This window comes from Gossypium hirsutum, chromosome A10 (assembly GCF_007990345.1).
Source record: "Gossypium hirsutum isolate 1008001.06 chromosome A10, Gossypium_hirsutum_v2.1, whole genome shotgun sequence".
NCBI classification, from domain to species: Eukaryota; Viridiplantae; Streptophyta; class Magnoliopsida; order Malvales; family Malvaceae; genus Gossypium; species Gossypium hirsutum.
Window position 1 is genome coordinate 3,117,269 of NC_053433.1, and position 60,948 is coordinate 3,178,216.

At 32.5% G+C, this 60,948-nt stretch overlaps 8 protein-coding genes and 1 non-coding gene across 16 annotated transcripts; 5 read left to right on the forward strand and 4 right to left on the reverse strand.

Moving 5' to 3' along the window:
• The first annotated feature begins 3,361 nt into the window (after positions 1–3,361).
• Positions 3,362–4,845, forward strand: LOC107925113 (CTD small phosphatase-like protein). The gene has a single exon (XM_016855682.2). The coding sequence runs from the start codon at positions 3,583–3,585 to the stop codon at positions 4,504–4,506; it is 924 nt and encodes a 307-aa protein (XP_016711171.1). The 5' UTR covers positions 3,362–3,582; the 3' UTR covers positions 4,507–4,845.
• Positions 4,846–7,457: 2,612 nt separating this feature from the next.
• On the forward strand, positions 7,458–13,809 carry LOC121208516 (carboxy-terminal domain RNA polymerase II polypeptide A small phosphatase 1). The gene is made up of 2 exons (XM_041079377.1): positions 7,458–7,878; positions 13,232–13,809. The coding sequence occupies exons 1-2, from the start codon at positions 7,458–7,460 to the stop codon at positions 13,807–13,809; spliced, it is 999 nt and encodes a 332-aa protein (XP_040935311.1).
• A 2,973-nt stretch (positions 13,810–16,782) lies between these two features.
• On the forward strand, positions 16,783–18,116 carry LOC107941814 (CTD small phosphatase-like protein). The gene has a single exon (XM_016875433.2). The coding sequence runs from the start codon at positions 16,926–16,928 to the stop codon at positions 17,865–17,867; it is 942 nt and encodes a 313-aa protein (XP_016730922.2). The 5' UTR covers positions 16,783–16,925; the 3' UTR covers positions 17,868–18,116.
• A 147-nt stretch (positions 18,117–18,263) lies between these two features.
• LOC121203541 (uncharacterized) lies at positions 18,264–21,388 on the forward strand. Its single transcript, XM_041079575.1, has 5 exons — positions 18,264–18,908; positions 19,137–20,003; positions 20,157–20,357; positions 20,656–20,851; positions 20,995–21,388. The coding sequence occupies exons 1-5, from the start codon at positions 18,777–18,779 to the stop codon at positions 21,174–21,176; spliced, it is 1,578 nt and encodes a 525-aa protein (XP_040935509.1). The 5' UTR covers positions 18,264–18,776; the 3' UTR covers positions 21,177–21,388.
• Positions 21,389–23,061: 1,673 nt separating this feature from the next.
• LOC121208573 (BES1/BZR1 homolog protein 4) lies at positions 23,062–26,082 on the reverse strand. 2 transcript variants are annotated; one of them, XM_041079576.1, is made up of 3 exons: positions 25,679–26,082; positions 23,548–24,287; positions 23,062–23,465 (listed from the first exon to the last, which is right to left on the reverse strand). In XM_041079576.1, exons 1-3 carry the CDS (start codon positions 25,892–25,894, stop codon positions 23,462–23,464), a joined length of 960 nt encoding a protein of 319 aa, XP_040935510.1. In that variant the 5' UTR covers positions 25,895–26,082; the 3' UTR covers positions 23,062–23,461. The 2 variants fall into 2 exon arrangements, with proteins under 2 accessions (XP_040935510.1, XP_040935511.1); XM_041079577.1 differs by lacking the exon at positions 23,062–23,465 and having other exon boundaries at positions 23,544–24,287.
• Positions 26,083–40,038: 13,956 nt separating this feature from the next.
• On the forward strand, positions 40,039–42,960 carry LOC107925314 (heat stress transcription factor A-4a-like). Of its 4 annotated transcripts, none has more exons than NR_183763.1 (4): positions 40,039–40,248; positions 40,705–41,271; positions 41,374–42,432; positions 42,712–42,960. NR_183763.1 is itself a non-coding variant. In NM_001327250.2 (3 exons), exons 2-3 carry the CDS (start codon positions 41,056–41,058, stop codon positions 42,367–42,369), a joined length of 1,212 nt encoding a protein of 403 aa, NP_001314179.1. In that variant the 5' UTR covers positions 40,039–40,248; positions 40,705–41,055; the 3' UTR covers positions 42,370–42,628. The 4 variants fall into 4 exon arrangements, 2 of the variants coding, with proteins under 2 accessions (NP_001314179.1, NP_001403262.1); NR_183764.1 differs by having other exon boundaries at positions 40,882–41,271; NM_001327250.2 differs by lacking the exon at positions 42,712–42,960 and having other exon boundaries at positions 41,374–42,628.
• A 455-nt stretch (positions 42,961–43,415) lies between these two features.
• Positions 43,416–43,487, reverse strand: TRNAE-UUC (transfer RNA glutamic acid (anticodon UUC)). Its single transcript has one exon. It is a non-coding gene; the product is annotated as a tRNA-Glu (tRNA).
• A 1,336-nt stretch (positions 43,488–44,823) lies between these two features.
• Positions 44,824–47,590, reverse strand: LOC107925284 (U-box domain-containing protein 17). The gene is made up of 2 exons (XM_016855933.2): positions 47,361–47,590; positions 44,824–47,154 (listed from the first exon to the last, which is right to left on the reverse strand). The coding sequence occupies exon 2, from the start codon at positions 47,133–47,135 to the stop codon at positions 45,000–45,002; it is 2,136 nt and encodes a 711-aa protein (XP_016711422.2). The 5' UTR covers positions 47,136–47,154; positions 47,361–47,590; the 3' UTR covers positions 44,824–44,999.
• A 7,012-nt stretch (positions 47,591–54,602) lies between these two features.
• On the reverse strand, positions 54,603–60,001 carry LOC121202853 (protein STICHEL-like 3). 4 transcript variants are annotated; one of them, XM_041079580.1, is made up of 7 exons: positions 59,652–60,001; positions 56,765–59,174; positions 56,137–56,652; positions 55,419–55,950; positions 55,255–55,318; positions 55,086–55,174; positions 54,603–54,931 (listed from the first exon to the last, which is right to left on the reverse strand). In XM_041079580.1, exons 2-7 carry the CDS (start codon positions 59,025–59,027, stop codon positions 54,841–54,843), a joined length of 3,555 nt encoding a protein of 1,184 aa, XP_040935514.1. In that variant the 5' UTR covers positions 59,028–59,174; positions 59,652–60,001; the 3' UTR covers positions 54,603–54,840. The 4 variants fall into 4 exon arrangements, with proteins under 4 accessions (XP_040935514.1, XP_040935512.1, XP_040935513.1 ...); XM_041079578.1 differs by having other exon boundaries at positions 56,765–59,287; XM_041079579.1 differs by lacking the exon at positions 59,652–60,001 and adding an exon at positions 59,327–59,620.
• Between the last annotated feature and the right edge of the window lie 947 nt (positions 60,002–60,948).

Here is a 60,948-nt window from a genome sequence, read left to right on the forward strand (position 1 = left end):
CTCAGAATCTCACAAGAACACGTGAAAAAAGAGAGCCAAAAGCATTAGGAGACTATATGCATTTTTATTAGTAATCGCTAGGATTATATAAAGAGAAATGGTTGTAACAGAATGGGTATCCAAGTTGGTTATTCATTATTCTCTTTTCTTTTATCTCTTCTCTTCTTTTTCTATTCTCTGTTCTTTAATATTCTACAAATCTGAGCTAAATTGTAGGAAAGTTCCTGACAGTTTATCTGGGTAAACTACACCTAGTGTTACTAAACTATTAGTAAGTTTATGTTTTGGTCACTCAACTTTAAAAAGTTACAAAATTGTCACTAAACTATTCAAAAGTTTTGTTTAAGTCTCTGAACTGTTAAGTTTTTTTAAAGTCTAGCTAACAGACTCAAAACGACAATTAAATGATCAGTACAGTGGATCAATATGCATACCTTATATCCAAGTCGATCTGACGTTAGTGTCAGAGATAGAAGAAGAAAGTTGTTTGAATTTTGGTTTACAGACTCATGATTTTTAAATTTGTTTCATGAAAAAATTGAATTGTAGAAGAGAAGGGAAAAGATAGCTTTAATTTTGATTGGTAAAAGCGGTGCAAATAGAGAAGGACATACAACAACGATTTAATAACCTAATGACTCAAATGAAAATTTCCAAATAGTTTAGTGACCATTTTGTAACTTTTTAAAGTTGAGTGACCAAAATATAAATTTATTAATAATTTAGTGACCTTAAATGTAATTTACCGTATTTGTTTTTATATTAACCAAGTAAGCATAAAAAAAACAAAATAGATATGTGGAATTCTTAAACACTATAAAATATTAATAAAAGTGTGCCTATAAATCATGTTAATAATTTTTAAACATATAATATTATATTTCATCTCTTATTTCGTATAACTAATAATCCATGGTCGTTAGTATCAAATCAATGTTGGTCATATTGGCTAATATGTACCATTTTGACCTATAGAGGTTGGTAAGTACAGAGGATTCGTTATTGGGCTCGCTTCAGTAGATATCTTAAGAAATAAAAAAAATAAAAACTTGATCTCTCAAAAATTTATAATTCAATTTTGCCCCCAAAATAATTTTCTAACTTGGGCATTTACCACATCCATTAGCTTATGTTCCCTTGAATCATCCTGGTTTCGCATTCACTTAGAAAGTTCTTAGAAATTATTATATAAAATAAAATTGTTATGATAAATTTAAAAAAATTATAAATGGAACATATGAAAATTTTAAATTTTCACTAGTGAAATAATAAATAAAGAAGCATTCATGTTCCTTATGATCACCCCATTATTTGGCTGTCGATTAGAATGGTTTAAGATGTGGGAGGATAACGACAACATTATTTGGTTTGACTTTAAATTTGACTAACTATATCCATTATCCAAAATTAATTATACTTAATTCCATCTACCGTGAGTATGATGTGGGAGCAGAATGCGGTAGTTGATAGGGGACCCGAAGAGAGAAAGTATGAAGGAGAGACATAAAGTTTTTCTCAATACTAGGGGTACGTATTTACAACTAAGGATGACCTATCTTTAACCTTAGGTCTTAACACGTGTATGATGCAAGTTCTATCTTGGTCGGCTATTTAGGGAGCAATCTAATTTTTTAGGTAGGCAGTGACGGATAAAGATGATTAAGTGAGATTTTATATGTAAACTATGTAAGAAAGGTTCTAATATTTGTTTTTGGCAAGGTGGACTATAGGAATTTCACATATAACGCATGCATGTTTGTAAAGGTGCCGACTTGCAAAATTGTGTTGTAACAGGATAAGGCCGATAAAGCCTACTTAAGAGATATACTCATAACTAGAGTTGTTGCTCGAAAAATAGGAGGGTTTGGGAAAAAAATATAAGCCCGAAAAATAGGTTTGGGTAAAAAAAAGGGTCAGGCCTCGGGTAAGTTTTTTTGGTTCGACCCAATCCAAATTTTCAATTAAAAAAACCTTTGCTATTTTTGTTGTTGTTTTCCCAATTTTTGCCACTGTGTTGCTACCATTTCACAATTATGTTGTACCATTTTGTTGTTAATGTTTTGATATTGTATAACAATTTTTTTATTGTTAATTTTGCTACTATTTTGGAGGCATTTTCTTGTTAAATTACACTTATTTAATGTTATTTAAGTATAAAGATTTTTTTAAATTTATTTTCAATTTGTTGGAAAGCATTTATTTTAATATTTTTAGTGTATTTGATGTATTATATTTATTCAATTTTTATATAAAAATAAAATTAAAAAAATTTAATATGGGTTGGGTCGGGCCGAGTTTTTGTATTTTTATCTGGATTGGGCTTGTGCAAAAATTTAGACCCATTTTTCGGAACCAAGGCTAACAATTGGACCTAAAATTTTGTTAGAACCCGACCCGAGCCATGAACAACTCTACTTATAACAAATTATGTGTTATTTTATTTTCTCCTATTAAAAGAAAATGTTTTGGTCTAATCACAAAAAAAAATATTAGATTAGTATTTATCAGGCACTATTAAGCGTTGCAACTTTGTAAACCTTTGGGCCTTCTTTTATTTGTATGCCTTTGTAAAAGGCCCAACGCATACTATTTAATCAATAAAACTCAAATAATATATTACCATAAAACAATAAAACTCAAATAATAATTTTTTTAATAATTCGAATATGCTTTTTTTGACACAATAACTAGAAGTATCCATAGCTCATTCTCAACCTATAAATACGAGAATAATGCGCTTCAACACGCTCGAACCCACAATCTTATTGTATTGACAACAATACTCATATCAATCAAATTAAAGACTCATTAAAAAAACTCAAATAATATTAACCATTATTAATATACCTATCAGGCGTGCAAATGGAAATTATTTTAATATAAGCCTGTGTGCTAATAAAAAATACAATAAATTAAAGGTATTTAACTTTTAAATAAAAAATTAAGATAAATAAATATATTTGATAAATAATATTAAATGTATCCTAATTATTTTTTCTCATGTTTTTCCATATTTTTATCAAAATTAAAACACCATTATCAAACTTATAATAATATCTTGCATTAAAATATTTTATTAATTTTGAGGGATATGTTTATAATTTTTTAAAAGATTAATTTTAGGGGTTTTTTAGTTATTTTATTTCACTGTCTAAATAAAATGTCGGATTAATAACTTTAATAATAATTTACGGATATAAAAAATATAAAATAATAATAATAAATAATTTAATTTTTTCATAAAAATACGCAATTATCTTTAAATTTATTGACAAATTAAGTTCCGATAATATTGTAATACCAACCCAAATTTACTCAATTAAATGGATATGAATAAAAAGAGAATCGGAAAAAAAAAATCAGAGTAATTTATCTGTAAAAAACCGATTTGATTTCTAAATATGGATTCAGCTTCGACTTTCTAACCAAAATCCAGTTATAGTCTGTTAACATCGAAGCAAAATTTAAAAAGATCTTTACCATATTGTTTTTCCTTCCTTTTAATGTCGCTTCAATTTTCTGTAAAACAAATGAGTTTACTTTTCTCGGCATCCAAACACGACTCAGAAGTCAGAACCGATCATGATGTTATCCGAGAAGCCAAAAGAGCCCATCAGCAAGCGCCAACAACTGCACCACATTTTCCATATACGAAGGTGCTTTTCAGGTAAAAAGAACAACAACGCCAATTCCATCACCATCTTCGCATCGATAAACAAGTCCTTTGTTAAATGTACCCATCAGCTCTCCAACATTTTATCGGTGCTTGCCCGTAAAGTAACCCCATGGTGTCGCATTAAGGGATTCGAGGTTATCGAAAAGAAAGACAAACGCCAGTTCGATTACGTCGATGTTAAAGTCGTCCGTCCCACACTTCAACTCCAATTCGAGCCATGTAGTTTTAACGTCTTGCCTCTACCGACACCGTTTCTTGTTTTACAGCGGAACTTGCTTCCACCGTTGGGACCGGATAAAAAAGGGACCATCGTGCTTGACTTGGATGAGACGTTGGTGCATTCGAGACTCGGCCCGCCTCCACCGAGGTACTATTTCGCGGTTTCGAGGGTGATGGACGGAGTGACGATTTATTTCTACGTGTTTAAACGGCCTGGGGTCGACGAGTTCTTGGAGATCATCAGCACGAAATCTGAGGTCGTCGTTTTCACGGCGGGGCACAAAGCGTACGCGTCCAAGGTGATTGACACGCTCGACCCTACAGGATTGATATCGCATAGGTTTTATAGGGATTCATGCAAGCAAGTGCGGGGGAAATTCATCAAGGACTTGTCGGACATAGGGAGGGACTTGAGGAAGACTGTCATCGTCGACGATAACCCAAAGTCGTATTCGTTGCAACCGGAAAACGGGATACCGATCAAGCCGTTCTACGGCGATGAGCTTTGGGACAGGGAATTGATGAAGTTGGCCGGTTTTTTCGAGAGATGCGATGTTTTTCAAGACATGAGAGACGCTGTGAACCATTTTCTTGGAGGTGCTAAAGATTAACACGAGCTCCACACTTGTTTGGTGAAGCAGTGTTTTAGAGCTTTCGACATGGGTGCCATCCTCTTCTTCGACGGTCTATGAATTAAAAAATGATGTTTTTCATCTATGATTATACAGTTTCTGAATGGTTCAAGAACAAAAGATTTTTAGGGTGATAGGAAGTCTCTCCTAGTAAGTTTCCAACCTTTAGTTGTTTATATTCATCTCTCCTTGTTATATTTTTTAATGAATTCGATCATTCTTTTATTTGATTATTTTGAGTTGTTGTGATTTTTTATATGCCTGATGATCTTAAACTTTCAAAATGTAGAAGAATGCTTTCATAAAGAGAATTGAAGAGCACGGAGATAAATTTCTTTGTTATTTATTTGGTTAATTAATTTCCCAAAAATTTGTGAAGGTTAAATCTTAATTTATAAGACTAGGGAGATATGGAAATGTCAATGCTTTTTTTTTAATATATTAAAAAAGAGTTTTAATCCCATTCATTTAGGTATTTAAAATATTTAGATTAAATCTGTAACTTAGAAAACTAAAAGATAAAAGGTAAGTCGATCGAGTGTTAGCTCAATTGGTAAGAAGTCGTGGGTTCAAGTGCGTTAAAACGCATTTTGCTCCTATTTATGAGTTGGGATGGATAATTTTAAACAAGGGCTATTGGTAGTTCTATGCAAATATCTTATCATATATTTACACTAAATTCAAAAAAAAAATCTATTTGTAGAAAATTTGAAAATTTTCATTTAAAGAAGATTGCAATTTTTCTTTTATTTTAACTAACTAAAGTTTGTTCTATGAAAAAATAGAATACATAATCTAATTATATAAACTAGACCACATCCCCTCCAATGGGGAGATCTCAAACAAAAGTAAATTGTTTGTTTTATATATGTTGGACTAATTTGACCAAACGATCAGCTTTTGGATTATCCTCTCTGGAAATGTATCAAATGCTCCACTGTTTAAATCGGGATAACACTTGATGGATCCTCCTAATCAAGGTAGAATTGGACCCTTCTGAAGAATTCTCCTGAATAGCTATAATCGCCTTAAGGCAATCAGACTAAATAAGCACATTGTCATATCCCCGTTCAATAAGAAGACTCGGTCCGTCCAAAATGCCCTATGATTCCTCATAAAGAAAATAGAACAATTTTCCAAATATCTATTAAAACCAATAATCCAAACTCCATCTCGATCACAGACTATTCCCCCTGCCATCACGTCACCAATTTCTTTTTGGACAAATGCATCTATACTCAAACATACCCAATTGTTAACTAATTCAAAAAACGGAAACTTACGTCGTGGTTCAGTCGACTTGCCCTTAGTAGTAGAGACATACTGCTTTGCCCAACTATTAATAGTTTCACTAACACTCCATGAAGCACCCTGGAAGATGAAAAGATTACGATTCTTCCAAATATATCAAGCGATGACCCCAAGAAGACATTGCCAGTCCACGTCTCCCAAGCACTAGCCATGTTGATTTTCCAAGTTTAAAACTAGCCACTCATGTAAATTTCCTGCTTAGAATCTAGATTACCATTCGACTGGGATTAACTAGTCCCGAATATTCCTCACTGCAGGACAATCCATAATAGCATGTAGCACATCTTTAGGACTATGACCACAAACCCCACAGTTTAAATCATGTCGAAGTCCTCAGTGTGTTATTTCCACCTTGGTAAGCAGGCCTTGATTGAAAGCAAGCCAAATAAAGAATCTAACCCATTGAGGTCCTTGGAGTTTTCATGGGATGCGTCACATCAGTTTTTTCAGATTCCATGATTCTTCTCGAAGCTTCTTATAGGCATTTTAAAAGGAGAAACAATCGGTCGAAGTACCTCCCCAAATAATCTTGTCAACCCTGGCTGCCGGATGATGTAGAGGTATCCCAACAATCTTTCGAATTATCTCCTCTAAGAGCCAAAGACGGAAGAGATCTAGATTCCATTTGCCATCCTCAGTAACCATAACACACAAAAGGCGATCCATATCTAGAGTGGAACATCCGGGAACCATGTTAGCCAGTGGTCCCACTTTCAGGATCCATGGATCCTGCAAACATCTAATAATAGTACCATCACCTATTGACCAAAGCAATTTTTTTCGAATAAGCGACCAAGCTTTAAAAAGGGTTGTCCACGGGCCGGGAAAGAACATCTTTCCCTCAACAATGTTTATGATAATCCACTTGAAATCCCATATTTAATAACTAAAACTTCTAATTGACAATAATTCAGTTTAGTTAATTAACATTGTTTAGTTCTAGAAAGGAAATTACATTCGTTTTACCTAATTTAACTCTTAATAATTAGTTATTATATGTTATATCTATATTGAATCTTATTTCATTTATTTACTCATTACTATATATTGAAAAAACAAGCAGACATGACATTAGCATATGTTTGGCGCATCATATTTTGGAAATAACAAAATTAACTTAATGAATTTAACAGTTATCATTTGGTGAGAGTTTTGAATTTTAAAAAGTATAAGGACTAAAAATACCAAATTAAAGTATAAAAACTAAACCCACAACTTTCACAAAGTACAGGGATTAATAGCAAAATTTAACCTATTTTAAATGAACTAAAACTTAGTAATTAACAATATATGAAGTACTATTGCAAGTTGAAACCCCTTAATAGTTGTAGTTAACAACTTAGTTTAGGTTTGGAAAGAAAATTACATTTGTTTTTGCCTAATTTAGCTGTTAATAACTAGCACTAAGCATTAAAACAAAAACAAAAATAATCCATTGTTTATCAAAACAGAAAAGTAAAGACATCCTTTTAATCACCGAATTTGCATAGATTTCTGTAAATGTTCTTCTTCTTCGTATTTCTCTGCATAACAATTCTAACTGGGTATTGTTTAATCAATACCTAGAGCCAAAAATTATGTCATTCAAGGTAAACAAAAGGGTTCAGCTCAAGTCCACCATGCGCTACCACCGCCTCTTCCGTTGCCAACACCTCCATCGTGTCCACCACCCTCAGAGACGATCATCGTCGCTGACAACCAAATCCTTCTCCTTCATTTCTTCCATAAGCAAGTCCATTCACAAATGCCAGTGCCGCATCCTCCAATTCTTTTCTAAGTTGGCTGCCGGCCCGAGGCGACACCAATGCTTCGTGATCCTCAGACGGGAAGAAGAACCGATCAGCTCGGAACCCAACGTCGAGCCGAGGATTAAACTCAAATTCAGCACCAGTTTCTCACCGGTTGTCCCTCGCGCTACAGCGTTGAAGGAGGAACAGCGCCAAGCTGAAGTCCAAGTTGAAAAACATCAACATTCGCTTCCTCCATTAGTTTCAAGTAAAAAAAAGACCGTCGTCCTCGACTTGGACGAGACCTTGGTCCATTCTGTTAACATTAATGGAAGACAATTAATAATGGTTGCCATTAACATTAATGGGAGACAATCAATAATGACAACCACCAACTTTGGAAAAGTGGCAAGGGATAATTTTTTTTGGTCCTTGAGATAATGGGCTAATTATTGTTTGGTCCTTGAACCTCAACTATAAATAGGCCTTCTCATTTCTCATTTCAATTCATCCCAACCAATCTTTCTCTCTTAGTTTTCTCTCTTCTCCCATTTGAGAATTCTTAAGGAATTCTATTTGTTTGTAATACTTTGGAGATAGTAAAGTTATCATCTGGTGTTAGTACCCGAGGACGTAGGTATAATTTACCGAACCTCGTTAAATCTCTTGTGTTCTTTCTTGTCCTATTTTTCTTTCAATATTTGAGGGTATAATAGTAGTATTTAATTGTGCTATTAAATTACTATAGAAGGGATATTCTGTCTAAGGAAAGACTTGGTATTTAAGAGATCCATGTGATCCACCTCTCTTCCCTGGGAATTGAACTTTGTGTGATTTTTTAGTACAATAATTTACACGCTTCCGACCCTATTAGAACAACAAGTGGTATCAAGAGCCGAAGGTTAATCGTAGTATGCTCTGTGGTTGCAGTTTAAACTGATCTTCCACATCAGAAAAGATTTCCTTAGGTATATTGAAAGATTATGGAGAAAACGGTCGGTGTAGGAGCTTCAACATCGTCCATATGGACAAGACCGACAATTGCAAATGCAAGACTGGCCGTGGAGATCTTTGATAGCACGGGCCATTTTGGTATGTGGCAAAGTGAGGTTCTAGATGCCCTTTTTCAGCAGGGTCTAGACATTGCCATTGATGAAGAGAAACCAGATGATGTACAGGAGAAAGATTGGAAGGCGATCAATCGGTTGGCATGTGGCACAATTCGATCATGCCTTTCTCGAGATCAGAGGTATGCTTTTTCAAAGGAGACTTCTGCAAATAAGTTGTGGGTGGCACTTGAAGAAAATTTTTTGAAGAAAAACAGTCAAAATAAGCTCCACTTGAAGAAAAGACTGTTTCGCTTCACATACGTCCCAAGTACCACAATGAATGATCACATCACCAAATTTAATTAGTTAGTCACTGATTTGATGAATATGGATGAGACATTCAAAGATGAAGATTTGGCTTTGATGCTGTTGGGGTCACTTCCTGAGGAGTTTGAGTTCCTAGAAACTACTCTACTTCATGGCAGGAGTGATATATCTCTGAGCGAAGTCTGTGCGGCCTTATACAGTTATGAACAGAGAAAGAAGGACAAACAGAAAAACTCAATCAGAGATACAGAAGCTTTAGTAGTCCGAGGTCGTTCATACACTCGGAAGAAAACTCAAAAGGGGAGATCAAAGTCAAAGTCCAAACTCGGGAAAGATGAATGTGCTTTTTGTCATGAGAAAGGCCACTGGAAGAAAAATTGTCCAAAGCTGAAGAATAAGGGAAAAGCTACTGTAGATGCTTGTGTTGCAAAGCATGATACCAGTGACTCTGAACTATCACTGGTTGCATCATCATCGTCGTTCCATTCAGATGAGTGGATATTGGATTCGGGTTGTACCTATCATATGTCCCCTAACAGGGAGTGGTTCTCTGATTTAGTAGAACTAAATGGAGGAGTTGTTTATATGGGCAATGACAATTCCTGTAAAACTGTTGTGATAGGTTCAATCCAATTAAAGAATAAAGATGGATCAACCAGAGTTCTGACTGATGTTCGGTACGTGCCCAGTTTGAAGAAAAATCTCATCTCATTGGGAGCCTTGGAATCCAATGGTTCAGTTGTTACTATGAGAGATGGGGTTTTGAAAGTGACATCTGGCGCACTTGTGATATTGAAGGGCATCAGGAAAAATAACTTGTATTACTACCAAGGTAGTACAGTTATTGGAGCAGTCGCTGCAGCTTCCGGCAACAAAGAATTGGACTCAATGCAGTTGTGGCATATGAAGTTGGGACATGCCAGCGAAAAATCCTTGCAAATTCTGGCAAAGCAAGGATTGTTGAAAGGAGCAAAGGCTTGCAAATTAAAATTTTGCGAGCATTGTGTTCTGGGAAAGCAAAAGAGAGTGAAATTCGGTACTGCTATCCATAATACAAAAGGTATTTTGGAATATGTTCACTCAGATGTGTGGAGGCCTTCCAAGACACCTTCATTGGGAGGAAAACACTACTTTGTTACTTTTGTTGATGACTTTTCCAGAAGAGTTTGGGTGTATACCATGAGAACTAAGGATGAAGTGCTTAGAGGTTTTCTTAAATGGAAAACTATGATCGAAAACCAGACTGGCAAGAAAATCAAGCGGCTTAGGACGGACAATGGAGGGGAATATAAAAGTGATCCGTTCTTCGATGTGTGCCAAGAGTATGGTATTGTTCGACACTTCACAGTTAGGGATACACCACAGCAGAATGGATTGGCAGAGCGTATGAATCGAACATTGCTGGAGAAAGTTCGATGTATGTTGTCCAATGCTGGGTTGGGCAAGCAATTTTGGGCTGAGGTTGTAACATACGCTGGCCATCTTGTTAATCGTTTGCCATCATCTGCATTAGAAAGAAAAACTCCTATGGAGGTATGGTCTGGAAAACCGGCTACAGATTATGATTCCTTACATGTGTTTGGAACCACTGCATATTACCATGTGAAGGAGCCAAAGTTAGATCCGAGGGCAAAGAAAGCTCTCTTTATGGGAATCACTTCTGGAGTGAAGGGATTTCGTCTTTGATGCTTAAGCACAAAGAAAATGATCTGTAGCAGAGATGTTACCTTTGATGAATCTGCCACATTGAAAAAGGTAGCAGATAAAGATATTCAGACGAGCAATACTCCACAGCAGGTGGAGTGTACTCCAAATTAGGTGGAGTTTGAACAGATGGGGATTTGCCCAGTTAATAAGTCTAATTCTCCAGCCATAATGGAGGAATTAGAGGTTGAAGAGGTTCTGACCCAAGAACCACTAAGTACACCAGAACCAGTTGCAGTTGCAAGGCCACGGAGAGAAATTCGTAAACCTGCTCGATTTACTGATATGGTGGCCTACGCCCTTCCCGTTGTTGATGATATTCCTATCACTTATCAAGAAGCAATGCAAAGCTTAGAAAGTGATAAATGGAAAAGCGCCATGGATGAAGAAATGCAGTCTCTCCGGAAGAACAATACTTGGGAATTGGCGCAATTATCGAAAGGTAAAAGGGCAATCGGATGCAAGTGGGTATTCGCAAAGAAAGATGGATCTCCTAGCAAGAAGGATATTCGCTACAAGGCAAGATTGGTAGCTAAAGGCTACGCTCAGAATGAGGGAATTGACTACAATGATGTATTTTCCCCTATTGTGAAGCATTCCTCCATTAGAATTTTGTTGGCCTTAGTAGCACAGTTGAATTTGGAGCTAGCTCAACTTGATGTTAAGACGGCTTTCTTGCATGGTGAGTTAGAAGAGGAGATCTATATGACTCAGCCCGAAGGATACACAGATGCTGGTGGTAGAAATTGGGTTTGTAAGCTGAACAAATCGCTATATGGATTGAAACAATCCCCGAGGCAGTGGTACAAGCGATTTGATAACTTTATGAGAAGGCAGAAGTACACAAGAAGCAAATATGACAATTGTGTGTATTTGCAGAAGCTGCATGACGGATCTTTCATTTATCTACTCTTGTATGTTGATAATATGTTAATCGCTTCGAAGAGCCAAAAAGAGATAGATAAGCTGAAGGCTCAGTTGAATCAAGAGTTCGAGATGAAAGATCTAGGTGAGGCCAAGAAGATTCTCGGCATGGAGATAAGTAGAGATAGACAGAGAGGCAAACTTTGTTTGAATCAGAAGCAATATCTGAAAAAGGTGTTACAATGTTTTGGTGTAAATGAAAACACAAAACATGTAAGTACCCCACTTGTTTCTCATTTGAAACTTAGTGCTCAATTATCTCCGAAAACTGAAGAAGAAATAAAATATATGGCAAAAGTCCCATATGCTAATGCAGTTGGGAGTTTGATGTATGCGATGGTGTGTACGAGGCCTGACATTTCACAAGCTGTTAGAGTTGTGAGCAGGTATATGCATGATCCTGGAAAAGGACATTGACAAGCTGTGAAATGGATTCTACGGTATCTTCGAAAAACCATAGATGTTGGTTTAATTTTTGAACAGGATGAAGCACTTGGTCAGTTTGTAGTTAGATATGTTGATTCCAACTTTGCTGGTGATTTAGATAAACGTCGTTCAACTACGGGGTATTTGTTTACTCTTGCGAAAGCCTCAGTGAGTTGAAAGTGTACCTTACAGTCTACAGTAGCTGTGTCTACCACAGAGGCAGAATATATGGCAGTTACAGAAGCTGTTAAGGAGGCTATTTGGCTTAATGGATTGTTGAAAGACTTAGGAGTTGTTCAAAGTCACATAAGTTTATATTGTGACAGTCAGAGCGCTATTCATTTAGCGAAAAATCAAGTCTATCATTCAAGAACCAAGCATATCGACTAAGATATCACTTTGTGCGGGAAGTCTTTGAAAAAGGAAAAATTCTACTTCAGAAGATTCCGACAGCAGATAATCCCGCAGATATGATGACCAAGGTGGTAACAACAATCAAGTTTAATCATTGTTTGAACTTGATTAACATCCTGAGAATTTGAGCACCTTCAGGTGTATGGCGCTCGAGAGCGCATTTGTAGGCACTACAAAAGATAGCTTTATCGAATTTGGGGAGTTGAAGGAAGTGTGTGAAGATGTGATTATCCTAATCAAATCTTCAAGGTGGAGATTGTTAACATTAATGGAAGACAATTAATAATGGTTGCCATTAACATTAATGGGAGACAATCAATAATGACAACCACCAACTTTGGAAAAGTGGCAAGGGATAATTTTTTTTGGTCCTTGAGATAATGGGCTATTTATTGTTTGGTCCTTGAACCTCAACTATAAATAGGCCTTTTCATTTCTCATTTCAATTCATCCCAACCAATCTTTCTCTCTTAGTTTTCTCTCTTCTCCCATTTGAGAATTCTTAAGGAATTCTATTTGTTTGTAATACTTTGGAGATAGTAAAGTTATCATCTGGTGTTAGTGCCCGAGGACGTAGGTATAATTTACCGAACCTCGTTAAATCTCTTGTGTTCTTTCTTGTCCTATTTTTCTTTCAATATTTGAGGGTATAATAGTAGTATTTAATTGTGCTATTAAATTACTATAGAAGGGATATTCTGTCTAAGGAAAGACTTGGTATTTAAGATATCCATGTGATCCACCTCTCTTCCCTGGGAATTAAACTTTGTGTGATTTTTTAGTACAATAATTTACACGCTTCCGACCCTATTAGAACAACACATTCCACAACCGGCACACCACCACCAAACTATGACTTCATGATCACACCGACCATCGAGGGTGTAACCATGAACTTCTACGTTTTGAAACGTCCTGGTGTCGATAAATTCTTGGAAGCCATAAGCAAAAAGTATGAAGTGGTGGTGTTCACAGCCGGGTTGGAGCAATACGCTTCATTGTTGCTCGACGTTTTAGACCCCAAAGGGCTGATATCGCATCGTTTATACAGAGACTCGTGCAAGCCATTGGTGAAACGAAGGTTTGCCAAAGACTTGTCAACGATAAGGAGGGACCTTGAGAACGTCGTGATCGTCGATGATAACCCGAGGTCGTATGCTTTGCAACCTGCAAATGCAATCCCCATAAAGCAATTTGTCGATGATGTCGAAGACAAGGAATTGGAGAAGCTGTTAGGGTTTTTCGAGAGGTATTGTGATGGGTTTGAGGATATGCGAGAGGCGGTGAAACAGTATTTAGGTGGTGCCAACAACACCACCAAACCGGCTCGGACATCATCGTCGTCTCGTCATCATAGTACTAGGGATCTTTCATCAGTTATAAAATATCACCACATATGAAAAATTATATATATAGTTGTAGATAAAATGTATTTTTGTGTAAACACAGGAGATTAATTTTCGTCGAGAGTTAATAAGTGGATTCAAAGGCCGCTATTAATTCAAACCAATTGCTGGTTCATTTGTAGATTAAATGCGTTTACTTTTTAATTGTGAATCAAGAAAAAGAAGTTTCTTTTTGAATGATAAGACCAAAAAAGAAAAGGTTTAAATTAAAGTGAAAGAGTTGAATCACTATTTGTGCTTAAATATGTTTTTATTTAGTTCGATTTTTTTTGTTAAATTAACTCTAAATTTGCTCATTATCCTTATATTTGAGTTTGAGTTAGACAATGGTTCTCATATCGAGGCTTTAACTTTTTTTTATCTAAGTTAGTACTTTGAACTTGACAATCATTTTCACATCGAGACTTGAACTTTAGAGTTTTTGAGAATTAACTTGGACAAAAGAAAGTTCATGCCCAAATGTGAGAACAATTATCAAGTTTAGAGTCTAATCTGGACAAAAAAAAGTTTCAAGCCCCAATTTAGAAAAAATTACTAAGTTCACGCTTCAAAAAGTGATTACCCTATTTCAAGTAGGTAACATTTATTAAATTATCTCAAACACACAATATAGATGAAAGAAAATTTAATTGATAATGATCATTTGGTGTTGTGATAAAAACTTGTATTTAAATCTTTTTGAACGTGTTTAATCTTTAGATATATTATTTTTAATTTTTTTATTTAAAAATTATTATATAAAAGCATGAAAAGATAAAAGTATAATTAAAACAATTTAGCTATTATTTAAAAGAAAAAGATAAATAGGTTTTTTTCAATTAAATTTGCTCGATTAATTTCTGACATCATGACACCAACTCACTTAAAAACTTTAAAATAAGTATAAATTAACATTTAAAAAAATAAAAAAGCAATCATGAATTCTTTGGCTTTTAATATTGGTCATATCTTCTTGTTTCATCTTTCCATTATTTTTAATATTATTAATTAATTTAAATAGTTAATACAATTAATTATTAATATTAATGTTGATTTTCTTTTGAAAATATCTATTTACTCATTATGGTAATTTGAATTTTTTTTTGTTAAAAAGGGATATTTTTAAGAAAAAATTATGTTAATAGTATAATTTTTGCTACATAATAAATGCAAATGGAACTATCAATGGCTATTACGGTTTGGCACTGTGAAACTATGCAAACAAAATAACAAATAACATTAAGGGTTTGTTTACGCAATTCGATTTCTCTATATCTGTGGAGCTTAGCTTAGTGAGAAATTTCAGTATCCTTAGTCAACAATACAACAAGTGACTCACATTTTATCACTCTCTAAGTATAAAAACCTCACCCTTGTGCCTAAAGACTAGAACTTTCACTTCCAAGTCCTCCTCTTGAGAACTTGAGTAGTAAACACTTTCAATAATGTTTATAATACAACCTTTGCCTCAATGGCAAGATGTAGTTGGCATTGTGAAGTGCCACTCATCAACTATCAGCTCATTTTGCCTCGAATTAACCAAAATAGTTAATGTATTTATTATTTACATTAACTGACGTCTTATAAAAGTAGAGAAATTTAGCCAATAAGTGTTTAAGTTAATAATAAGTTACATTGTACTCTCAATAAAAGAACTCTGGTTCAAGTCTTGTAGATTGACTTTGTTGGAAAGAGCAACCATGAATCTCAAAATAATCTTTTATAGATCATAAAACGAATATAAAAAATATCTTAATTATACAGAAAAATTGAGAAATTTAATTATGTCAAATCAAAGTATAAGAATTAAGCCTCAAAATTGAGTTTAGTAAAAGGATCAAAACTAACATTTTACCAATATTTTTTTCTTTAAATAAGGGATAATATATTTTTTGTCCCTAAACTTCGTAATTAGGTCCACTTTCGTACTAATACTATATTTTTTTCACTTCTGTACTTAAATTTGGCAACTAGATCCATTTTGGTCATTGAACTTGGATTCCATCAAGATTTGATGAAATGACCCGTGTTCTTAAAATAGAATTACATTGGTCTCTAGCTTCAACATGTGCATATATCATAAATGCGCTTTGTTCGATTATTCATTAGTTGTATTTATATTATTTTGATTTCTATGTTGCAATTGCATGGACTTGTATTTATTTTAATATTATAATATATTTATAATGATAAAAGTAAAAAAAAAAATTATATATGTAAAATTAATTAAAATGATTTTGTTACCAAATATTGTAAGATACTTATTAAGATTTGTATTAATGCATTAATTTAATAATTTTATTCATCATTCTAATACATCATAGGATAAATATGAAGATAGTTACCCACACTAATGTGACAATTTTTTTTTTCATTTATTTGTTTCTCATAATTTTAAATTTTTACACTTTTCTTTCACCAAAACTACTTCAATTCCGTTTTAAACTATCGACACTCGATAATAAATTCCAAAAATAATCAATAATGAGTAACGGGCTTTAGGGTCTACAGAATTTTAATCCAAAAAAGGTCAAATTCTATTAAAGTACCTATACTATGCGATTTTGTTAAATTTAGTCTTTCTACTATACTTTGATAATATTCTTAGTCTTCCACTTTTCAAAATATGTATTTTCAAGAACCCAACCCTTTTCTTTAATTCCACCAAATAACTCAATGTGGCTTATTTTTGAAAAAAAAATGATAAACTAATATATACATCTTGACATTTTATTTTACAATGAAACCATTTTTTAGACAATTAAAAAAATGTAAAATAAAAAAAATCAAGTTGTACAATGTCATATCAAACCATGTTTAAAAAATACATATTTTTAAAAATAAATTAAAAATATCAAATTTCAGTAGAAGGATTAAATCAGGTAAAATGTCATAATACGGGGACCTTTATAAAAATTGACCAAACAATTCCACCCTGTCGCTTTGCTAATCAATTATACCCAACGACTCAAGCTTGCACTCCGAAGCTCTCTCTTCATGACCGTTACACCGAACCAAAATTTGAAACATAACGGAGCCTCAGAGCTTCCCGTTATTACCCGAACCAAAGGGAAACCTCCGCTTTGGCTTTATGTTTTTTTAAATCTACGAACTTCTCCTATAAGCGGCTAATGATTAATCTCCATCGCCCTTTCATAATCCACAGCCCTGAAATGGTTTCCAAGATTATCAAGAAACGAACTCCGCCACGATCCATCAAGCGCCATCGCCACCACCACCGGAGAAAGACTTCTCCGGTGAAGAAGAATGGTTCGTTCTCCGTCATTGCCTCCCTCAACAAGTCCATCAAGACTTGCCGTCGTCGCATCGTGAGGCTTTTCTCGAGGTTAGCCCATATAGCAACCCCTTCCACCGCCGCCAAACGCTACCGCAATGGCTTCCAACTCCTCAAGCAAGAAGAAAACGAAGAGCAAGAAGAGTTCTGTGGGTTCGAAAGCAATTTCATCGTTCCTCGTGCTTTAGTGTTCGAGCGGTGCTTGCTTCCACCGTTGATTTCCAAGACGAAAAAGACGATCTTTCTTGACTTGGACGAGACCCTGGTGCATTCTAGCCCCGACCCTCCTCCTGAAACGTACGATTTCGTCGTACGGCCGAGCATTGAAGGCCAGGTCATGAACTTCTACGTGTCGAAACGGCCCGGCGTCGATTTTTTCCTGGAAGAAATAAGCAAGAAACACGAAGTGGTGGTTTTCACGGCGGGGCTCAGGCAATATGCTTCCCAGGTCTTGGATAAGCTCGACCCGAAGGGCTTAATATCCCACCGGCTTTATCGGGATTCTTGCAAGGAACTGAACGGGAAGTTCGTTAAAGACTTGTCTGAAATGGGGAGGGATTTAGGGAGAATTGTCATCGTCGACGATAACCCAAACGCTTACTCTCTGCAACCAGAGAACGCCGTCCCTATACGGCCATTTGTGGAGGATAGTCACGATAGGGAGCTGGAGAAATTGGTGCAATTCTTTCAGTGGTGTGAACGGTTCGAGGATATGAGAGTAGCGGTCAAGCAGTATTTCAACGGTGGCGGCGCTGCTGATGATTATGGCTTTGTGTAGTTGAAGCTATGACTCTTGCAGTCTTGCTCTGCTCATAACGGTGGTTCAATTCTTTTTTTTTTCTTTCTTGTTTTCGTTTTTGAACAATAGATTTTGTTCATGTTAGAAAAAAAAAACCAAAAAGCCTGCATTATGATTAGATCGAATTCCACGTCTTCATTGTTATATTCTCTTCTCTTTCTTTTTTCTTTTCCCAGATTTTTCATGTAAGAATTAAAGATCTATAACTAGTTTCAAACTTTCAAAGCACAGATTTTTAATGGCATCAAGTTCTAATGAAGTTTGAAAAGTAGGACCCTTTCCAGTGGTAAAAGGCTATTGCTCAAATCTTTAATTTTTAATTCAAGTTTATGTTTTAGCCTCTTAAAAAGAAACCCATTGTCATCATCATCATCAAAAACAGCTTACCCTCTGGTTCATAGAAAAAAAATCTCTTAGAACTATTCAATAATAATAAAATAATAAAGCACGTGGCAATTATTGAGTGATAGGTTTTGCTATCAGTTGATTATGATGAAACTTACATTTGATAACGAAAAGAAGAGAATTGGGAAGAGAGGGTGAAATTTGAAAAGCTTAGAGTTTGCTGTTCCATGATCTCTTTTTTTGTTAAAAAAAATGAAAGACCTGTTTTTTTTCCCCTTAATATGATTATTAGTATACAAGAAAACCTAATTAATTAAGCTTTAGAAAGATTAGGAGAGAAAACCGTAAACAAAACGTAAACAACAAAAAGGACTTCCAAGTTTCCAAGGCAACTCAAATAGTCCATCTATAAAAAAATTTCTTTAAAATTAATTGCACAAGGTAAAAAAAGCAATCTTTTTTCCTCTTTCCGGCCTCTGTTTTTGAAAAAATTCCATTATGCCCTTATTTAGCTAAAGAATTTAATTGAATTTCGATCACTTCATGGATGGCTCCAATCAAAATTCTGGGTTTTATTCCGATTCCAGAGACTCAGAAAGCCAGGTTTTGGATTCTAGGGTTTTCTATTCGACCCCAAACGAGGATACCAACTATAAGAACCCTAATTCTCTCACGGTACGTCTTTCGAATTGTTTTTATTCATTGAATTAGTCTTAGAATCTTTGAATTGATGAGGTTTGGGATTTTGACTTTGATTTTGATTTTGTTTTCCTTCTTCCTTTTGAATGTTTTTAATTACTGATCTATTCTTTTCCATTAGAATTCGAACTTGTGGGGGATATTTCTGATTTGGGTGTTTTGCCTTTTTATTTGATGGTTGTATATTTTCTATGTTAATAATAGGATGATAAGATGGGACTTGAAAACTATGATAATGGGTTATCAGTGCCAACTAAAAGTATGGAAGAGTTGAATGATGAGGAAAAAGAATCGATGACCGGCCCTCGGAAGCCGGGAAAATACTTCTTTTACGACTCCCCACTTGTTGAGGACACCGGCGTATGGATACCGGTCTCGGTTCCGCCTATGCTAGAAAGTGATCACAAAGAGTGGAGTAGAGGTTTTCATTCCAATGGTGGTTATTTCCCAGAAGGTGACATGGGATGGGACCAGTTTCTTGGGGAAGAAGACAAGGAGTTGACAATGTGGGATGTGATAGCGGAAATGATTCTGGCTGCCCGTGGGAAAGTACGCACTTTAACTTCCGGTGATCTTCAAAGACGTGGTATCTCATGGCTTTTATCGAGTCATTTACTTGAGCAGGCTTGGCAAGAGATGGCTCAGACACTAACCGAATCAAATTTGGGGAACATGAAGGAAATTCTTGAAGTAGAACCGCCAAAGTGGTTGGCTGACAGTGCTGCTTCTGCTTGTATGCTGTGTGGTGTGAGGTTTCACCCGATCATGTGTTCTAGACACCATTGCAGGTTTTGTGGAGGAATTTTTTGTGGCGAGTGTTCTAGAGGAAGGAGTTTAATGCCAGGAAAGTTTTGTGTTGCTGATCCACAACGTGTCTGCGATGTATGCTGCGTGCGGCTCGAGTCTGTCCAACCATACTTGATGGACCGAGTTAGTAATGCTGCTCGGCTGCCAACTCATGACCTAACCGACTTGAGTACTTTGAGATCTTGGGTTAATTTCCCCTGGGGGCAGTCCATGGAACACGAAATCTATAAGGCAACAAATACAATTCGAGGTTATATCACTAAGGTAAGAAGTGAGCTTAATGTGAAGAGCCTGTTATTCTTCTTGTTGGTAGTTTCTCCGGACTATCATGTCATGACTTCCTATTTTCAATGTCGGAGTGTTGAGTATAACGGAAAGAAACTATAAATTCTTACCTTTTTCCTTTTCATTGGCTAGGTTGCTTCTTTGAAACCCGAGAAATCAATTCCAGATGCCATTCTCCGAGAAGCAAAAGGCCTCGCAATAATATCTGTTGTGAAAGTTGGTGTCATGGTTATATATAATATTGGTACGGGAGTCGTGATCGCTCGTAGAGAGGATGGCTTCTGGTCACCACCCTCTGCCATTTCTTCACTCGGTGTAGGGTGGGGAGCTCAGGTGAATACTTAAATTTTTGTTCTTTAACAACACATACAATAGGCGTTTCCTATTCGAAATTTGCATCCAACAAAGTCGAAAATGACTGTATGTTGTGGTTGTTTGTTGCATGTTGGAGCATCTCTGTTACGTACTGTTGAACAATTCAAATGCAAACATTGCTTGAACTTTATTATTAAACAGCAGAGCACGGGGAATTCAATTGGGATTTGCCGACAATCAGATGCAATGGACCAATCTTGTAAAATTAGGTTATTTCCCATTTTGTTTCCTAACTATTAAGGGTTACATTTTGCAGGCTGGGGGTGAACTGACCGATTTTATTATAATCTTGAGAACAAATGATGCAGTCAAGACTTTTAGTAGCAATGCACATCTTTCTTTCGGAGCTGGTTTGAGTGCTGCTGTTGGTAGTGTAGGAAGGGCTGCAGAAGCTAATTTACGAGTCGGTGATGGTGGTTGTGCCGCTTGTTATACATATAGCTGCAGTAAAGGTAAATGGATCCATTTTAGTTTCGTATTTGTCTTAGTGGGACTGCCATCGTATCATGTTGACCATTAACATAGTGTCTGTCGTCTACACACGGAAGGTCCCTGCTACTCGCCATTATAACTGATATTATGTTTGAATATGTAGGTGCTTTTTTTGGATGTTCTCTCGAAGGAAGTATCGTCACAACTCGCAGACGAGAGAATTCCCGATTCTATGGCAGCCAAACAATAACGGCATCAGATATACTTCTAGGGTCAATGCCTCAAGCACCTGCTGCTGCCATTCTCTACCATGCTCTTTCTGATCTATACAGCACACTAAGTTGAAAGCCGGAAGTCAGGTTCCGAACTGATTAGCTTCAAGACTCAGTATGAAGAAGGATCCAATTCAACATGAATCTTTATGTACATTGTGTAAATCATATATATTTATGTCATCTTCCATACCATCATTCTTTACCTGTATAAGATGCAGGTACATATTGTTGAACAACGTTCAAATCATAAAAGAAAAGAAAGAACAAATATATTTGTTTAAATTATGTTGTTGGCTAATATATCCTTTTCCGATACGATGTCGGTGCATCACCAAGACTTCACCGTGGATGCTTTCCGTCCACCCACGGCCCTATTGATTTTTTTGGAATTAAAAATTTAAAATTCGAAAATTAAATTAAAATACAAGAATCTACGACATGCATACCGTAAAATCTACAAACGACTTAAAAAGAAAACACCGGACCATTTTGGCGTTTGCAAAAAAGGTAAAAGGAGAGCGTGATTATATTGTGCGGCTGCAGAGCAATAATTCACAAGGCAGCACTATAATTGCATTACCACTATCAAACCCTTTTTCTTTTCTATTTTACTTTTTCCTAATTACCATTCAACTCCAAGTCTGACTCCTGATTTCTCAGCAGCCAAATAAGTTGGAATGCAACATGAGGGTAATAGGGAAGGTAATGGAGTGGAAGGAGCCGGGATCCTTTTATCCATCTCTGTCTCGGGTTTGTAGTGAAGTCAAAAAGGGATAATATAATTTTTGGTCCCTTAACTTAGCAACTAGAGCTGATTTAGTACTTTTTTTATCCATTTTGATCCTTGAACTTGGATCATGTCAAGATTTGATGATGTGATGATCAATGTTACTAGAACAGGACTGAATCGGTTGTCTGAGAATTAATCAATGTAACGGTTCGAACAAAGAGGTTGAACCGGTTGACTCGAAAATTACTTGAAATTGGTAAAAAAAAACTGATTAAATCAATGATTAATAGTTTAACTTGTTCAATCACTAGTTCGATTATTAAAACACGGAATGCGACATATAAGATTGTACCACATAATCACTTAGATATTTATATAAATTTTTAAATTTTCAAGTGATAATATGGTACAATCTCAAAGTGTCACATCATCAAACTTTTATATTTTTTAAGTTCAAAGATCAAAATGGATTTAGTTATCAAGTTTAAGTGCCAAAGTGGACAAAAAAAAATACATATACCAAAATGAACCTAGTTATCGGGCCAAAATTTATATCAATCAAAGTTAAAAATATTCACGTATATGAATATTAGCTATATCAATTCAATAATTGTTCAACACAATTCCATACTAATGTATGATTTTCATATATTTATAAAATATATAACATATTCAAATATCTATGATTTTAATATTTATTTAGTATCTAAAAATATTATAAAAAGAAAATAATCTTAAATTTTGATTATTTTTTTTAAAAAGAAAAAATCTTCTTTGGTCAAACTATAGATAAAGTGACCAAAATATAGATAAAGTTTTATTTTAGTCTTGACATTACTGATTTGATCAACGCAAATGCAGTGTGTAAAAAGAGGCAGAAACATAAAGGAAATGATGGAGTGCTGCTCTTCATGGACCATGACACCATTTTTTGTTTTTCTCAAAACATCATCATATGATCAATTGATCTTGGCTTTGATTGCCCCCATACTGTTAAATTATATCGTCCTTAGTGTTGTAAACATGCAAGTATTTGAACTGGTAATCATTCATTTCCACGTTTGCCACTGTTTTCCAATTTTCTTTTACCCTATCAAACGGATATGGGAAATGATTGCATTGCTTGCTATCATCATTGTTCATTATATATATTCTATATTCAAACTCCATGGGAATAAAAAGGAAAAAAGGTCATTTCATAAGCAAATATGTAAGAATTCAGACATTCAAAAAACCACTTTTTTCAATCAGAAAGCCACAATCATACAAATCAGCCAGTACCATTGTTGATGCTGTTTGCTAACTTGGAGAAGACGGAATATGAAATATAGAGGAATGAAGTGCATGCACTTAATAGAGGCAAAGTCATAGGAATTAGAGCTATTCTCTTTTGCTTGAAAAGTGATTAATGGGGTTGGAGATTGGAATAGGTGCCTCTTCTAGTCATCGTACTAACTCGAAAAATTGTTGCCCGACCGAAACATAGAAATCTTAGATTTTGATTTGAAAATTTTCAACTTCCGATCTAAATGACGAAGCTTTAAAGAAGTCCCATGGGAAATTATATTCTCGCCCTCTTTCTGACAGTGTTTGCTTGATGTGATGCTCATTCTCTTTCTGGAGCTCTATCTGTTCGTCAAAACGAGTTTATTAGACAACTGAAGAAGCCTATGAAGGATTATGAAAAATGCATGGATTGATCCCGAATTACCTGGTTTTTGAATTTCCAAGTGTAAGTTCGAGATCATCAGCTACACATTCCTCGTGGATCTTTTCTCCTTCCCAAGGCTTCACTAACCCTGTCATGTTACTGCCAAAGGCAAACTCGGCAGCAATAGCATCAGACATGGGAACATCTGATGTTTGATCAACGCCTGCAGGAAAGGCGGGTGAGCATGTGCCACTCTGCCCTGGAGTCCACATTCGTGAACCTCCTCGTGATAAGGCCTCGTCTTTAAATCCAAACGGGTTTCGGGAGACAAGGCTAAACGTAGGAGATGTTGGCCCACTTTGGGGTATTTCAAGTCTGGAAAGCCAACCTGGATCAGGAAAAACCTGACGGCTTGGACTTGGTGGAGTGGATGCAGGCAGGTAAGAAAAGCGCTTCCCCGTGCAAGTTGGGCCAGCATTCATTTCATCCCAATCACTTCTGGTTCGAGGAGTTCTGGAAGTTGGAGAGCTAAGTGGTGGAGTGACAGGAGCACTTATGGAACCACCTGCGATGAAGAGATGGTGAGCGAGCTTGGATGAAGCTGAAGATGAACCAGAAGAAAGGTTTTTGAGCCAAGGGATTAGGGAATTGGCATCAGCATTGCCATTGGCATTGGCCGTGTAATGGGATGAGGCTGGACTTGGGAAGGAAGATGAACCAGGGCTTGGGTGATATGATGAGCATGGACTAGCTGATGCAGAACCTCCCATTATGTCCATACGATCCACTGGTTTACATCCCTGCAGAAATGGAAAAACCAACACAAAATCACTGAAACAGCTCTACACGTCGGAGCAAAAATAACAAAATACACATTTCTCTAAAGACCCTTTCCCTACTTTCTCATCCCCAATGATCATAGGTGAAAATTTTCATGGATCCATGAACACAGTTCTTGCAAGAAGCTGATTGCATAGAATATGGACCTCACCATTGGTATCCCCTATCTTTAAGTATGAGCAAATTCATTTCATACACATAGTAGCTAACACACAAGCCACCATGACAACGTGAAGTCATATTACCGAAAAAAAAACCAAATTGTTTTTTGGATAAGAAAAACACCCCAAATCGTTGCTCATGCTAATCTTCAAGTCCCTAAGTTCACACCATCTACAATGACTAACTTTGTCTCAACCACCTGGCTCTAATAACAACGACTAGAAAAGAACAAGCAATGATTGATTATGAACATAAATCATTTTTCTAAAGAGAATCTAACTACCAGTCTTCATTTTGCCAAACATCACATGCGACATCTTTGTCTATAGACCATTTCTGATGAAAAAAAAAAAGCATGATGGGACAACATGGTCATTACAACCCGACAAAAACTTTGATTTAAAGAGAAAACTATTGTCAAAGACAATGGCGTTAGACTTACTTGGATAGGATATGTTAACACAACACAAGCACACCATGCTAACACGCTAACTATTCTAACATGTTTTATTACAAGCTTAATTAATTAAAACCCTATCCCTACACGCTTTTGAAATCTCGTCACAAAAAGAGGAATCCAAGGATCACCTTTTTTTTCTCCTTCATTTTCTCATAAAACTCATTAAAAAGCATTGCAGCACGCAAAGCCAATAATCCCGGGAATGCATATAATAAACGTGAAAGAGAATGACCAAAGTGACCTTACCTTTGAGAAGAAAAAGAGAAATAGAAAAGCATTTTTTTTATCATTATTAGCTGCATTAAAGCAAGCTGCAAAACTTCAATCTAGGAGATGCATAGTGTCCTCTAAATGTCAAAATTACCCTTGCCTGAAATGCTACAGTAGAAAGCAAAAGAATAAAACACCGGCAATTCTTTTGATGATCGACGAAGGGCATTATCGTCTTACTAACAAACAAGTTCTGGTTAAAGCTGCCTGGACAAATCTTCTTCGTCCTTTTGTCTTACCGAAGCCGAAACAGTAACATCAACAGAGAAAAAACGAATCTTTGATAAACCTTCGTGCTTTGTGCTTTCACTTTTTCTTAACCGACACCATCACAGTTTTAACAGACAACTTGCTACACCACGGCGTATTCTATCACAATTCGCTACCTTTATACTAACATACGCATAATCGCATGTAAAAAAAAAAAAGTTGAATGGTTCTGGAATTTGATTTGTTTACCTTTCTGTAAGTGGTGCCGTCTTCTTCGACGGTCCAACCGGCTTCGTTGCAGAGTGCTTTCAAGACCTCGTTGTTGTCGCAGTGCTTCGGTAGCTTGTAGTTTCCGTACATTCGCAACCCCGCGAAGATCTTCGCCGCGATCGCCCTCCTCCTCCTTTCTCTCCGCTTGTTGTTCTCCCTCTCCTTCCACGTCGGCATTCTCGTCCCTGACGTCATGCTTCAATACCTTCCTCAAAGCAGCGCCGGCAACTCGATTAACTTCACGGAACCCGGAAGTGTATATTTTCTCGAGAAACAAACGAAGAGATGAAAAAAGAAAAAAAAAACACAAAAGGATTTGGCGGTCTTTTTAATATTATTATTTCCAGTGTTCTTTTTTCGTTTTGGTTTTTTTTGGAGATGGAAGTGCTATTAAATGGAGGAAAAGTGTGAGCTATAAGGGAGGAGTGTAATTGGGCATGAATGTTAGTTAAAATTACAAGAGAGCCACTTATTATATGCAATAGAAATGATTTACCCAGGATCACGTGGGCAACACGTGTATTTTTGTATTTTCAACTTGAGATATTTTTCGGTCAATTGGCTGTTTATGTTATGTTTTATTTTCATTTTAATTCTAGTAGGAAATATGTAGTTGTACTTTCCATAAAAACAGAAGTATAAGTTGTACTAAAAATTAATTATAGTCAAATATTAAATAAATAATTATAATATATTTTCCTTCTTTTATTCTAATATCAATAAATTTAAAGTTGTCGAGAGTTTGGATAATTATCCCAATAATTAAAAAAAACTCAATATACCTTTTAAAAAAATAAATATCAAAATTATATATAAATTTTAATTAATTTTATAATATTACTCATTAATTTTAATTTAGTACATTTGCATATATCAAATTTTAATTTAGTTCAATTTTCATATTATTTCATTGTCTATGCGACACAATTTTTCATTAAATCATGTGTGAATTACTGACATGGTATTTTTTTAGGTTAAAAATAAAAACACTTCAAAAATGGTTTTTTATTTCCAAATCCATTTTTTTAATCTCAATTAAAATAATTTTTTTAACCTAACAAAATGTCATATCAAAATTTACACGTGATTTAACGGAAATTTGTGCTACATAAATAATGAAGTTAGTGAAACGTAAAAATTTTTAAAAAAAATAAAGCTTGATGTATGTAAATGGGCCAAATTAAAGTTGATATACAACATTACGATTTGTATCAAACTTTATGTATAATTTTAGTATTTATCCCTTTAAAAAAACTAAAGCATGTTTGGAATATAATGTGTTAAATTTCGATTTTAATCTCTATTAGTTTAATACACTTTATTTTGACATAATTTAACATCGTTAACCATTTTTATTATTTAAATTAAATTCAAGCCAGGTCGGGTCGACTCAGAATATAAAAGTATTGTCCAAACTTGATGCAAGTTGGGTCAGAACTAACGGGCTACCCAACCCATAGACAAATCTATGTGGCAAGCAATACCCTAGCTCCCCCAAGAATGGAACAATTATGTTTTAACTCCTTCAAAATCTATAAATTTTTAAAATAATACGTAGCAAAATTATAGTTTGATCCTTTGAAAAATGATATAATTTTAATTTAATCCTTTTAAAAGCTATAAATATATATACAAGTTAACCCTCAACTTCCAAAAAAATCATAACTTTACCCCTAAAATTATATATACTCAACAGCAAGGATTGAGTTTTAAATTAATCTCTTAACCACTCATTCATTTTAATATCTATTTAAAAGTTGTATTTTAAGTTATTTAATATAAATAATAAAATTACTGAAATATAAATATTATCATAATATTTTTTGCCGTCTTTAATTAAATCGATGTCTAATTAATTCATTAAATTAATTAAATTAATAAGTTCAGCACAAATTAAAAATATATAAGTACTATGCTAACCAACCAGCTAGTGATAAGATGTCAATTAACATTTAATCTCATGTTGAAGCCTTAAAAACTTACCCATCTCATAAAAAATATTATAAAATAATAAGTTGTATCTACTCATAAATAACAGTAATAGCAATGTGTTTTTTTATTTGGTAAATTATATTGTTAGGGGAGGTATTCACTTACATCGGTATAACTTGACATGCATGATCTCCATGAACGTTAAACTTAAGTTTTACACAGATATAAGTGGATCCCTCTAACTTTGCAAAAAAAAAAAGAATAATAGCTAACCATTTAATTTTTTGCCTCTTTTAATACTTAAACTTGCATTTTTATCAAATCACCTTAATATGGATGAAAATGTTAACATCGGTCTAACTTTGCAGATGTGGCATTTATGTGTATGCCATGTAACCAATTAACTAATTTATTTTAAACTTAAGATTTTTTTTTCATCCATTTTGAAGTTATTAAACAAACCATGCAAGTTTAAAAACTAAATAGATAAAAATAAATAAATAAATAACTAAAATATATATATTTTTTAAAATTAGAAAATTAAATCAATCATTATACCTTATTAATATACATTTAAGTTACAAGTAAATATATAAAATTTATTTTTACAGTGTCAATTTAATTTTATTTATTATATAAGTACATATAATATAAATCTATACTAAGGAAAACTTTTTAAAATTAACGAAAGTTAATTATCATCCACCATTTACTAACTAACTAAAATTTCTAATTATGTTAGTATTTTATATTTAAAATTAATGTAACACCCCTAACTCACGTCCGTCGCCGACGGGGTTACGAGGTATTATCGAAGAAAAACATAGTATTCGTACATTCACATAATTCTATAGATCTTATTCGTAAAATAAGATATAATAAATTATTAATCACACTGTATGCACGAATTATAATCCCCAAGTTCAAACTAATTCAAATCAAATATTAAACTTTGACTTCATAATTATTTACAAGTATTACTTAACCAAATAAAACATTCCACATAGCTTACTATTCAAATCATGTACAGCATTAAAATTTGATATTATAAAGAAAAATAAAATAAAACATACTTGGCAGTTCATTTAAAAACCAAACATGTCTATTTGCTAATTACAAAGCCATAAGCATTTGACCATTTTAATATAACTAATTTTAGGAACACATACCAACCACTAGTGTATTAATTTCCATATCATCTATCATTTGTAGAGTATAACCGCATAATTAAAACACCAATTATATCTTAAGAATAATTCACATCCTATAATAGCATATTAATACATCCAAATATCATAATAACTTGATATAACTCAATCGATTCATATATCAACAATGACATATGCGCAAATTTAAAAGTATATATGTTCTATTAATTAACACCCTATAGCCGAACATATATATATATATATATATATATCAATTATGCAAATTATAATCTATATTTATCAAATGGATTAAAATCGCAACTAAACCATCAAACCAAACATATCAAAACATCTAACTAAGAAGATTTTAAACTAAGCATAACATATAATAACTAAGTCATTTTCGCGTGACTTAAATAGCTTCTCATTCATATTGGATTCAAAAGATAGAATAGCTTATACATGCCATAAGTTTAAACTTAAGCTTTCAAGAGTACCAAAATATAGACGATAGTGTGATGAGCTTCACTGATGATCCCGAGCACGTAACAATGTCCAAAATCTATAAAATTAAGACAAGTAAACACATTCTCAAAGTAAGCTATTTTAGCTTAGTAAGTTATAAGCGATTTAAACAATTTAAAAGACATTAAAAACTCAATTTGAGTAACCAAGTCCTGCTACTAAAATCACATATTCAACCAAACTTGACTACCAATATATATCAATCAGTCAAGTTTAATACCTAACATGTTCGAATATAATAAACTCTAAAAATAATAATAATAATTACTTAACACTTCCCATCTTACCATTCAATACCTAGTCGAATGTTCACTCATATATAAAATAAATAATCAAACATTATTATATATATATCATATCATATCATTTTATTATTATTATTATTATTTATTTTATTTTATACTTTTCAACTCATCCATCTCTCATTTTTCCAAATCTATCATACATATTATATTTATAACTACCCACCATATAATTTCAAGTTCAATAATATCAACCACAAAGGTTTGATTACGTACCTGCATTATTACAAACATAAATATTACACTACTACTCTTGCATTTGATAATTAGATCGTCTGATCATTTTCCTTCACCCGTTGTATTCGCACACTTAGTGACTATTGTTTAACTAGAAAAGCCATGAAATCGCACACTTAGTGCTTAATATTTTCCTTCGCACACTTAGTGCTCGATAATCAAACTCGCACACTTAGTGCTCATTAACCAAACTCGCATGCTTAGTGAAATTTTCATATTTATTATTTCTATTTGCATTCGACAACACCAAGATTTTATATATTTCAACTCGGCTCACACAAATATATAAATTATATTTATTTAAACCAACAATAAATATTTGCTTAACGACTTACCTCGGATTTCGACGGACAGTTGAATTCGACTACTCAACGATTTTTTTATTTTCCCCGATCCACGTCCGATCTTTTTGGTTCTTGATCTAAAAATTTCGAAATTAATCTCATTCAAATAGAATTTCCTTCATTTAGGTATAAATACACATAATTGAGCAATTTACCAATTTACCCCTAATATTATGCACTTTTACAATTTAATCCAATTTTCTCAAAACACAAAATATGAAGAATTTGTATATACAATGCTAGGGCCGAATGTTCACTAAGCTTATATAAATCCTCCCATTTCACTAATTTCACAATCTAGTCCTTCAATTTAGTATTTTTTTTTCAATTTAACCCTAAATGCTCAAAATTACCAAAAATCCCAATACCAAAATGTTAATCTAACACATTTATTTTATTTTCTCACATCAAACGTAAATTTTATCAAACTATTAACAATGACACTTCATGAATATATCATCAATTTCAAAATTTCAAGCATGGGCTTTATAGTATTCAAAGCAACTATCTCAAAAGTGTAAAAATTAACAAAAACCAAACTCAAATCACTTACCTAATTGAACATGCAAGGACCGAAAATATCAAAGCTGAAACTTTCTTTTCTTTCTCTTAGTTTCGGCCAAATAAAAATAAAAGAAAGATGAACACTTTCATCTTTTATTAAATATAATATATTAACATATATTAAAGTATACCATAATGCCATAAAATATAACAAACAATTCAAGTCATTAATCCATGCATATTGGTCGGCCACCAATTCCTATTTATGGCCAAATTGCAACCTTAATATTCCATAATATAAAAACAATCATAATTTGGCCCTTATACATTAACCCTTAAATTTTCCATTTTACGCGATTAAATCATTTTTTCATCAATCGACCTCCAAACACTAAAATTTTTAAACGAAACTTTCACAAAAGCAACTTCACACATTTTAAACATAGAAAATGATATTTAAATATTATTTTAACTCGGATTCATGGTCCCGAAACCACCGTTCCAATTAAGGTCCAAATTGGGTTGTTACTTTATTTATTTTTATTGAATACATTTTAATATTCCATTTACCTTTTTGTCCTTTATAATAATACATAATTTCATATATGCCAAACCACCAATCTCCACTATCATAAAGTAATGGTTTAATTGATAAATAGGGACTTCTACTTTAGTAAAACATGGAAAATAAACACTTAAACAATTAGAATGTAACTTTTTGTATTTTAAGCGATTTAGTCCTTTTTGCTTAATTAACTATCGAAACGATAAAATTTTTCAACGAAACTTTAATACCATCTTTTTGCCACTTTGTAAATATTTATAAAAATATTTACGACTTGATTTATAGAAATGAGGTCCCGATACCTCATTTCCTAAACCCACTTGACCTTAGGGTCATACCACTTGAACTTAATAAATCACTTATAAAACAAATATCACAATATCAAAAATATTTTTAAAAATCACAATTAACTCGTAAATATTAAATATAATATTTACAAACCTACTCGTCGGATTTGGTGACCCCAAAACCACTGTTCCAGTTAATCCTAAAAACGGGCTGTTACAATTAATGTCTCCAGAATTTTAGTTTAATTAGTATGAGTATTATTGTCAGTGCAAGAGAACGTGGGTTTGAGTGCGCCGAAGCGCATTATTCTCCTATTTATGGGTTGAGAAAGAGTTATGAGTACTTCTAGGCATTATTTTGTTCCAATTTACTACCAAAACAGAAAGTTTTAACAAGTACGAGCTATACCGATTTAGAAATACCTTAATTAAAAATTAACAATAATAAACAAATCAAATTGTAACAAATTGAAATGTAAATATTATGTTTCAAAATAAATATAGTATAAAATAAGGAAATTTTAATTAATATTTACTTATTATTTATGTGTTTGATTGAAATTGTATCACAAATTATTTGAGTTCCAACTTAATCATCAAATTATCAAAAAACTATTATTTTTACAAAACAAGATATTAAAATGATAGTCGAAATTAGGGTGTTCACTGTTAGTAACAGTGATTGATTCCTATGTCGTGGGTACTCTCCAAACAGGTAAACGACTGACCATGAAATATGTTCCATTATTATGAGCGAGGTTCAAATCCCAACTTCATAATTAAAGGATAAGGTGAGCAACTTCTACATAAAAAATAGATTACGATTATAATGATAATATTTATGTCTTTTTTATCTCTTTATAAAAAATTCTTAAGAATACACACAACATATATTTTGAACTTAAAATAGCAAAAGTTTCAATGTATCAAATTTACTATTTTTTTAATAACCCAAATTTACTATTTTAACTGAAGGCTTTATATATATATATCAAATTTTTATAAATACGTTTTATACGTAAATTTATTCACCAACATGTAAGTGTATTGTAATCATTGTTTTCAAAATCAAATTGATTAATTTTAAGCCGATTAATTGACAGTTGAATTGGTATTCTTTATTTTTTAATATTTTTATTTTAAATGATTTTGTTTAATTAAATTAGACAAATTGGTTAAACTAAAAATCGATAATTTGATCAATTCGACATCAATCTGGTTTTAAAAATATTGATATTAACTCTTTTTTTCCCAAGCCATTTTTGTCTAGCAGCGGTGCTAGCTTTCGGGCTAGCATCACTCGCTTTTTTCCCCTTTCACCAACCATTTATTTATTTCTTCTTCTCATTCACTCCACATGTTTTATCTCTTTCTTTACAGATTTATTTTGTGAGTATCTTTGTTGTCTTCAAAAGTTGTAAGGGAGAGATGACAACGTCTACCGTTCACTAAAACTCCACCGACCACTAGTAGTTTTTCTTGGAAAGTGGGTGGCTGTTCATTAATTTCTTAATTTGTTTCTATTTTGATAGTATTTTATAATAGTAAATGATTTCACAAGTCGATTTGAACTCATGTTGTCTTAAGTTTTATGTTTTTTTTGTTTATTTTTTCATTGTTTAATAAATTTTCAGTTTTTGAAGTTTTTATCTGCTGTTATAGTATACTTTTTAGTGTTGCTTATGCATGTAAGATTAGTTTTACAAGTGATTGTAGTGATGGTTTTGTTATCATTCTCTCTAATGTGGTGAATGCTCGACTCTTTTGTTCATTTTGGCTTATCGCTTTGAGCTATTCAGGGCTGGTTTTTTTATCGTATTAAATACTTGCAATTATTCTAGATATGTCATGCTTGAATTATAATAAAATCAAATATTAACGTGTCATGATATTATATTGATACTGAAGCTAAAACCTTTGTTGTGTTAATAAAGTTTATTATTCATAATCTATAAGTATTTATTAATATTTTTTCTCTGATTTTATTTAATTGAATGAATTTTGGAAAAAAAATAGTGTCTTCAATTTTCTTATTATTAAAGAAAGTGAAAAATCCTTTCAGAAAAAGAAGAAAAGAAAGTGAAAATAATTGGGATCGTCTAGTAGCTAATGTATCGGTTGGTCATTAGGGACTATATGCGGTGGGGCCCTGTAGCATGCGAAGAACTGGCTGAGTTGACTGACCGTCACATTGTCAGTGTTGGGCAGTGGGTGGTCCCACTACGTGGGAGCCCACTTCTATGTGTACCCTACATATATATAGTTGTGGGGTGTTGAAAAAGAGGAGCTTGTGTGCTGCAACCTGCAAGATAAAGAATAAAAAGGAGAAAACAGTTTATTTACATAGAGGGCTAGTTTGATAATATTTTTCGAAAATTACTGTAGAAAAGTATTTTTGAGGGGTATTTTTGAAGAGTTTAGTTTAAAATTTAAATATTTAATATTGTTATTAAAAAATATTTTTAAGAAATAAAATATTTATTTTAGATATGTTATTATTAGATAACAAATATGTATTTAAATAAAATTTAAATTAGTTAATATAATTATATTTTAGTAAGAATATAAAAAATTATTATAACTTGTTGTTAATATTTTAATATATGAAATATAAATTTTAAATGTTTTTAAGTAATAAATATTAATTACTTATAAAATTTAATTAGAATATATATAAATTATATTTTAAATATTTAAATATAACTATTAAATACTTGTAATTAGTATTTTAAAAAATATTTTTTATTTTTAATTAATGATTTTAACATCTTTATAATTAAGCACCAAGAAAAAAAAGAAAAATATTATGTTATTGAAGGGGTGAAAAAATAATTAACCACTAAAAGTACTTTTAGGAGAGAAAAATATTTCTGAAAAGCCAAAAATTTTAGCTAAAAACAATTTATTCTGCATAACTTTTTTTTCAAAAATATTTTTAGAGTCAAAATATTTTTTTAAACACAAAGAACAGGCCCTTTGTATTTTTTTCCATCCGAGCTCCGTTTGATATCCGTTGGAGCTGATTACAGTAGTTAGTAGACTAAAAAATCTACGGTCTGTGTAGTCCCATTTTAGTTTGGAATACTGTCGTTTCAGGTTTTTGGTTTTTAAAGTCAGTCTTTTTTAACAATATTTTTAATTTTTCTCTTAAAATTTGTTTGAAATTATTTGATAATAGTCATGTCTCAATTGTATACTGATTTACTTATAATTTTGTAATAAAATTTTGATTATAGTAAATTTTTTTAATAGATTTTTAAAATCACATTGTCTTTATCATTTACTTTGAAGAGGGCTTTTACTAAAAAAAATTATCTAGATTTATTATTTTTTGTTTGTGCTATTATGATTAAATTATATCGATTATTGATGTATTATGTTATTAAACTTGTCATAATTATTAAATTGATTTTTTTAAAATTACAATAAAAAAAATCCGAACAATAAATATAATTAACGCGATTGAAACCCAAATGACGAGTAACACTTTTACCGTTCATTGAGTCGGATTTCATGCAAACATTCGGTACCACGTGTTTGTGTATGTTGATTCTCTGTCCCTCTCATGCTTCTTAATTTTATGTAGCGGGATAGTTTCTTAGTTACTGTTCAACTATATATTTTTTTTATAAGCAAAGAGATTACATTTATAATTATTTTTTATTTTTAATACATTTGAACGGATGTTTTTCGAGAATTTGAATGGATAAGTGTTATTATTATTTTTTTAATATAGAATTTTCGTTAATGATATACGAGGTTGTTTAATGGTAGTGGTCTAAAATCTAAATGCTTCTAAAGCAAAAGAAATAATTATAATACAAGTAGGAGTATAACGATTCGTATTACAACTTAATTTGATTTTGTTGGTAATGTGATGTAAATAATTGAGAAAAAGGGGATTTAAATACAGTACCGTCTCTTATTTTTATGGAGTAAATTGGGGTTAAAGACTCAATACGTGTTGTTGTCACTTGGCCTAGTCCGTGTTTTATTTTAAAAATATTTTTATTTGTTTTTCAATATATTTTTTCAGTTATAGAAAATCTTCTGGTTATTACTGAATATTTTCGGTTAAAGAAAATCCTCAATTTTCGAAAATTGGCATTGTTATTTTACCATTTTATCCATTTAGAAAACCTGATAAATAACAACTCATTCTTCTCATTTTTTCACAACAAGAAGCAAACAACAATTTTTCTTTGCCTTTTTTAACTCGTCTGTTTTCTGTTCAAAAAAAAAAAATTCCGGTTAAATTTTTGACCAAGTTTTGAGTCTACTTTTCTTTATACTTTTGAGAAGAGTAATACCAATTGTGTTCCACCTTTTTTTTATTTTTTTTTATTTTTGGTGTATGAATATTGAAATTGTGTGTTAACATTGAGGGCAACGTCCACTACACGATTACATTGATCAAGATGAATTTACTTTTAAAATAATAATTTTTTCCCGGCATAGTAATTATTTTATTTATTTACATTCAGTTTATTTATACTGTGACTAAAATTTAAATTTAACTCAAATTTAAACCGATGTCCTTTTTTATCTTATACAGATTATAAAATGTGGGACAATCTTCCCTCGTTTATTTTGGCATTTTTTTGCTTTGGATTGTTCTTCTATTTCGGCTAATAGTAATAGTATTGAGAGACAAGTGGTAGTAAACTTATTGGTTCAGAAATTAATCCAAAATTATATCAGGAGTAAATTAAATTATTTTCACTTTATGAATCCCCTTGACTGTTAATAAAATCAAAATAAAATTAAAAGATAAAATAAAAAATAATATCAAACATTAACATTTTAAATTTTATATCGAACCTGTTACAGGGATATATTAACTTTTAATAAATAACACTTCATAAATTTCCCTCTAAATAATAAAATAACCCTCAACAAATATCTCTTTTAATTGGGACCAAGGCTAGTTCAACCTCTTCAAAGATTTATCATCACTTTTCATATGTTTGGGTGCATTTATTTTCTGATGGAACAATGGCTAAAGCCTTCAGAAATACCTCAGCGAGTGGAGTGGTTCATGATCGGGATGGTAATTAAATTTTGGGATTCATGCATTACCTAGGTAGATACTCACTTTTAGAGGCAAAACTTTGGGGTATTCTTGATAGAATTCTCATTTTATTAAATAAAGAGTACAAGAGAGTCAATATTCAAATTGATAATCTCGAAATGGTCAGGGTCTTGTCCATAGAAGAAACTGTGGACTCTGGTATTACTTTACTTAGAAGAATTAAATGATTTTTGTAATCTAAAGGACAATAGAAAATCAAGTGTATACCTAGATAATATATCTTAATTGTAGACCAATTGGTAATGATTAATTTTTTTAGCAGACTTACTTCCAAATATTTGAAGTACCTCCTAATGTGGTAATTATAGCTATCCAACAAGACAAAGCTGTATTTAAATTATAATTTTTTCTGTATTTTTTAGCAGACAAAAGTTTTTAAATTGTAATTTTTTCTGTTTTTCAAAAAAAAGCGAATTTAAAGATAAATCTGTATTTAAAATACAAATCCAATAACATTTTTAAAAAATAAAACGTATGTTGGGGCGGATTCCAAAGAGGGCATATAAATGGAGTTGAAAGTAGTACCGTTGAGTCCGCCACCCCCACTTTCCCTTTGGAGCAGTTTTTTATGATTAATTATCCGTTTCGCAGGGCACCCATTACGGGAGAGAATGAGATAAGAGAGTGTACATTTTTCTTTTTTGGGTTCTCACGGTGATTGTTGAAATGTGGTGGGGTCCATCTCAATCATATTATCCGTTTACAATGGTGGGGTCAGGTGATGCCCGATATGCCCGCCACCCACTTGGCATCCCTGTTTTTCTTTTGCTTACAATTTGTTTCAAATCTTTATCAAGCTTTTCAGAAAAACCACCGATCATGTCATAGTTGGAATAAATATATTATTAAAAATTATTTAAAAATTAAAAATGTTTATAGTTTAATCGATTTAAATTTTTTTATTTAAATTAATATCCCGATTTAATTGATTCAATTCAGATGAATGTCGTCTTTATATTTTTTTATATTTAAAATTTAATTTTATATTTTTACTTTTAGTAATTTAATATCCATTCAACTCAAATTTACATCATGAGTTTATCCCAATTTACTTTATTTAAGTTGTAAAAATTCTTTTTCCTTTTAAATCCATGGTTTTCTAAAATTTATCATAATTTTGTTTTAAAGTTAACTATTAAAATGGTTTCTTTTCTTCCCTTCAGTTTAACTTTTAGTCATTTATGTTTAAAATGTTACATTTTAGTCGTTTATGTCACATGTTATAACATTTTAGTCAATAAGCCGTTAATTGTCGTTAACGGTATAACGGTAAGCTAACGTGGCACGTTAAATTATCATTTTAAACAAAAAATTTAGGTTATATTATATAATTGGTCTTCATATTTTTTCGTTTTGAACAATTTAATTTTTTTATGTTCTTTTAACTTTTTTTCCTCTTTTTTTTTCTATTTTCTCTATTCTCCATCTCTTTTAACATAGATTTTCTATGTTTTCCATTTGTTAAAATTAGTCCCTATACTTTTATTTTTTTAAATTTTTTTTATTTTTTTCCTTTTCTTCTTTCCCTTTAATTTTAAAAAATGGGAAACAGAAACAAACTACATTAAAAGAGTTAGAGAAGGGAGAAAAACAGAGGGAGAAGCAAAAAAGAATGAAAAAAAAGAAAAGGAAAAGTTAAAAACATTAAAAAAATTAAATTTCTCAAAACGACAAAATATAAGAACCAATTGTATAATTTAATTTAAAAATTTTATTTAAAATGATGATTGAATGTGCCACATCAGCTTACCGTTACATCGTTAATTGCCGTTAATGACAATTAACGGTTTAGTGAATAAAATGTTATAACAATTTAACGTAACATGATATAAGCAAAAGTGATCATTTTAACAATTTACCTAATTATTTAATGTATATATTCCTACTATAGAATAAAAAAATTAAATATAAAAAATAAATTTTATTTGATTTTAATATATATATATTTACTCAAATTTTAATATATAATTTAAGATCTTATATTATTAAAACTATTTATAGTTTTTTACAAACAAAATATATATCTTGCATATTTTTATATATATTTTTTTATTATTAATATATTTGATAATTAATTTTTTAACTTACGAAATTCTAATAATTAATTATCCAAACAATATAATTACGATGATTGATATTTTAAATTGATAAATTCTAATATTTTAATATTTTAAAAATTATCCATCCAAAATTTAAAATAAAAAACCATAAACTTGACTTACAAATTAATTGCAGTCTAATTTTTGACTCAAATTATAAAACTAATGAAGCATTAAACTTAAGCCATAGTTTGGGCCAATGAAATGAATTCAGCGACGAACCCAAGAAAGATCCATATGGGCCATTTACTCAGCGTTGACTTTATAATGCCCATTTATAGTTTCCTAAACGTAGGGCCCACTTTCCAAATGATTTAGTGGACCAACTCTTTTGCCTAAAGTCAACCAAGTGTTACATGGCCCACTCCTCGAGTTTCAACAGCCAATCACGGAGCAATGGGAATATTATCATGCTTTATTCTTTCTCTCAATTTCAATATTAAACAAATTATTTTTTCTTAAAAAGAGAGTAATTTCATCATGATTAATTGTTATAAATTATTCGCTTTTAAAATTAACTGATCAAATTACTCCAAATTTTCTCGAGAGACTAAAAATTTAATTTTACCTTATATGTATACAGACTTACAATGTTTTAACCTTTTCAAAATCAAATAAGATAGATATTTATATTTAGAAACATATTGGGTATGATGTGATCGGGAAAGAAAATGATTCATCTGAACAGATAAAGTTTTGCATTGTTTGCAAATGGTGTAGGTTCAAATCTTGTTAAAATCTGAAATAATCGAGTAAGTTGTCAATAAAAAACACAAGATACAACTTCAAATCAATCTATTGGCGATAAATTTTATGTTCTTCTTAATGGATATTAAAACCGTAAAATATATCAAACTTTTTATCTTCAATAGCTTAATAAAATATTTATAACATTTTTTCATGTTGATAGAAAATAAAATATTCTCTTTATGAAAATGAATTAATAAATGAAAAGTACTAAGCAAGAAGACAAGCCCTCCCAATTATTACTATTGTAAGGTAAATGGAGAATAAAATTGCTTAAAATCCCAACACTCTAATTCAAGGAATCAAATCCCTCAATTTTCTAATATATTTTTAGAGATTTCCATATCAACCCTATTATTTTATTTATATTTTTCTAGCGTAAAAAATATTTTTTTCTTCATATTTTTAAATTATCAAAAATATATATATATATATATATATAAAGCGAATTTCACTAGTTCACGTCAAATTCTAAAGCAATAATGCCCAATTTTTTAAAATTTCAACGACAATTTTACTATTTTAGTTAATATTATTAATATTTAATAAAATTTTCTTACAAATTAGCATAGCTAGGTTCAAGGAACGAGAAAACGAGAATCTCCAAATATTCTCGGGAAAAGAAAAAAAAAACCCTCAGATTTCTAAAACGATTCGGCTTTTTTTTTTTTTTGGAATTGTTTGTTTGTGGTTTTCGAATTCTGGGTCATCATCATCATCTTCACTGCAACTTCGCTTTTTTTTTTTTGGCCTATAGTCTGTCTCAGGTAACAACAAACTCAACTAACGCCCGTGACTCATTCATCAAAACCTAATTATTAATTCATTTCTTGTTGGTTTTGCTTCAAGTTGTTTCTATTGTAATTTTTTTCTTTTCTTTTCATCTTTTGTAAGAAAAATGAGAAAAAAAGTTGTGATTGTGGCTCTAGTAACGGCTTGTTGAATATTCGATAGTTTTCCAGCTAATAATAGAATCAGAGAGTTTCTTTTCTGATGGGTTTTTTCATTTTGATTTTGCTTTTATTGAATACAGAAACCTCTGTTTTGTTTTCAAATTTGAAGCTGAACTTGAATGATATGTAGTTTTGTGATTGGAGGACAAAGTTGTTTTATTTGATTGAATTTTGGAGAATTTAGGGGTTTGGATTAGGGTTTTTTTATTTATTTAAATTTTTAGCTGATTACATCGAAACAGCTTATATATTTGACTGGGTTTTGTACAGGATTAAAGGGTTTTCTTTTATTGATCTGGGTTTGTGATTTTGGGGTATTAAGTGGTCAACAAAGCTGTTGCTTATTTTATACATTCGGTGTTTGATGCTACTGCTATTGAGGGTTTGATCTTTGATTCAAATCATGAATTAGAACCTTTTGACTAATTATGGATCCTAATTAATAAGGGATGACAAACTCCGGTCGGCTGCATACGGTATAAGGGCGAGATTGATGGTTGGAGTGAGGATGTTAGTTTCTAAGTTCTGAGATTTATGAGGAAATTGTTGAAGTTGGTTGACATTTGACTGTTGGGGAACCAAACATAGGGTGTTTGAGATTAGATACAGTGGAATTTGGGTATGGATGATGCTCAGGGCAGCTCAAGTTCGCTCCCTCCTTTCCTTGCGAAGACGTATGAGATGGTGGATGATCCTTCCACAGATTCTATCGTGTCCTGGAGTGCAAGTGATAAGAGTTTCGTTGTATGGAATCCTCCTGAGTTTGCAAGAGATTTACTTCCAAGATTCTTCAAGCACAATAACTTTTCTAGCTTTATCAGACAGCTTAATACATATGTGAGCCACTTGTTCCTTTGTCTCCTTCCGACATTTATCGCTCGAGCACATTTTTATTTTATTTTTTTATAGCTTGAATTAAATTATTTCCATACTTTGCAGGGTTTCAGGAAAATTGATCCAGAGCAGTGGGAATTTGCGAATGATGATTTTATAAGAGGTCAGCCTCATCTTCTGAAAAACATACATAGACGCAAACCGGTTCATAGTTATTCCATGCAGAGTCACTTAGGTCAAGGAGCATCTTCATTAACGGAATCAGAGAGACAGAATTTAAGAGATGAGATCGAGAGACTTAAGAATGAAAAAGAGTTGCTTGCTTTAGAGTTAAAGAGGCATGAACAGGAGCGTCAAGGATTTCAGTTGCAAATGCGGCTGTTGAGGGAGCGTTTACAAGATATGGAACGGCGGCAACAAATTATGATGTCTTCCGTGGCTCGTGTCTTGCAGAAACCAGGAGGTGCCATAAATCTGACCCCACAATTGGAGACGAACGACAGAAAGAGAAGGTTGACTAGAATTGCCTACTTATATGATGAAGCCGGGATTGAAGATAGTCAGACAGGCAATTCCCTAATTGCTAGAGAAAATGTAGATAGTACATCATTGTCTAATATGGAGCCATTTGAACAATTAGAGTCATCCATGGTGTTTTGGGAGAATGCGGTACACGATTTTGGTCAAACCAACATTCAACATGAGTCAAACCTTGAATTGGATGAATCAACAAGTTGTGTAGATACCCCAGCAATATCTTGCATACAGCTTAATATTGATGCTCGACTTAAATCCCCTGGGATTGACATGAACTCTGAGCCTGCTTTCGTTGTTGTTTCTGAGCCTATTACAGCAAGGGAACAAACTGCAGGAACTACTGCACCTGCAACAACTGGGGTTAATGATATATTTTGGGAACAATTTTTGACTGAAAATCCCGGTTCAACCGATACACAGGAAGTTCAGTCAGAAAGAAAAGATTCCGATGCTAGTAAGAACGAAAGCAAACCCGGTGATCATGGTAAATTTTGGTGGAATACGAAGAATGTAAATAACCTTGCAGAACAGATGGGGCATCTTACTCCTGCGGAGAGAACGTGATATCGGTTGACTATTCTTTTTACACCTTTTGGTGCCTCAGTATTTCAGATGTATTAAGTTTAGGTATGATTGGTTTGAAAACTAAAGCATGTCATTAATATTCACTTGTTCATTTTATTTTTAGGTGCTGTATACATGGCTGTTTTTTTTTACCGCTTCAATATAGTTCAGATTCACATATTTTTTTTAGAATAACTCTGATTTTAATGTATTTACAAAGTTGTCATGTTACTGTATTTTATGGAATATTTGATGATTATATTGTTGCCTGCATCATGTGAGGGTCTGCTAAAGGTTGCAATAGGCATGCTTCATTAACGTCTTGAAAATGTATTCCGACAGGTGATTAACAACATGCTGTGTTTATGTCGAGTTGGGAAATGCAGATGTACCTGATTGAAGTAGACGGTGTTGTTACGTAGTTGTGAAATTACTGAAAAAATCAATCCATTTTGCTGGAAAAGTAGAATTAACTGCTGTGTTGCAGTAGAAGGGTGTATGGCTGAGGGTTTAGGAAAAAATGTCTTGATGGATATAGCTTATGATGGTATGGACTTAAGTGTCTTAAGTAAAAAGTTCGATTTTCTTGTATTTTTATGCTTGCAACTCAAGTAACTTCTAGGTAAAGATTAAATATATGAAAGCAACTAAAAAGAAACTGTCTAAAAGTACCCTGGATCTTCTTTGCTTGGCCGCTGGCAATCAGCTGTCACCCTCTCCTCTTCCATCTTTCTTGGCAGTGCCGGGCTCCTGTAGGGACGACTTACTTTGTCTACCTCTTGCGAAGAGGCTCACCTGAGCCGAAGGATGTCACTAGAGCAGTCATGGCTCAACCCAACTTGAACGAGGCTTGGATAAGGACTTTTTTGTCTCGGTTTAAATAGTTAAAAAAATATTTTAAAGTTAATTTTAATTATAAAAATGTATTAATATTAATAAAAATAACTCAAAACGGGCCTATGGTTGAAATTCTTTTTGGTATCGGGCTGTGGCCCACGTAGTATTAAAATAAAAAATAGGGCAATTGTACATAATATAAAAGATATTTCCATTGCCGGGAATTGAACCCGGGTCTCCTGGGTGAAAGCCAGATATCCTAACCACTGGACGACAATGGATGACATGATTAGTTAATAATAAAATGTTTACTTGATAATGTAATAAAATAACACAATGACTTGCAATGACCAATTTGGTCCCCATTTTCATTCCATATCAGCCTGAGTTCGATTGCAATCTGTGGGCTCTTTACGTCACTCAAAAGAAGAAAAAAGTAGTCTTCAAAGCACTTTCCCTTTTGGTTAAATTTTACTATCAGTCTCTGTACTTTACAAAAGTGTGGATTTACTCTCTCTACTTTAATTTGGTCATTTTTGGGCCCATTATGTTAGATTCCGCTATTTCTAAAATATGATGCGGCAAATTGTTAATCAAGTTAATAGATTCATAACTATCATTTGTGTCAATATTGAAATTTTAAAATTCAAAAACTACGGGATTTTGAATGTCTAATTGGAGAATATGGACTAAATCTACAACTATATGCATAGTACAAGACTTGTAAATTGTAATTGAATTAACCAAACGGATTTAACTACTACTATCTGGATAAGGACTAAAGTTTCAAATTTCAACAAATATAAAAACTAAAATTGATCGAATTAAAGTATAAAGACATAAATCCACAACTTTTATAAAGTACAGGGACCTAATAGTAAAATTTAACCTTTCTTTTTCTATTAAAAACAGACAATTTCCATTCCCATCCTGTAGCATGCAAATGGTCAGACATTGGAAGGAACACGAACGTTCAAACTTTGTCCTTTCTTACTGACTGCCATATTGCGGTCATATACTGATAAAAATTGACAATAACTGATAATTATATAAAACCAATAAACAAATCATATTTATGGTTTATAAATTTAATGCATTGCTCCTGTCATCTAGAACTTTTTATTAACAAAAACCCAAATATATTTCTTTTCGATGTGGTGAAAAGAAAAGTCCCTACATTCATCAGTAAGTATATGTCCCATACCCCCCTCCATCTTAATGCGATTATTATTAGGAAGAAGATAAGTGTGGATTGTGGTTTATGTTTGCTTTACAAAGCTTTCTTCTAATGTTTATAATGAGTAGTTCATATCAGCAATTAATTCCAACTTAGAATATTTGAGTCCCTGGGTCGGGTTAAATCCAGGTACAGATACAATGCCATAAATTTTTTTTTTTTTAAGGAGATACACCAATGGTGTTCTAAGTAAGTTGGCAAGTTGCTAAATCCCACTTAATGACCCATTAACAAATCAAATGGCAAAACTGTGTAATGATGTGTGATGACATGTATAAGCAATAAGAATGTAATGGAGCAAGGCCATGGTTGCCCACCTTTATATCATAATTACCACTAGAACAAGCAAAATATTGTAAATTGCGGGTGGCTTAAAGTGATGAACTTGTAAACAGTATTCTTTCTTTTTTCAGTATTATTATAACATTGTTATTCTAATTCATTGGAATTACATATATGAAAATCATGCCGAATGAACAGTAGTTGTATAAACTTTTTTTTTTCAATGAAAGAATTTGTAATTTTATATTTGCCAACAAAAAAGGAGGCAATGCCATTACAACACTGAAATGGACATGGGTACCACCGACACGTCGTTCGTAGTTGAGTTGCTTGCGAATGGATATCCAACACCCGATCCTCCGAAACGTGAAGCGGCATTCTCGCACTTCTGAAACACTCTAGCAAGTGATGCGGCCTTTCTTCTTGCTCGTTTTGTACCGGTAAACAATAGTGTCTGGAGTAAACTAGCCATTGCAGGGGCCTTGAGCACTCTTCTGGTTGCGGTAGCTCCACCGGTGCGGCAAAACTCGAGCAATGCTGCAACAGCATTCTCTTTCCCTCTTAGTGTTCTGCATTGCATCATTGCTATTAGTCCTGAGACTGCTGTTTCTTCCTTCCCTACAGCTTCGGCCCCGATTGGCTGCCTGACAATTAAGGCTAATGCACCTGCTACTTCCTCCGCCACCCCTTCGTTTCCTAAAGCTCCTACGAGGGCTGTAACAGTTCCGGCCTCTATCATTCTCGAACAAGTGTCTGCGTGAGTCGCTAGGTTAAACAAAGCGGTCACGGCATCCTTCTTCCCTCTAGGTGTCCCTACTCTCAACAACTCTGCCAAGGCTTCAACAGCTCCTCCCTGATCAGCTATCCTCTTCTTATACTCGTGAACTGCGGAGAGGCTAAACAATGTTGCTGCAGCATTTTGCCTAGCCTCCACTGTGAGCCCGAGTCTCAAGACTTCAACAATCGATCCTAGACAACCATCCTCGTCCATAATTCGACTTTTGTTCTTAGCATAAATAGATAAGTTCAGCATTGCAGTAACAGCATTCTCTTGAGCAACGGGGTTTGAGGATGACAGCAACTTCCGTAAGTGCGGTATCGCCCCAGCCTCCGCAATAAAAGCACGGTTTTCCTTCCCCGTTTTAGCCAGCAAACGAATTTCACGAGCAGCTACTGTCTGAGCTCCTTGAGATCCATTTGCTAGTTGTTGAATAAGAAGCACTGCTGTTGCTCTATTGGCCTCAATCGCTGCTTTGGTCGGCAAAGCCACAGCAAAAGACTCTGCAGATGCATCACCGGTCTCAGTAGGATCATACGGAACACCATGAGCAATACACCACTGCACGATCAAATTCCTCAAAGCTCGATTAGGAACAATGCGAGTATCATCAAGCATTTGCCCCGTCTTTGGACAAGTACAATGCCCTTCCTCCATCCACCGAGCTATCGAACTCCGATCATATGTCTGCCCCGTTGAAACTATCACGGGATCTTTCATCAAATCCAACGATATAGGACAACAAAAGTCCTTAGGGATAGTCAAAAACGTATGCACCATCTCCTGACTAATCAACCCTTTCCATGGTTTCTTCGGATTCTCGAAACACAACCGCAACTCATCTTCCTCGAAACCGAATAGCAAAAACTGACAATATCTAGTAATCGCAATGAATCCATTAAGCACAGAAGCCGCAGGTTCGATATCTCCTTCATGATTAACAATCTGTTCTTCCAAAAACTCAATTTCAGACCTACAACTTTCAACATCTTTAATCCCCAGTCTCTCCACAAAAAACAACCTCAATTCCACATGATTTGGTATCCTCCCATTCTCAAATTCATCAAGAAATGAAAAGAATTTAAGCCTTAAAACCTCATCATTTTTATCAACATACAATTTGCATTGTCTACCTTGTTTCTGCAAAAGCTCTACTTGTTCCTTAATATCATCACTCAAATTCAAATCTTTTATAGGGAAAACATCCAAAAGGGTAGAAATTTCTTGATTCAAATCATGGAAATGGCCTGAAATTGAATGGCTTTGAAGCAAAAGCCATAACTTACTGGATTGAGAGCAATAATCAAGTAGTATCTTGGACCTATACAGCAACAAATAGAGTTCCTTGAAGCACAATACGGCTGTTGGAGACAAGTTCGACGAGGAACCAGACCTTGAATCCCTCAAATACGTCAAAACCACAAGGAAAATTTCCACCCTTCGGACCAAAGACCGAGAATTCCTCCGTTGAAAGAAGAAAACATGGTCGGAAAAGCAAGAAACAAGATCGGACGACAAGGCGGCCAAGGTTTGGACAAGAGCCACTTGTGTTAAGTCAACAGGAACCAAGAAAGCCTCTAGAGACGGCGACCTTCTCCTCCTTACAGAAGAGAATATAGCTGCTGATGCCATTGTTGATAAACTCAAGAATCTGCAACAAAACAAATGAAAATTTTTAAAATCTAATGAATACCCAAGATTCTCAGCTTTATTCTAGTTCTTGGGTTGTTATTTAAATCTTCAAAGGATGTTCATAAACAATACAGCAAAGATTTGGTTTTTTTTTTCTTAACACAACCCAAAAAAAAACATTTTTATGTACAAAATGAGAAGGGGATTTTGTTTAAGAACATGAACCTAATCCGCGTTTAGGAAAATTAAAAAAGACACTGTGTTTTGTCCCTTTCTCTTAAGATCCTTTCATGCTTTGTTCTTTTTCTTCCTTCCTTGCTCGTGTTTCTTTTTTTTCCTGTAAGAAAATTCAATGCAGTTTGCTATGAAAAATAAATGGCGTATGGCTTTGACTGAAAAAAATCATATTTTAGTCCATTAATTGTTCACCCAGAAAGCAATGGGGGTCCTTAAATGCGTACAGCTTTTTTTTTTGTGTTTACCCTTTTTACTGGTTTGTTTGTAAAAAAACTAGATTTTGTTAAACTATAAAGGTCGGCCCTTTTTTTAGGGCTTGGGGGGTAGAGTGATGATGTCAGTTTGTCCGGTTACAATTTATTTTTAGATGGTTTTGGGGGGCTTTGCTGTCTCTTCTTAAGTTTTGTTGTTTGTTGGCATTTGCCAATTTCCCAAAGAAATAATTGCAAGTTTTTATAAACTATTTTTAATTTTTTAAATTTTAGTATATATACTTTTATTTTTAGATTTTTTTTCAAATTTTTAAATTTGAACTCCAATTATCAATTTTATTAAATTTTTTATTAAATTTATTAGTTTTACCATTTAGGCCTTCTAATTTTTTTTAAATTTTAAATTAATAAAAAGTAAAATTATACTTTGATCCCTCTAAAATTATAAAAATTTGATTTAATCTTTTAAAAATTATAAAGATATATACTATAAAAAATTAAAATTTCTAAACAATTGTTTTGGCTTCGCCTCAGGGTTTAACATTTAAAAATATATATATATTTAGTAATGTAACTAAAAAATAAAAAAATAATGGACTTGAATTTAAAAATAATAATATAAATTCTAAATTCTAAATTTTTATGAGATAATTGTAATTTTTTTTAATTTGAGAAAGCAAATAATTTTTCTAGGAGTATTCCACTTTGAAAATAATATAATGCCTTGGTTTATTCCTCATTCCAACTATTGATATCATCTACAAATATTACATTTTTAATGAAAATTTTAAATTCGAACTTGAAAGATAATATTATTAAAGGAGGTTATTGTGAATTCTGAAAAAAATAATTTTAATGGACTATAAAACATTTACGAAAAATACTTTAATTCCGCCTAAAAGAAAGTTTATTTATTTATCACTTTAATCCTATTTTTTTTAGTCATTTTGGTTCTCGTACTTACAAATTTTAATTAAATTACTGTTTTTAAAATGAAAAAATAAGTTAGATAATTAAAATTTTAAAGTCGATCGCTTAGAAGCTTACGTGGAAATTTATATATACTCCATAAAAGTTTAAAAAATTTATCATGTCTGCAATGAAGCACATATGGACTATCGTCTGACTTGATACATTTGTATCGTAAAAATTTTAATAGTTCAAGCAACTTTCACTCACAAAATAAAATTTTAAACTAAATATGAAATGTTGACGGTTGGAGTGATAAAAAAATGAATTAAGATCAAAGTGACAAAATGAATAAATGTTGAGAATTAAATTTAGTATTTTACTTTTTTTTATAATTATTAGTACATTAAATGAAAATGTTTTTATATACAAATTATTTTTAAACTAACTTCATTAAAATTTTATATGATTTAGTAACGTGAAAAAGAAAAAGAAAACGATTCTTTTTCATGATTTATCCCAATCCCGATCTATCACCACATAAATGTTACAGGCCACATAAGATTTAGTCCCGTGACACATACGCAATCTGTGGTGTAGGAGTATGATTATATTTGTTTTTCACTATAAAACTTTAAAATAAAGCAAAATTGATTATAGGATTTAGGTAAAAAGACTTCTCTAGTCTCTCTCAATTTCGATTTTGAGTAATTTGGTTTATGTAAACAATTTCAAACATGAGTAATTAAGGATAATTAATAAAGGAGCTACTATTTTCCATCCATTATACAATATATTGATTGGTATAATAACAAATTTGGTCCTTAATATTTACATATTTTGTTAAATTATTCCTAATTCAAATAAAATAAACTAATTAACCCTCAATATTTACATATTTTATTAAATTGATCTTGATTCTAAAAAGGCATATAAAATAAATAAAAATTAGACTTTTAAAAGATCTAAAAATAATATATAAAAATAATTTAAACTTAAAAAATTATATGAAATTTTAAAATTTATTGATGAATTCTATTTATTGACTTATTTTTATCTTTTTCCTTCTTTTTTCTAGTAGAAAAACCAATGCTTGTTCATGAGTTTATGGAACGCAACTATGGCCATTTTTTTCTATTAATTTGATAAGATGCATAGCTGTTAAGAGTTAAATTTGTTGAAACTTTATTAAAATCGTGATTAAATTGATATAATATGTAAATATTGGAGATTATATTTGTTATTATACCAAATAATATTAGTAAAATGGACGAAAAATAGTAACATTTTATTAATTGTCCTTATCTGCTCATTTTTTGAAATTTATAGGGATTAAATTGCTTATTTTTTTAAAAGGATCAATTTGCTTAATATCTAATTTGAGAAGGACTGGAGAGTTGTTTATACCTAAGATTTACTTCAATTCAAGAGTTGACCCTAATTATAAGGCATGGCCCACGCGACTTTTAGGTGCGTGAAGTAGTGAAGTCATTAGGAAAGGAGATTTGCTTTATCATTTCGTAATTGCGACAACTATTTGGTAAGAAAAATTATTAGTAAGGATATAAAATAGTTATTAAATTGTTTAAAAGTTTTTATTTAAGTTGTTGAGTTATTAAAATTGTCATTATACGGCTTTCTCTATTCTTATTTTCGACACTCGAAAGGATAAGCTTTCCCTTAGTTTTTACAATTTAGCTTTTTTTTTTCATAAAATAGATTTAAATGTTAACAATATGTGAATCAAAATCTAAACAAATTTCTTTTTCAATTTCTGACAAAAAATCGTCAAATCAGCTTGAATTTGAGATATATTCTTCTACTTGTCAATAAGTATCGTTCCACTGTTGATCGTCAAACAGTCATTCAAAGCTCACCAACTAAACTTAAAAAAAAAAAATACTTACGAGTTCAGTAGTTTAAATGAAAACATTCAAATAGTTTAATAACTATTTTGTAACTTTTTGAAGTTGAGTAACTAATATGTAAACTTACCAATAATTTAGTGACATCGAGTAGAATTAAGTCTACTATGGTATCTAAACTTTTTTTATTCATATTACTCTTGAAATTTGGTAGCTTTTTTCAATTTGATCCCTTAACTTAAATTCTGGTAAAAGGTGATGTTATGGTATTTTGATAATATACCATGTCATTACCTTAAAGTTAATATATATTATACAATTTTTTTTGTGTTTTTTTAGATTTTGTGCATAATATTTTTTAAAATTTTATTGAAAAATATATTTTAAAGTTTTAAGTGATGACATCATGTTATCATCTTTTAACAAAATCTAAATTTAAGATCCAAATTGTTAAAGTAATGAAAGTGTTAGGATTAATATGATAGAAAGGTTGAAATACCAAAATAGACTTAATTACAAAATTTAAGGGCCAAAAATTACATTAACCAAAAAATTATTTTGACTAATAACATTTATAAGTTGACTTTTTACTTTTTAGACAAGATATATCCAACACTCGAAACAAACCGACAACAACAACAAAAAGAAAACCGAAATGTCTTAAAATAGACAAAAGCTTATTTGGAGAGTTCAAGGAACTCATGTGCTACGTGTTTATCCAGGATACAGCTGGATCATCTCACGTCCGTTGAACCACACATCTCCACATGTTTCTCCTCACCCTTGGCCTCCACGTGTTGCATTTCCTTTCCGTCAAATCCCCCGATAAATTGTCGGCTACGATTACGCCACGTACATAGAATTTGGTCAGTGCTTTAAAAAAACTGAAAAAAAATTAAAAAGTCAACGAAATGTTTGGACCATAATAAAACACAGTTTCCTCATAGCCACAAAATTAAGGCTTAATTCAAATCATTCATTATGTTGAAATTTTTTTCCAAATAATTTATTACATTTTTCAAATTTCAATAAAAGTCAGATTTAATTTTCTGGATTTAAATTTTATTTTCGTTCGATCTTCATTTAAATTTAAAATAAATAATTTTTTTAAATAATCTCATTATAAAGTTATGATCATATCTATTCTTTTTTTATATAAAATATTTCCTCAACTGATAAATAAAAGGATAATGCATATCAGCGTACTTAAACTCACATACTCCTGCATTAACAACAATGTCCATATTGATCGAGCTAAGACTCAATTAACTATTTTTATATAAAAATTTAAAATTTAATATCCATAGATTCAACATAATTTAATAGAATGAAGAGTGAACTACAAATTAGTTAAAAGATGTTGGATAAATAATAATCTTTTATATCGCTTAAATGTTTAATTTTACTTTTAATTATAATTAACGATTTTTGTAACAAAACTTTATTATAATAGTCAATTTTATTATAAAATCGATTTTTTATGGTTTATTTTTATTATTTATAATCGTTTTTCACTTATAATATAAATAAACATTATGGGTTCCTCTTATCTTGATAATTAATAGATTTATATGATAAAAAATCATATCCATAGTGTTTTTTAAAATTAGATTTTTTATAATAACATTTTGTTTTATAAATTAGTGAAATTAATTTTATTCCAAATTAAAATAAAATTCATAAAATTATTTAAAATATTTTTTAATAAATCATTTAAATTTTAAATGAGAATAAATGAAATTAAATTTGAATTTTTTTAAAAACATATGGTCTAAATAACATTAACTAATATTATTATATTATGTTTTCTTTTTAAATTGAAAATAAAAATAAATATGATTCAGATCTCAAATGTTGTTAACATGTATATCTCTATCACAACCGAAGTTATTACTATTATTTTTAAAATTAGCCATGTTAAATTAATTTTTATCAATTTAGATATTTTAATAATAATATAAAAATGAATTCACCAAATTATATCAAATTAGAAAATAGATTAAATCTAAAATTTCAGTCAAGTTAGATGATGATAATTTAATGTAATATTGAACCATTTAATATTAATAAATTAAATTGACAGGTAGGAAGTAATCAATATCAAACATCTCCAACCATACATCAAACAAATAGTATTGAAATTTGGTGAAAGTACCTAGCAAGTCTATCTATTATAAGTACATTATCAAATCAATCCCTTTTAATTAAATCAATTTAATGTTTGTATTATTAAAAATAATAATTAAATTCAAATTTTCACCAAAATCAACATTTACTTTTTTTCAGTGTCATTTATTATTTAACATTAATTTTTTTTAATTTTGTAAATGAAATCCTTTATTTTGAATTAAGTTGTAAATAAAAAAATTCATTCATTTAATATCATAGAGTCATTAAACTATTAGTAATTTTATGTTTTGGTCACTTGATTTTAAAAAGTTATAAAATGGTCATTAGATTATTTGAAAGTTTTTATTTAAGCCATTAACTTTTTTTTTAAAAATAAAAGAATTTGATTAGTAAGCTCCAAGCAACAATGATTAGTATCCATTGATGAGTAGAACATACCTAAAAACTGTTTGAATTTTAGTTTATAAATTCGTAAAATTTTTTTAAAATTAAATGACTTAAAAATAATTTTATTAATAATTTAATGACTTTATACGTAATTTACTCATAATGGAATGGACACAAGGCCCACGTACTCCCCACGGCTATGTTATGAATTGATAAGTAAATGGGACATTGTGAATCCAACGTGGTCAGAAAATGCCGTTATTAGTTACTGTCTAATTTTTTAAATAATACATAAAGATAAAAATTTTCTTTTAAACGTGGAGAAATAGAAAATGATAATGCAATTTTTTCTATTAAGTTATTTGAATCAAATCATTTTTTTATATACTAAATTAAAATTTAATTTATAAATGCTGACTTTGGTACAGTTGAAAAAAATTGAAATAATATTTATTTATTTAATTATTTTATAAATTTGGTGTGTGAACTTTTGAATGTTGGAAAATTCGTTTCAATGTAACTGATTTAGACTTTGCTATATGAAGCTAACGACCAGAAAAATAAAAGGTAGGGAATTAAGAAAATAGGTTTAATAATAAATTTAGCTATTATTATTTGTTTATTTTGTCAAAATGATATTAATTATATTTTTGAGTTTTTTTTGTCATTAATCTTTGTTTTTTTTTTCAAATTTGTTTTTTCTAACAGATTTAATGAATAAATTTAACGTTTCAATATTTGTTTTCTTTCAAAAAGTTTCAAATTTTCAGATGTTTGTTTCGAAGTTTTTCTATTGAGTTAATTTTTTTTAGATAATTACGCTTATTTTCTTTAAATTAAGAGTTATTTTTTTAATTTAATGTATTATTTATTTATTTTATTATTTTCCACATGTAATTATCTTATTGAGTTATCTTATTAAAAATATTCAACATATGAAATTCCACATCATCCCCGTTAATTTTTTTAATGGTATTTTCATTAAATGGCCAAAAAATGCTCAAAAATACAATTAAAGCCATTTTGACAAAATATACAAATGTTGGTAGCCAAAATTTTCATTAAGCAAAGAAAATATGTGCCATTAGAAAAATTAAAATTTAGGTAAAATTAAACATAGATGTTGATTTTGCAAAAAAAAAAAAACAAAAGTGGATTTTTGAGTTATTTAAAGAAATAAATCGGTTTTGTTGGAATGGCTTTTAATTAGAGGCGTTTTAATGAAAGTTATTTCGGATTTTTTAGAATAAAAATTACCAAATTTTTTCTTGTTTATCATATTTTGATAACTGATTTTATTTTTATTTTTTTAATTTTGATCCAACAATCCTATTTTAAATTCTTAAACGGTACAAGATGCTAATGTGGCATCCCATAAGGCGAAAGCGTACCTTATAAGACACTATATAAACAGAAGGCGCTACCTACTAGATACGCTTTTTTTCACGTGTTAAGGCCAATCAAAATCAACCTATTTCTTTAAATAACTCGAACCCCGGCATGTTCCTCTTAATTTTCTTTGCCTAAAATTTAATATGTTCTGCAAATTACGATTCTAATCCCTTAAGTGCTTTTCTTCTAAAAAGTTATAACAGTTTGAATACAATCTGTTAGTATAAGTTTCAAAGCCATGACTAATTATGGTAGATGTTGAATTTATCGGAAAATTTTAACGGTATTAACAATTAGATTTATATTTTAAAATCGTAAAAGTAAAGATGTACAAATAATACAAGAAGTTTCTGAATATCAAAATCAGCCACAGGATTCCAAGAACACAAGCAGTATCGAAAGGTAATATGAACAAAATTCATTCGAATCACATTACATTACAGTAACACTTGCTCAAATATTTTAATTTTAAAATCATTCGCTAAACAAAGTTATGAAGTAGGCATACCAAGATTTCACTATGGCTGTGGTGGTTTCAGGCCCCTCCCTATATACCTGCCTTGGGTCATTTCTTCAGTTACCACCACCATGGATGGCAGAAAATCGAATCCGCAGCCACTCAATACAGGCTGAAATTAATTCCGGGAGGGAAGTGGAAGAAGGCCTGTAATTTATTCAAAGAAAAAAAATTTTCACAGATCGAACTTACGTCGTAAACCAGCAAGACAATGGGTAATTACAAATGTAAATATGAACTCAATCAAGTTAGGCACCAACCCTTCAAAGCCATCCAAAATTTTTCTTGTTATTTATCCTACCTAGGAGATTTAGAAGAGAGACATTTTCCGCAGGAGACGAACTTCAATAACGAGTGCGGTCTTCGTGTCCTAATCTTCAAGCGTGAGAGCTGCGGAACATAAGTAAATCAATAATCGAACATTTTCATCAGGATAATGCTAATTTATGTTAAAATGGTAGATAATTTACCTTTCGGCGTGTTACTCTAGTTGCTTTCCAGCAAAGCAAGCTTTTCGACCGAGGTTCCAATCTCCTGAAATTTTCAGACATGAATTTGATTCTTAGTTGAAGATAAAAAAAGCTTGACATAAATGGAGGATCTATAGTGGCACTGGATATATATATACACATACAGGTTCTCCTGTTCAAGCTTTTCGGCAATGGAAACTGCTTTGCGCTTTGACCATCCGTTTCGTTGCGTGCATCCTTCTGCCTGCTGAATTACGTGTGCGAGGGACACTTTACTTCTAACGATGCTTTGACTCTTACTTAGTTCCCCAAGTTTCCGTCTTCCTGCCAATGTCGGTTTCCTATAAGTTGCAGCATCGGCCAGTGTTAAACCTCTTCTGTTAGATTCAAAGTTATCAGCATGTTCGTTATCCTTGGCTTCTCTTGGAGAAGCTGGTATTTCAACAATTTCATTCCCTGATTGCTGAGCTTGGGAGCCGACCCCAGCATGCATCCTATTTCTAGAATTAGACTCTAGATCCATGACCATCTGAGATGGACCGACCCCAGCTCGGCCATCTTTCTTTGCTTCACATCTAATTTCAACTGTCACGGATGAACCAAGAACAGTCTCGAATGCTTGTAAAATATGCCCCCTAAATTTCTCCGCCTTAGATTTGGTCATAGGTGAACTGAACATCAACTGTACAGTTGGTGCTGCAAAAAAACACTCGATTAAAACGGAGAAGGAAACAACTATGACTAAGGTTCAAATCCCATTATCCTCGAGTACAGAAAGCATGCATTATGGATTCAAGCTTGCTAAAATTTCTCATGTACAAGTATGTTAAAACCATATGATCAAGGCACACAAAGACGAGCATGATGCACAGTAGGATATACCTGCGCCTAAACTGACAGAGATCAGCTTTCCTTCTGAATATAAAAACTCTTTTAGACCACTAACTTGAATCTTCTCCAGCACCTGCAACCAAATTTTTTCGATCCCGTTGCGGTTTTTGACTAAATTCTGCCTCTCAGTAAAGACTATTGATGTTTGTTGAGGAGTCATCCCAGACGCAGCATGCCTCTTCCTATCGAAATGTATACCATTAACCATACCAGTTTCAAAATTCCCTAAACTTCCAGCATGGAGATTTTCAAGCCGAGCATTTTTCGATAAGCCTCTAGAACTCTTACGGACATCATGTCTTCCGTCCACATCGCTTAGAGGCAAGGGGCTGTGATGAGAACTAGTGCCAGCGGAAGATATAGGCAATATATACTGCTGATCTGGAGCAAGCTGAAGCAAAGCAGCGGTTAGCCATGTTAGTTTGTCATTCGACATCCTCAGTTGTTTTTCTGCCTCGGATAATGTTTTCAAAGCTTGGCGTAGCTTCTCCATATCTTCTTTGGACACTGGATTGCATAAAGGCATTCTATTAGTTTTAGAAGATAAATATCGAAACAAACAGTCGAACTATTTAGCATTATTAAACAGAAGAATTAAAATTTCTCTTTTAAGACTCACATGGTTGTCGGCGAAAGAACTTCCGTCTATGCCTTTCTTTAGTGAAATCATAACTGCCAGCAAGAATATCAGTTATCACCGTAGCAAGCTGTGACATCAAAGCTAAAGGCTCCACACCGGTTTCCATTATCACCCTCAAGCTCTTTACGGTGTTTACTGTGTCTGCAGATAATGCAAGATCGAGAAGATCCACCAGCTTTTCATCAGAGATAAGCCCGACCAGTTCTTGAACCAGAAGAACAGAGATTTTCTGCCCAAGCAAACTGAGCTGCTCGAGTGTCATTTCGGCATCCCTCAACGATCCATCTGATCGTGATGCGATCAGTTTAACGGCATCTTTCTCGATTTCGATGTCCTCTCTGGATGCAATCCACTGCAAAGTATAAATGATATCTGCATCCTTCAGCTTGGAGAAGAAAAATTTCTGACACCTGGACACGATTATATGAGGCAGAATATCAAGACTTGAACTCACAAGAATAAAAACCACACGCCGGGGCACTCGATCAATGACCTTTGATATGGCACTCCAACAATCAGAGGACAAAGTATCGCAGTCGTCGAATATAAAAACCCTGTACTGCGAAGGCAGTTGAGAGATGATCATATTATCCAGTAAATCCATAATGCTCTCGAAGTCGAAGTTACTTATAGGACCAACTTCTCGAATATTTCGACTCTTTCCCATATCATGTGAAACACAAGAATTGCAAAAACCACAAGGTTTAGGCTGTTCAACTGACTGACAATTCAAAGCTCGGGCAAATATCCGAGCACAGGAAGTTTTTCCTGTTCCATGAGGCCCGTAAAACACGTAAAGTAACCCGACTTTCCTTTTCATAACGGCATTAGAAAGGGCTTGTGAGACCAAGTTTTGTCCAACAAGGTCTCTAAGGGTTCTTGGCATGTATTTTTGTGTTATATTTTGGTGCCTGCTACGGAGGTTCCTGCCTAGCTTGCGTTGGTCACCGAATCTAGCTTCAGAAGCAAGGTCAGAATCAACATTGCGCTTCAACAAATTATCAGCAAATATACCTAGCTCACCTGAATAGTCATTCACCCAACGAGCATTCTCGGTGCTGTCTAGAGATCCAGATGCTTCGATTAGAAGAGGCAGTGCCTCCGCATTGGATTTTGCTGATGAGCTTGATGGATCAGATTCAACAGGCATTTCAGGAGCATTTCTTCCATGGGAACCTGACCGACCTTTCCGTAATCTAGAATCCGATAAACCACAAGAAAAGCTCCTCCCTGCTATGTCAAGGAAAGTTTTACCCCTATCGTGAATTCTCGACCAATTAAAAGGGATCCCACACCCATTTCTAGGGGCCCTAGTGACATTCCGATCATCATATTCATTTTCTTCCTCTTCCATACCATACTTTGGATGCAAAGAACCCTGAGCGAATGAATTAGAAGCCACTGACAACTCATTTTGACCTCCAACCTCTCTAGAGGAAGGAGCAGCCCGAGCTCTTCTTGTCCCTCGAAACTTACGCCTTTTCACCCTGTTTAATCCATTTGAATGACCACGGATGGCAGCGACTTCAGGTGTTTTTTCTGGTCTAGCATGCCTGCCACAAACATTTGAAGATGCTACATCATCGTTATCTGGAGGGACATCATTCAATTGCTCAGATAGAGTCTTGATTTGAACCACTTGTGTTTGCTTCCCTTTTACCTTTTTACTCTTCCTATTCTTCAGTTCAGAATTACCCGAGATTGCATCAGGAGCCAAATCATTACCATCTTGCTCCATTGCAGGCTCCTTGTTTTCACCTATAAGGTCAGTCCTATTACTTCTCCTACCAGATTCTTCTCTCCTAACTCTTCTACTATCTCTAGCTCCACTCTTAGTACTACGATCACTAGTCACTGGTAATGCTTCATTGACCCCACTAGCTTCACCCATTGCAGCTAAAGGTGGTGAGCTTACCGAAACCCTCCTCCTATCCGTTTGCACCTCGGCTCCCAAAGACCTTCTCCCTTCTCGAACAGCACCCTTATCACCCTTCTTGTAAAGCAAATCAACAACAGAAGGTGAATGCCAAGAAGGAGGACTGGCAGACGGGTCCCTAAGGGACCGCGATCTTTGAAGGACTATAAGGTCCCTCATAAGCGACCTATCCGCCAACATCGGGCTGTGCTTATGCATATGGTTCTTCAAGTGGATACAATTAGTCAAATGAATGTGGTTCCGTAGATGATCACTAATGTTACCATTTGCATCCTTGAGTATCCTATCACTAACACCCCTGCTCATGATCAAAGCATCAATGTGTACCACTGTGGAATCTCTTTTGACTTAAACAAACATACCAAAATATATAGCATTTTCATTAAATCTCCCAGTCTCCAAATCTCAAATTTCTCACATCCCACTGTAACTTGAAGCTCTCACAGTCATTTCCTGAAAAACAAAGCATTCATTTTCAAGGACCAGAGCCCCATAACTTGAAATTTTCCAGTCAACCACAACAAGTCCTTTAAGCTAGCCGTCATCATGTACTCAAAGACATAAACCTACACAAGTATTAAGCTAAAAGTAAGCAAAGAAAATACCTTAAAAAAACCAAGCAAGCTTAACTCCATGAGAAGCAAGAAGAGCTCTTTGGACCAAAAGTTTTCAACTTCAACGCATGAGATTAAAGGCACACAAACAAACTTTTGAAACATGCAAAATAAAAAAGGCAAAGAAACCCACAAGTTCAAATTCATGGCTTTAGATTCCTCAAAGTTAAAGCTTTTTGGAAAAGAAAAAAAAAAGGAGAGGTGGAAACTAAAAATCCATGATTTTCAACGTCCTAAAAAAAGAGAAAAATGGGCAAAGAGGATGAAGAAGAAGAAAGAAAAGGAAAAAAGAGAGGGTGTTTTCAACTGCATTCACCTGTTAAATCCCAAAAAGCAAAAATGAACCGTTGCCATCATTAAGAACCTCCCATAGATCTCTCTCAACTTTTTTTTTCTATCCTTTTTTCTTTTTGAATCTCTATCACTGTTTTGCCACCCCCCACTTTCACATGTTGGTTCACAAATTGGTCCCTGGGTCTATAGAAAACGATAGTCAAGTCCCACAAAAAGAAAAAAAAAATGCCCAGAGATAGAATCAGAGTTTTTTTTTTTTCTTCTTTTCGTCAAGATAAAGAGAAAGTGATAAGAGAGTACTTGAAACGAAAGAATCTAAAGAAAAGAAAAAAAGAGTGCTCTTTTGAGGTGAAAAAAACTATAATCTTTAGGGAGAGAAAAGGGTTATAGCTTAGATCTGTTAAAAAAATAGTAATAGAGAGACATGCCTTGAAACAGGACATGGTGCCAATAAGGCGGTTTTGTCCGTTTGTTTGAGATTTGATTTTGGGTTAACTTTTCTTTTAGTCACTGTACTCTTTAAATATTTTCAATTTAGTTCTATGCTTTTAATTTCAAGAATTTATGAGTTTGAAAAGTAAAGTATAATGGATAGTTCTGCTTAATTTAAATATGTTTTAGGCCTTAGGCTTTAGTTTTTAAAGCAAAACTTTATTTTTTTAAATATTATATGATCAAATTTATCGAAAACTCATTAAAGTGTTATTAAATGGATTTAAATTTTCAAATCATATTAAATTCATAGAAATTAAAGCAAAAATACTAAAATTTAAAAGTTTAAAGAGTATAGGGACTAGGATATAATTAAACATTTAAATATAAATTAAAAAAACTATTAAAATAGTTCTTATTTGATTTCTTCGTGCCCATCCCGCAATAGAGTATTTTGATTATTACAGTTTTTCTATTAATTTTATGTTGACTGCAATGTAACTTTTTGTTATAAGAACAGAAAATTAACGAAAATTGATAATTCCACGTGAATTTTTAAAAATAAAAAATAATAATAATTAAATTTCGAAAGTAAGAAAAATGTATGAACTAAAGCATACTTTAACGTTAATATAGCTCAACTATTCATAATCCCTTCTAAATTTTTGAAAGAAATAATAAAAATGTCATAATTTATAATGAGATTATTCAGAACCTATAATACTTAAAACTATTTATAGCCCTTTCTCAACCCATAAATAGGAGGATAATACGTTTCAACGCTCTTGAACCCCTGTCCTCTTGGATTGATAACAAAACTCATACTAATTAAACTAAGATTTAATCGATGTAAAAAAAAGTTATTTTTAACCCGAAATTAATCATAA

What these genes read in the sequence shown, in the direction of transcription:
- LOC107925314 (NM_001327250.2), top strand. Translation starts at nt 41,056, where the DNA reads ATGGATGATGCTCAGGGCAGCTCAAGTTCGCTCCCTCCTTTCCTTGCG. An exon ending in TCAGACAGCTTAATACATAT is followed by an intron (nt 41,272 to 41,373) that starts GTGAGCCACTTG and finishes CATACTTTGCAG; the next exon opens with GGTTTCAGGAAAATTGATCC.
- LOC121202853 (XM_041079580.1), bottom strand. Translation starts at nt 59,027, where the DNA reads ATGAGCAGGGGTGTTAGTGATAGGATACTCAAGGATGCAAATGGTAAC. An exon ending in GTTCTTTCGCCGACAACCAT is followed by an intron (nt 56,653 to 56,764) that starts GTGAGTCTTAAA and finishes TATGCAATCCAG; the next exon opens with TGTCCAAAGAAGATATGGAG. An exon ending in CTCTCTTCTAAATCTCCTAG is followed by an intron (nt 54,932 to 55,085) that starts GTAGGATAAATA and finishes AATAAATTACAG; the next exon opens with GCCTTCTTCCACTTCCCTCC.
- LOC121203541 (XM_041079575.1), top strand. Translation starts at nt 18,777, where the DNA reads ATGGATGGCTCCAATCAAAATTCTGGGTTTTATTCCGATTCCAGAGAC. An exon ending in AGAACCCTAATTCTCTCACG is followed by an intron (nt 18,909 to 19,136) that starts GTACGTCTTTCG and finishes TGTTAATAATAG; the next exon opens with GATGATAAGATGGGACTTGA. An exon ending in TTCGAGGTTATATCACTAAG is followed by an intron (nt 20,004 to 20,156) that starts GTAAGAAGTGAG and finishes TTCATTGGCTAG; the next exon opens with GTTGCTTCTTTGAAACCCGA.
- LOC121208573 (XM_041079576.1), bottom strand. Translation starts at nt 25,894, where the DNA reads ATGACGTCAGGGACGAGAATGCCGACGTGGAAGGAGAGGGAGAACAAC. An exon ending in ACGGCACCACTTACAGAAAG is followed by an intron (nt 24,288 to 25,678) that starts GTAAACAAATCA and finishes CCATTTCTGCAG; the next exon opens with GGATGTAAACCAGTGGATCG.
- LOC107941814 (XM_016875433.2), top strand. Translation starts at nt 16,926, where the DNA reads ATGATTAATCTCCATCGCCCTTTCATAATCCACAGCCCTGAAATGGTT.
- LOC121208516 (XM_041079377.1), top strand. Translation starts at nt 7,458, where the DNA reads ATGCGCTACCACCGCCTCTTCCGTTGCCAACACCTCCATCGTGTCCAC. An exon ending in CTTGGACGAGACCTTGGTCC is followed by an intron (nt 7,879 to 13,231) that starts ATTCTGTTAACA and finishes TTAGAACAACAC; the next exon opens with ATTCCACAACCGGCACACCA.
- LOC107925284 (XM_016855933.2), bottom strand. Translation starts at nt 47,135, where the DNA reads ATGGCATCAGCAGCTATATTCTCTTCTGTAAGGAGGAGAAGGTCGCCG.
- LOC107925113 (XM_016855682.2), top strand. Translation starts at nt 3,583, where the DNA reads ATGATGTTATCCGAGAAGCCAAAAGAGCCCATCAGCAAGCGCCAACAA.